This window comes from Phoenix dactylifera, chromosome 18, assembly GCF_009389715.1.
Source record: "Phoenix dactylifera cultivar Barhee BC4 chromosome 18, palm_55x_up_171113_PBpolish2nd_filt_p, whole genome shotgun sequence".
Lineage (NCBI taxonomy): Eukaryota > Viridiplantae > Streptophyta > Magnoliopsida > Arecales > Arecaceae > Phoenix > Phoenix dactylifera.
Genome location: NC_052409.1, coordinates 8597982 through 8669505, shown reverse-complemented (window position 1 = coordinate 8669505; position 71524 = coordinate 8597982). Strand labels below are relative to the sequence as shown.

General features: G+C 38.0%; 4 protein-coding genes across 9 annotated transcripts; 2 read left to right on the top strand and 2 right to left on the bottom strand.

The window, feature by feature from the left end:
- Positions 1 to 22960: 22960 nt before the first annotated feature.
- LOC103721746 (LRR receptor-like serine/threonine-protein kinase SIK1) lies at positions 22961 to 30642 on the top strand. 2 transcript variants are annotated; one of them, XM_039115600.1, is made up of 27 exons: positions 22961 to 23280; positions 23362 to 23524; positions 23646 to 23717; positions 23856 to 23927; positions 24007 to 24078; positions 24174 to 24245; positions 24437 to 24508; positions 24597 to 24668; positions 24774 to 24845; positions 24925 to 24993; positions 25797 to 25868; positions 26549 to 26620; positions 26709 to 26780; positions 26857 to 26928; positions 27034 to 27105; positions 27222 to 27293; positions 27699 to 27770; positions 27907 to 27978; positions 28116 to 28187; positions 28306 to 28377; positions 28477 to 28548; positions 28633 to 28704; positions 28802 to 28899; positions 28978 to 29109; positions 29200 to 29538; positions 29617 to 29987; positions 30102 to 30642. In XM_039115600.1, exons 1-27 carry the CDS (start codon positions 23181 to 23183, stop codon positions 30447 to 30449), a joined length of 2988 nt encoding a protein of 995 aa, XP_038971528.1. In that variant the 5' UTR covers positions 22961 to 23180; the 3' UTR covers positions 30450 to 30642. The 2 variants fall into 2 exon arrangements, with proteins under 2 accessions (XP_038971528.1, XP_008810291.2); XM_008812069.4 differs by having other exon boundaries at positions 22962 to 23280; positions 28826 to 28899.
- Positions 30643 to 37084: 6442 nt separating this feature from the next.
- On the bottom strand, positions 37085 to 41526 carry LOC103721748 (pentatricopeptide repeat-containing protein At4g01990, mitochondrial-like). 2 transcript variants are annotated; one of them, XR_606349.4, is made up of 3 exons: positions 41046 to 41526; positions 37468 to 38546; positions 37085 to 37318 (listed from the first exon to the last, which is right to left on the bottom strand). XR_606349.4 is itself a non-coding variant. In XM_008812071.3 (2 exons), exons 1-2 carry the CDS (start codon positions 41322 to 41324, stop codon positions 37536 to 37538), a joined length of 1290 nt encoding a protein of 429 aa, XP_008810293.1. In that variant the 5' UTR covers positions 41325 to 41526; the 3' UTR covers positions 37346 to 37535. The 2 variants fall into 2 exon arrangements, 1 of the variants encoding a protein (XP_008810293.1); XM_008812071.3 differs by lacking the exon at positions 37085 to 37318 and having other exon boundaries at positions 37346 to 38546.
- Positions 41527 to 45341: 3815 nt separating this feature from the next.
- Positions 45342 to 55943, bottom strand: LOC103721749 (aldehyde dehydrogenase 22A1-like). Its single transcript, XM_008812074.4, has 14 exons — positions 55752 to 55943; positions 55598 to 55641; positions 54680 to 54781; positions 53108 to 53235; positions 52541 to 52663; positions 50628 to 50781; positions 49467 to 49570; positions 49302 to 49380; positions 48533 to 48628; positions 48231 to 48368; positions 47278 to 47493; positions 47004 to 47195; positions 45718 to 45861; positions 45342 to 45642 (listed from the first exon to the last, which is right to left on the bottom strand). The coding sequence occupies exons 1-14, from the start codon at positions 55861 to 55863 to the stop codon at positions 45487 to 45489; spliced, it is 1788 nt and encodes a 595-aa protein (XP_008810296.1). The 5' UTR covers positions 55864 to 55943; the 3' UTR covers positions 45342 to 45486.
- Positions 55944 to 58837: 2894 nt separating this feature from the next.
- On the top strand, positions 58838 to 69748 carry LOC103721750 (peptidyl-prolyl cis-trans isomerase CYP18-1). 4 transcript variants are annotated; one of them, XR_003388460.2, is made up of 7 exons: positions 58838 to 59265; positions 59397 to 59471; positions 65718 to 65879; positions 66300 to 66458; positions 68893 to 68986; positions 69107 to 69168; positions 69238 to 69748. XR_003388460.2 is itself a non-coding variant. In XM_008812077.4 (7 exons), the coding sequence occupies exons 1-5, from the start codon at positions 59263 to 59265 to the stop codon at positions 68974 to 68976; spliced, it is 483 nt and encodes a 160-aa protein (XP_008810299.1). In that variant the 5' UTR covers positions 58839 to 59262; the 3' UTR covers positions 68977 to 68986; positions 69130 to 69168; positions 69238 to 69748. The 4 variants fall into 4 exon arrangements, 3 of the variants coding, with proteins under 3 accessions (XP_026666081.1, XP_008810299.1, XP_008810298.1); XM_008812077.4 differs by having other exon boundaries at positions 58839 to 59265; positions 69130 to 69168; XM_026810280.2 differs by having other exon boundaries at positions 69107 to 69740.
- The last annotated feature ends 1776 nt before the right edge of the window (positions 69749 to 71524 follow it).

Below are 71524 nucleotides of genomic sequence, written 5' to 3'. Positions count from 1 at the left end.
AATTTTTTATTTTTAGGAAAGTATATATATGCAAAAAAACCTTTTTGATATCTTTTCTTATTTCCTATATATATCAGCTGATATCTTGAAATATCTGGGCCATTTTAATTTTTCCCTAATGTCCCACCTTGGTTACATTAAACAATGATCCCAATTTATCTTAGTTTTGTCCACCCATTGGGGTTGACAAGAGTTTCAATTTTAAAAACCTTGCAGAAGTGGTGAATAACCTTCACAAAATAGTGGATTAGTTTTTCATAATACCTTGACTTACACCACTAAGCTTTTTTCCAATTATTAGAGATCAGCCTCATAGATCCTTGTTGGCTAAATACTTCTATTAAGAACCATATCTAATACTAATCAAAGCTCCTAATAGAAGATGTTTATATTTTTTGGACTGGTTATTTGTCCAACTTTAACTCTCCATCTTTCTTTTCAGGACTTGAAATCGGGCATGGTGTTATAATAGAATCTTAGGTTTAGAATCGTAATCTTATCAGCATATATTCATGGATATAAAGAATTCCTTACTTTAGTTGGCCAACTCTTATGCAAACCATTAAATTTGAGCAATTTATGATCCGACCCATCAATCCAATCCACAAAAGATCCATTTTAAGCAGATTTAGCTTTAAGTTAAATGAGTTTGGGTCATAAATAAATCAAACTATCTAAACTTATTTATTAAATGGGCTGGGTTCACATTTAGACCTTTAACCTGTTTAACCCACTTTAACCTATTTAATTATTAGGACGGGTCATGACCTAATCTATTTAGCCCATTTAAGATCTGTTTAACCTATTTAAAATCTGCTTAACCCATTTCTGTCATGTTTAACCAAACCACTTAACCTGTTTAAATCCATTTCATATGTTAAAAATCTACTTAACTTATTCTAACCCATTTAAGTTGACTTGACCTCACAATGCCTCATGGATTTGGAAAGCAAAAAAATTACCAATGGAAATATAAGACCAATGGCTGGCTGCGACCACTAGTTTCTATGCCTACTATTGAGTTGTGGGAGGTAGGAGAAGGATTGAAGTACATAGAACAAAGGAGGAAAAGGATTAATATGTAGGTGATGGAAGGTAACTGGGCAACGGCTATTTCATAACTCAATCTAAGGCCATTTATATATGGATGGAACATTAGTCGGCAATGGTTGCTATTTCATGGCTTAATAAGAGACCACATCATACCATTCCATGTATCTCAGCTATAGCTGCTGGCAGAAAGGAATTTATATAAATTGTTTTAGTCAATATTTTGGCTAAACTCATTGCAGATTCAGAGCATATACAAGTTTACATCAATGAATATTTGCCTGGTATCTGGATACATACCATGACTAAAGGCTACAACATTGATTATATTTAAATAAAATGACTATTCTTAAGAAAAGCAATACTGATCCAAAGCGACATGGCGAGACCAAGGTTAGCAGTGTCAGCTTTCAACCAACGGTTCAACCATCTTTATCCTAAGCCGCAAACAGATCACGTTGGGCCGGGGCCTGCTTAACCCTGACTTGGCTTCATAGTCAGGTCGATTTTGGACCCGGACCAACCTATTTATTGATTGGGTTGGGTTTGATCACGACCCAGTAGGTCATTTGGGTTGGGTTGATGCCACCTAGCGTCTCTCTATCCCTTTATGTATCTTTTTGGAGTTCCTTAGTGCACTAATGGTCTAGTTCTGCTATAATGTCTCAGAGTTGTATGGTGTCTTCTTTTATTTTTATTAGTATCTAGCCAATTGAATTTTTTACTACCTCCATCATGAAAATTATCACCGGGAATATTGGAAGATTGGGATCTCCGGCAGGAAAAAGAGCTCTTAGAGAAAGTATTGCTGAATCCAATTATGACATTTCTTGCCTTTAGGAAACTGAAACTTCCAAACCTAGCCCAAGATTGCTCAAAGCTGTTGGTGGAAAAAAAATTGATTTCTGGATCATATTGATGCCATCGACAGGCCACGTTTAGTTAGTTTGGCTTTATCCAAAAAAACTAGTCATAAGATGTTATTTAGGTTCCTTAGCCCCATATAAGTACGTAAGAAAGAGCTAGTGTATAGCTGATGTGGAACTAAACAAACGCCTACATGGATCCTCATAAGTATCATAAATCCAATCACAAATTCTATCACAAACCTAGCCCAAGATATCTAAATGCCATCAGTGAAAGGAAGAATGATTCTTGGATCATCATTGATGTAGGATTGGTAGGCGTTATTTGGTTAGGTTGACTGCACCGAAAAATGCTAGCTATAACTAAGGCTGCAAAAGGGTCGGGTTGACCCATGACCCGACCCAACCCAACCCGTTCAGACCCTACCCGATCCGTTTTGGAGGACCTGTGAGGCCGGGTCGGATCTTAAAATTGGATCCGTTCTATTTTTCAGATTGAGTTTGGGTTTACTAAATCTCAACCCGACCCGAACGTGACCCGACTCGTTGTTTTTTAGGTTAAGTTTGGATTGTTTATCCAATAAACTGATCCGACCCGACCCGAACCTGGATTATCCATTTTGGACCCGCAGGCCCATAGGCCGCAGAGGATTATCCAATTGCTCAATCACTTCGTGGCTCCAACTTCGTGAAGACTGAGAATCTAAGGCCCAATCACTCTTTACTCTTCAATGTTCATTGCTCAAGCTTTCAAGCTTAGGCAGTTCTTCATGAGGACTGAGGCACTGCTTGGTGAGGAAGGTCAAGTACATGATCCAGATGTGGGGCATCTCATGCATGGTGATAAGGGCGCGCTCGAAGGTGTTGTTGAGGGACTCGTAGGCTGGGTTGGAGATGGGGAGGGAGCGGACAAGGTCGAGGCGCTTGCGGAGCTTGTAGGACCTCGGGAGGGCCTTGAGGGGCACACTCATAGATCACCGACTGTTTCTTGAAGTGGGCATCGGCGCGGGCCACCAGGTAGCGCCACCACAGCTTCAGGCTGAAGGGGTTGTAGAGGATCTCCTCCTCGTAGACGAGGTCGTCCTCGCTTGGGTAGAGGTCTGGCGAGATCCCCTCCTCCAACGCCGACATCATCACTACCGTCGCAATCGTTGAGATAACCAAGGGGATGGATGGCGGGGATGGGACAAAGAGAAAGAAGAAAATAGATTAGGGGTAAGACAGAGAAAGACAGACGGATCACCATGTCGAAAAACCGCCGGCGATGAATGGGATCGGAAAGAGATGGACACGAATGGGTTGAGAGGAGGCTGGCGGCAAAGGGATGAGTGATGGACTGGCAGGAGGAGATATAATAGGATGAGTGATGGACTGCATTAAGTGTTCTTTAAAGCACTAACATATTGTGAAATGACCACTTGGACTTTCACACCTCTTCAGCAATTAACATGCGATAATATAAGGCGGGATCTATCTCGGACCTGGACCGAACCGTCTGAATGATAGGTTGGTCAAAAATTGTAGTTATGGATCCCACCCGATCCGATCTTTTATTGGGTTGGATTTGGGTTCCAAAGTTAAGATCCAAACAAAAAATCGAATTGGATTGGGATCACTCAAGATCCGACCTGACCCATTTGCACCCTTAGCTATAACATTTTAATTGGGTTCTTTGGCTCTGTATAGATACCCAAGATCTAACAAGTGTATAGTAGACATAAAACTAAATACATGCTCACACAGGCCCTCAAATACTCTCTTTATTTAATTCATAGTGTTCTCATTGAGCTAAGGGTCTAAATTCATTCAAATCCAATCACAAGTATAACAAATCCTATCAAAAACACTACGATTAGCTCGTGGTCAATGCAAATGAACATATGCTGCAATGTCCTCTAATCCACATGGGACATGGGTTGGGTTTGCTTTGATATTATTTATGACAACCTAAGACATTACCAAAATAGCAAATAAGATACTATTTAGATTTTTTGGCCCATATAAGTACTCAAGATCTATCCAATGCTTAGCTCACGTAAAACTAAACACATGCCTCGTAGATCCTTATATTTTTTTTTGGAAGGAAAATTATTTTAAGAGCAGTCTTTTTAAGCACGTTATAGACTATAATTTTTCTTTTTTCCCCTTCCTTTATAAATTTGGCAGCTAATCCCTCCTTTTAACACCCCACCTCCGTAAAAGAAAAAGGAGCATGGGATATACTTCATATCGTATTGAAGTTGGCTCTTGATCAGTCCGTATGGAAGGAGACAACAATCTGGAATGACACGGAATTTTGCATAGGAGCCAAAAAATTGACCCAACCATAGGAAAATAGTAGTCTGGATTGTAGAAGTTGATCAACATTTTAGGTCAGGTTTCATATGTTCAGGTCAAGACTGATATTCTGATGAAAATTGTCATAATAATTTACATGCATACACATGTATATGCGCAGCTGCATGCATGCACATATATGTACGTGTATATATATATACATATAATATCATAAATGAGAGAAATTTCATATATGTCAATCTATTCATGTATATATTCAAATTCTGGGCAATGATTGTCTCTTATGACCAATAAATCTGAACTAATTATAAGAAAGATTTTGTGTAATTAACATGATTGCATCTTTATTAGGTGTAAACAGACTCGAAGCATAGCCGAAAAAAGAAAAGCACTCATGATAGCATTGCTTAGCAAAACTTCTGAGTTAAAGTTTCTGAGATTCAAGTGCCAAACTCTATTTCAAAGAACAAAGCACAATGTAATGATCATAGCAACACTGGTTTATTCTTTCATTAATAAATCTATCCAGAATGATAAGCCCCATTGCATATGGCAAAGCACACAGTTAAACAAATTATGAGGAGAAGTATGCGGCCAAAGGACGAGCAATGGCATGAGCAAGGATGGACAAGCAGGAGAAAGCAATGTTCTCGTTAGCTCGTTCGCAGCTCGGCGGTGCCGAAAAGGCAGGGTAGAGCACAGCTTCGGCACCATGGTATAGTTCTTTGATGCCATAGAATTAGCTGCCCATCTCAGAGAAGGGATCAAGTCCGAGTAGAGCTGGTGGCAAGCCTCCAAAGCTTTGTCAGCTTGTGGACTGGAAACATTCTTTAAGAGCTCCTCAAGTTTAGTCTTAATGGCTGTGGCATTGGTGATGCTTAGGTTGACAGCGATGACTCCTAGCCCTTGGACAGATGACAAATCTACAACCTCATAAGGATAAATTAAAAATGCAAAGCATCACCAATCCATTTACCGCTGCCTATGTGGATTCAAGGAATGGCTGAAGAATCAGCTAGATCTCACTTAAAAACACCTCCCACATGTATGGCATCAATCCCCAATTGCCCCATTAGACATGATGATTCAAGCTGTGAATGGAATAGTGATCAGTAGTAGCATCATACAGAATGATTCAAAATTGAGCTTGCAAATGTAGTGGAATTGAATTTTGAATGCAAATCCTTTATCATCCAAGGTTGCAGGAAATTCTTACAGTCAAAGGTTTATGGTAGGTTTCTATTCTACCATGCAACTTGGGGCCCCAATCCAGTGCATTTGAATGATTGGTCTAATGTGGTTTAAAGTGGAAAGGAAATCTCAATTAAATTTTCTTTAGAGATATTATAACATTTAGGTATCCAAATGGTAGGAATGAGAGGATGCGTTGTTTAAATTTTGGTTTGGCTAGAGAAGGGCCTCTACAACCAGCCTAACCCAAGTTGATGCACTATATTTCTCAACCCAAATTAGCTCTCCTCAAGGGTTTTCAAACTCCAATCGCAATGTACAATGGAAACTAAAATAAGTCGAGAAACAAGAAATAAGTTCATGTTGGTTGATATCTAAGGTCGAACAATTTTGAAGTGGCCACGTATATGTTGGCCAATATATAGATGGTCTACATATTGATGTCAACCTGTGTAGCAAGAACAAAATTGACTATTGTTTCATATATTGATCTTTGTGTAAACTGATCAATGTTTCATTTACTTCTCTTTAGAGAGAAGTTTCAGTTGGGAAGATATCACACGGTTAGGAGTGCAAATGGGTCGGATCGGATCATGAGTGACCCCGACCCAATCCAGTTCCTTATTCGTGTCCTAATTTTGGACCCAGACCCAATCCAATAGAAGATCGGGTTGGATCGGGTCCACCACTATAATTTTTGACCCAATGGGTCATTCAGGTCGAGTCCATATATAATTCGGACCTATCCCAAAAAATTCGGATCCGGATCGGATCTGGTGTGGTTTGGGTCGGGTCCGGTTTGGGGTCAACTCATCCTTGGCTTTTGAACTTGTTTGCACCCCAGAAGCCCGCGGGCCCAAATAATTTTACAGATCTGGGTCGGGTCGGATTAGGTCAGGTTGAATTCAGTAAAGACCCAACCCAAAAAATGGAACAGGTCCAATTTTAAGACCTGACCCAGCCTCACGGGTCCTCCAAAATGGGTCGGATCGGGTCTAAGCAGGTCGGATTGGGTCTAAGCAGGTCAACCCAACCCATTTGGGCCCTTACATACAATATCCAAGGTATATTTTTGGTTAGATTATCTCAACGCCCAGTCAGGTACATTATAGAATGGGATTAGCGCTTGGAGAATGATAGTAATTAAACTGCTCCCTAGATTGCTCAGAAGAAAGCAAATTCTATGTGTATCTCAAATTTACCATTTGTCTAACCCTGCCCCCTGATCAATTTATGTAACACATATCATGGAAGTACGAGATCCATGAGTAATTTATAAATCTAGGGAACTATTGAAGCACTTGTGAACAGTTTAACAACCATGGAAAATATCAATGCTCAAGAAACCAACTGCTGCATGAAATTTACATGAAAAATTGAGGAACTATTATTATAGGAATAATCAGGCTTTTGTGCCATAAAAATCATAATTCCTAGTAGAAATTACATCCCAGTACAAGACATTTAGTTATTGAACTGTTCCCTCTTGTATCAGTTGTGGTTAACAAATTTCAATACTATATACATGTCAACACATGTACCAGGCTTTCCATACTTATCCCCTTTTTTTTGTTTCTTTTTTGTTTTTTGTTTGTTCATATTGTGCTTTCTCTCACTCAAAAAAAAGAATTAAGTTTTCATATATATATATATATATATATATATATATATATATATATATATATATATATATATATATATATATATATATATATATATATATATATATATATATAATTTAAAAAAAACTTAATACAATCATAAAATTCAATAATTGCATAAATTGTATGAGATTTTAATGCTTGCATTAAATCCACAATTGCCTACTTGCGTTATGATATTTTATGGTTGTACTTAAATAACTGTACCATGTCTAGTAATAAATATTGAGATATGTTTTAGTAGCATAAGAATCAAAGGTGCTAATACAACAAACTTTTATTATCATACAGTTTTTTTTTCTTTTTTTTATTTTTATTTTTTACTACGACGGATAATTCATACAATACGTGCACAAATACATTCAATAAAATTAAAAAACAAAATATCATGATGTGGATATAGTTTTTTTTGTGGGTGTGTGTGACGGTAAGAATCCTATTAGGCCTTATGCAAGAAACTCCAATGTGCATCGGCACCAAGAATTTGAGCTAGCTGGATAATAAAAGGCTTCACTCTTGGTGATCTGTTGGTGAAGAGACGTGGCCAAATTTTCAAGGTAATCTATTGTTTGATTACCTTCACAAAACACGAGTGCAAGAGATATAATAAAATGGAAAGAGACTTTAATACCTAAGCACCTTTTGTATTTATCATGATCAATAATTTTACTACCAAATATTTAAAACTATATATGGAACATCATAACCTACACAATTGGAGAAATTGATTATGTAAGAATTGGTACAAGGATTTTAATGGTCATGCAAAGTCTAAACTTGCTTGTGAAAGGTCTATCTATACATATTGCAAGTTTTTTTAATTTGTGCAATAGTATTTTGTACTATTATTCCCTTATACTACACATAACTGATATTATATATTTAATGCATTTTCTTGTTTTTATGAGAATTATATTTACTAGTACATTAATATTATATTATAGTATGAGGGCCCTTAGCTAATAAATGAGTGACTTATGTATGCTCAATAATTTTTAAAATCATATATTTAAGAATATCAACAAGGCATTTATTGCTTATAAAATAATTTTTATGTTTAAAAAAGTAAATTTTTATGCAATATACAATGATATATATGTTTGTAATCGGGGTGTTTCTTGGTTGTACATGATCAGCTGGAGAACTCTCAATGATTAAACAAAGATTTTTGATGTGTACCAAAAAACAAAGATTTTTGATGAGGTATATCTTATAATATCAAGAAACATTTTTCACTTCTCATCATATCATAATTTTGTAAAAAAATTAATATGTGCATGAATAACCATGTTAAATTAGGATTTTCAAGGTGTAATATTTGCATTATTCCTTAGTTCAATTAGAATGATTAATGATAGAAGGTCAAAGGTTTGTGCACTTACAAGGAAGAGATGAGTAGATACTTCTTCATTCAAAGTAGACAAAAAAGATCTCGATTTTTTAGCTTACCATCTTAAATCTCCACCTTGAGTTCTTCTCTAGCACTTCTTTTCAAAAAACTTGAGTTGAAGAAATTTATATGGAGGGGGGACTGGAGGATGGCCAAAAGTTTGAACATGGAGTTGACAAATCTAGGAGGGTATGATATTTTAATTTGATAGAATATCTAATTTAGGCCGGAAGTGAATAGGATAAAAAATAAGAAAAGGAAGTCCAATGAGAGAGAGTTTGCAACCAGCTATGCTGATCAGAAATCATGTAACTTGTGAGTCATATTACTATCCTATCATGATAACACCCTTTAATCTTATTTTTCCTTTTATTAGCATAGATAAGGGAGCCCTTCATTGATTAAATTGTTGAGGTGATGCAATTTTATGAACTAAACTAGAGACGACATAGAGATTGTGGCCAAGAGATACTCAGTTAAATTGTTCTGGTTGGTTGGAGTAGCTTGTTTATTTGAAAAGATGCCCATACTCTAAGGGTGGTGGCTAATGTGAGATAGCTGATTGCGAATGGACAGAATGTGGAAGTGATGAGGGATACTTGATTGTCGGATTTTTCTTTACGATAGTGACCAACTATGGTACACATGGAGACTGTGGCTAGCATGCGGGTCTGTGAGCTGATTTTGCCTAGGAAGAGATGGTGGAATTCTGCTTTGATTGTCCACCTTCTTAGAGATCAGTTGGCTAAGAGGGTACTATCTCTTGCGATTCCTAAGTATGAAGCTCCCGATATGTGGGTTTAGAGGTCTACATGCAACCCGAGGACGAGGGCCAAGACCTTTATGATCTTTGTAGAAGAAAGCCAGTCCAGAGGGAAATTGTGCTTGGATTTGGAGGCTTAGTGTTCACTCGAGAGTTGCCCTCTTTATCTAGAAGATGGCATAGGATCGCCTACCAATTAGGAGTATTCTGATTAGATAAGGGGTAAACTTCTCACCAGCTTATCCCTATAGTAAGGTATAGGAGTCAGTTGCTCATGTACTATTCCAGTGCATGAGAGCGGTGCAAGTATGGAGGCTTGCATTTTCTCCATTAGAGATGCTTCAGATAGAGACTCCAGTTGAGACCTTCCTTGCATACCTGAAAGGTGACATCAATAGATCATCCTTTAGACTTCTCTATTAGGGCTACATATGTTGCTTATCATATATGACTAGTAGCTAGAAATGCCCGATTTTTTGAGGATAACAGTTAGCCGCTGAGATTTATACTGGAGGAGGCTTTGGTCCAAGCCATGGAGGTTATGTCCCCATGTTCAGTTGGAGAGCTTGTGATACCTTGGAACATTTGGAACTCTTCTTCAACTCTAGCAGCAACCCAGATAGTTTTCATTGCTTAGGAGCTTAGGCAAGTGTCAATTATGTGTGCCTAGTCCTGGGGGGTTGATCTTATATGGATTGAGGACGGCTCCTTTATGATGATTAAGTGGATACGAAGATAGGCTAGCGCAGTAGTTGTTCACCCCCTTCTGTAAGATATTTGGACGTTGGTGAGAGAGGACACTACATCCTATGCTAGGCACGTCTACCGGCAGGCAAATAGGGTAACCTCCCTTATGGCAGAGTATTCTGGTGAAATCTTGTGGACCAAGTTAGCGACAACTCCAACGGCCCTTCATGACATTTTATTTTCTAATTTTGATGGATGTATTCTACTAGGTTAATATAAGCCATCTGTCATAGGAAAAAAAAACCAAAAACTAGAGTCTAGTCCTTTAGCAAACTTGAAAGGAACCCAGCCCACACTTTTATATGATCTATACGGTAATATAGAATGGAGTTACCATGGCTATATAACTTAAAGTTTGGATATCTCTTAGTAGCAAATCATTAACATCCCATAACACTTCACCCACTATTATTACTTTATATATTATATAATTTAATATACAATTGTAGATGTCCACAAGAATGTGGTGAACATTGGTGAGGATCATCAACATTTATTCCATTACAAGCACAGTTGAAGATAATAATAGAGAAAAGAGAAGGATTCTATAAGAGGTCAATATAATGATATAAACGCAACGATATCTCTAGCCAAGCCATAACATGGTTCCTAAACATAAGTTCTAATAAGCAATAGCTAATAAGTATCGACACGAGAACTAGTGGTCAAACTCAATCCTTTAAGGTATGTTTGAATGGTCGTGAAGGAATATTCCTTAGAAATCGGGCCTGTTGTTCCACCATCCAGTAGTAAGCCAACCTAAGTCCTAGCCTATGGGCTTATTGGTCTATAGTGGACTCCTGGAAGTCTATTTCCTTCCCATATTATACGGGCTGGGGGATATTAGGTTGATATGGGCCAGCCCAAATAGTCTGCCCAATCCACGATGAGCAAGAAATCTTGCCCAATTTTACTGGACTATCGAAACATGTATGTAACTTTTCTTTAAAAAAAAAGAAGTAAAGAATTAGATTCCATCAAGTTCCTATTATTCCTCTTCTTCATGATTCTTCCCCCAATTTTTAGAAACAGACTCCTCTAATAGCGAAAGCCGGCTCCAATTGCCATCAGTCATGGGACTTCCATTAGTGTGATCAAGGCTTCGACCTCCATTATTTTTTAATCACAATGGCGAATAAAAGCCAGACCAATGGATCTGTGACAAACGAGTATTACAACAATTCTTTTCTTTATTCAATTAATAATTTAAAATATTAGAAATAAGGGAGCTTATCTTATCCAGATTGAATGGAACCTAATATGCTCTACAACATGGTGAGGATCATTGGCAATGACTCGATCATGATCATGGTCTAATTAAGGTAATGATAAAGGCAAGAGGAGAATATTTCAAAGAATTAATACCATGTTACACAAGAAACCCTGCATTCTTGATCACCTCTCACACCTAGGTCCAAAGATGAGAGGGGAAGAGATACATATATGTCTATATCTCCCGTCACTCTTCATAAAAAGATTTTTATATAAGGGCCCTCTTAGAATCCTGTCATAATAAGGAAGGAATTCTTATTATGATGTCCTTACAGGTCTAGGAGTGAATAAATTACGGACATGCATGGTCAACTGGTCATGTCATGGATGCAACGCAAAAGTTGGATGCTTATCCATCACTTTTTTTTCTATTTTTTTATTTTTTTGTGTGTTCCCTTTCTGTCTCTTTGAAAAAGAATTCAACATACAACTTGGAGCGGGCTTTAATTAGAACTAGGTATTGCAGTGCTTCATGGAAAATAAAGTTAAAAAAAATGCTATTCTATTCTAATGGCTTGGCAGTGGCAGCCATAATGTTTAGTTTCCAGATAGTGCCCCCACTACCGGAGACTCATTTGGTTTAAGAAGAGAAAAAAAATATATAATTAGCAAAAAATAAAAAAATATCTCAAATTTAATACAAGTTTTTAAATAAAAAAGATGAGAAAGCAGCTTGTTTCTCGTACACATAAAAAAAAAAACTTTTCTCTATATTAACAATTAAAATATTTTTAAGCTTTTAGATAAAATCAAATATAAATTTTTATTGGGAATGCGCCTTTTTTCATAATTAATCAAATACAAATATTTACTATTTTTTAATAATTAAACACTACCGAAATGGTATTACAGTTGGAACGAGGCTAAGATTCCACCAGAGTGGCCCAGATTCGAAATGCGCGGACGTCGATTAAATGCGGGGACCAGATGCCTCCCGCCTAATTTGTCCGGTGGAGGCGCCATCTGGTTTGCCGGTACGTAGGTGATTGCAGCCCGTATTAGACATTCTCCGGCAGAAAGGAGGCCTTGCTACGCGGGTGAGATCCTCCTCACCCACCCACCCCCCCTCTTTCCTTCTTTATAGCCAAAAAAAAGAAATGGTGGAGTTGCCATCTGGTCTGCCGATATTTAGATGATGCTAGTATGACATACTTACATGTGGAAGGGCCACCACGTTGGTGAGGCTCCCCGCGGATAAAAATGGTATGAGTAAAACTTGTCTGTCCGTATCGAACATTTTTTAGCTACGCGGATGAGGTCTTCTTCGCCCTCCTCTTTTTTTCTTCGTAGCAGCAAAAAAAAATAAAAAAATTAAAAAATAAATTTTTAGATAAAAATATTTTAATAAAAAAATTGCCCTGCCAATCAAAGGAGAACAGTAGAGGCTCCGGACGCGCACCAAAGCAGCAGCCGACTAAAAGGTTTTGCTTTTGGGGGTACGCTGCCTCCCAGATAAACGTTATCATCTGCGTGCGGACAGCACGGCAGCAACTCACCCGCTTCATTTCTTTCAAGTCATCAAATTGCTTGCTTTACCCCGGCACCCGGCACATGTAGTAATAATATTATAATGGACCCACCTCGGAACAGGATCTTGGAGCCCGACACCCCGCGTATCATGCAATGTCTTCATTTCTAGAGGCAAGTGAAACCCATCACGGATTCTATGATGTGTTCAATCAATCCATCTTCATGGCTGGCATTTAAAGCTGGTAGCCCGCACTCAGGCACCCATAATTCCCATAGCATCCGGTTCATATTTTTTATAACTCCATTGATTGAGTCTGAGCTCTATAGTATAATTTTAAATGACATATAACAGCCTATCTACTTATAATATTTTTTTTATTAATAAAATTTTATATTAATATATATTATTTTTTTAATATAGTACTATTAGAATGAATTTAGAGATCATGTGATTACTTATATCAAAGGCAATACAAAAGTGTGTGAAGTATAAAAACGAGTCAAACTGGATTGGCTCATACCAGTAATAACTCTACCAAATAGCTTCAGGTACACCTATCACAATTTTTACTGCCTAATAACTAATTTGGTTCCGAGGTGAAGACTAACAAGTTACACCAAAAGATGCAGTCAATATAGCTAAAACCACACCTATAACCCAAGTTAATTCGCGGGGTTTTTTCATAAATAGTACCTATGACTCCTACTTTTACAACTTTGCATATGGGCTTTATATTTTCTGCGGCGTCAACCATAAGTTTGATTATATCGCATTCAATTCGAGTTGGGTGATGAACAGTTTTATAAACAATAGCATGAATTCTCGTTTTTTTACCATCGATGATACGAAAGTTTACTAACTTCTTCATCAATTGTTTAATAATTTTTATATTAATATAATTTTATATCGGTTTGTATTATTTTTATATAGAATTTATATATAATTTTGGAGATATATCATAAAATTTAAAAAATATATTATTTTTTTTAATATTTTAATATTCCGGGTGCAACGCAACAATGGTTGGTAAAAAGTTATAGACGTCAATGGAGCGGACTAGTTGAAAAAGGTGGAGTGGGCTTATCAAGACACCAATAAAGGCGGCAGCACTTTCTCAGTGTGTGGGAAGGAGCATCATGGTGGGAGCAGACTCCTTTGGGGAACGGTCCGTAGGATGTTTCCCAAAAGGTGGATCAACGGAGAGTCCGCTTGTCTTCCCTTTATTCACCGGGCACGTTGGTGAGCCGGTAGCTTGTCAATCTTTGGAGGCTATTTGGGCGCCGAGGAAGGCTAGGGGTCACGCGCCTTGTCGGACTGGAGTTTATCTGATCCTGTCTCTTCTTACACCTGCAATCAGCCTTATCTGAGCGCGCTTCGGCTGTTTGAACCACGGGTGCTAATAGCACGGTTGGGATAGGACTAAAATTTCATCGAAATAGCCCAAGTTTGAAACACACGAACCTTGATTAAATATAGAGACCGAATGTCTTCCGCTTAGTTTATCCGGTGGAGTCACCATCTGATCTGCCAGTACTTAGATGGTACTGATGTGGCGTACTCATATGTGGAAAAGGCTGCCACGTTGATGGAGTTCCTCCACGGATAGAAAAAGTATGAGTAAAACTTATCTATCCGTATCGAACATTCTCCAACGGAAAGGAGACCCAATGGAGGTTGCTACGCAGGTGAGATCCTCCTCACCCCCCTCTTTTCTTTTGTATAGCCAAAAAAAAAACCACGGGTGCTGAGCTAGGTTTTTGTTTAAGATAAAAGGATGATTCAAAGTACATAACGGTTGTAATGAAATTACAGTATTTCTCATTAATGATTTTTTTTAATGAGTATATTTTTGTCTTAAATTTATAAGCTTTTTTTTTTTTTGGGGAGCGAAGCAAATAAAGCCCCGCCCCTCAACTATTTTGTTTGGGTTGCATGAATAGTTAACAGTCTCATAGGTCAGACTAACCTGATTATTGTAAAACATTTTATTCGAATCTAAATTAGCTTACTCTATTATATTTTCTTGTAATTCTAAAAGAAGAGAATAATCGAATGCTCTAAAATTCGAGTATATTGAGAAATAGGGTTTGAGAGAAAATCTTATACTCTTGATCTCTTAGTTTTCGTAATTAAACTTTTACATCGTTTTTACTTATGGATGTAAGTCAATAGTTCGATTGTCATAAATATTATATATATATATATATTTTATTATTTTTTTTCTTTTTATTTTATCATTCTCTCTATTAACTGGAATGGTTTGAATTTTTTTCTTTTCTTTCTTCTTGTTCTTTTTGGGAGAAGGAGAGGCTATTCCCCAACCTCTGCCACTCAATCCCACGTAGACCAGGGCCCAAACCTCGACTAGGCCGCTATTTGTGAAAGCAGGATTTAGTATACTTGGAGGTCGAAGCAAGGGCCATAGTCTTTTGAGATCAAATCTCTCCCTTGTCTAAAATGGCAAGGGGCTATACTATCCGAACTAAGGTTGGGTATTGATTGCAACAAATCTGATTAGTAATTATTTTTAGTTGTGTTCTTCTTTCCAACAACAGTTAATTAGTACTAAGAAAAATGCTAGAGGCCACATATTTCAATCATCGCTCAGATCACTGGTCATATGTTGAAGAAAATGATTGGCCACCACCAACCATCCATGTAATGCACCGATCATTGATTGCTACATAAGACCGGTAGATCTGGAAATGGGCTCGATGCAGACCAGTACAGATTCGGAACTTGAATCAAGCTAAGACTGATTAGGTCGGGTTTGGGCCTAAATCCTTTGAAATAATGTATTAATTTTTGGATGGATTATTAATCTTAATATGTTTGTGTTATTACAAATATAGTTAATCTAGGATCTAATAGAAATGCAGGAAATAATTTTCGAATTCATCTGATGTTACCTTGTCATAACTTGGGTCTTCAACAGATAGACTCTTATTTTTGACTCAACTTTTATGTCCAACTCACACTTCCAATCATATCTTGCCAGATCAATGCATTAAAAGAAAAATATCCAATACATCCACTAAAACAACCTGGAGCAGTTGCATTCCCTTCCCCTTTCAAAGGTGCTCCATGGCCTGTACAAAAAAAAAATTCTGCCTATTGTTATGAACTAAAGCTTGTCGCGTGAAGGTTATTTGTGAGGATTGTCCATTGTTATGTCATTGTTCAGATTTTTTATTTGAAGGAAGACGATTTGACGGACAAAAAAGATTAAGTAATGGCCTCCCTCCATGCTCTTCCATGGTATCCTACTGTCGCCAAGAAAGGAACGCCAGTCGAAGCCCCTACCATGATGCCAATACGTGAGAATAAAGCGGAGGGAGGCCTTGTTGCTCCGCCGTGCATTATTAAACATTGTTCCCTGGTGGTTAGGGTTTTAAGAGTGCATCATCGCGCTCTGAGTCGCGAGTGCTTTGAGAATTATGTTGTATCTGGGTCATATCGTCGAACGAGTGTTGGTTGCGACTCATAGGTGACCGAAAGTTGAAGACAACAAAGGAGGCTCCCAGCGGCAAGGATCGGATGAACCGGGGACAAGATGAAAAGAGTCAGACTTGGTCCGGCGTGGTTCAAGGGCCTCTCAAGTAACTTGCTTGGATGAGTCACCGGATCACCGATGAGAAACTCGAGACGCTTCAAAGGAGTTTCACTAGAGTGCTAGAACTGCCAGAGGATCGTGTCTAAGTCTCGAGAGAAGCCTAGGAGTCGACGACGATCATCGTGCGAAGCTTGGGGCGGAGGATTCTGGTGGAATGGCTGACTCAGGATCTCAAGACCACAGGAAAGCTAGACTACGACGTCGTGATATTTCCATTGGTGGAGGAGCACCACGTCTTCCGCTTCCGGCAAGAAAACGATCGGAATGCTACCCTTGCCGACAACCCGTGGCTAGTAGCCAGGCAGCTGCTAGCCATGAAACCTTGGGTTTTAGACTTTATTCTGGAAAGAGACAAGATTAAATGACCTTGGTCTAGGTCCGATTGCCATGCCTGGCCATAGAATACTAGGAGAAGATCTCGATTTTGAAGATCACGGCTAAAGCCGGCTGGTCGGTAGTGCTTCACAACTTCACTAAGCACCTTTGAAAATTGTGTTATGCCCGTGTGAAGGTGGAGATCAACATCCTTGACCCACTCATCCCTCGGATCTGGATTCGGAGAGCCGATGATGGAGGGGGAAGACTAAGGGCGAGCTAGGGTTTCACCGATGCCCATGGTGGTGAAAATGGAATTAGAGGATGCGATGTCGACGGAAGAGGAAGGATTGGAGCCAGTGGGGAAGTCGGTGTTTGGACCTTGGCTTGCAACGACCAAGATCTGGCAACCAAGACCGTTGAGAAGTAGGAGGCGCTGAGGAAGATGACCGAGTCAGCCCTGGAGTCCAACTCGAGCTCCAATTCATCCCAATTAGGGTCGAGTTCGCTAAGGAATCGGTCGAGGTTGCCTAGCTCGTCAACGAATTTGGACGGCTAGCAGAAGCCATTTAAGGTCGCTAAAGCGGAGAAGGGTTACCGCGTTCTGGACTCGGCTTAGGTTGCGGAAGGAGCGAGTCAACCCAGGTTTGAATCGGAAAGTGGAGTCGACTCAATCGCTGAAGCGGGCTGACCCCAAATGATGGTCACTATAGACCGGGCCAATGGGCCTGGGCCGTGGATGTGGAAATGTAGGAGGCCGCATCGGGAGCGGGCCACCTCAAGCGAGCTAGAAGGCCACTAGTAGATCGGAGGCCTTCAGGCCTAGGAGAGACTGACCTGTCCCCGGCCCAGTGGGGGGCGAGCCCTAGGAAACTAGTGACCCCCCTTCCCTGAAGGAGGGGGTGGTTTCTTCTTGGAGCACCTCCATGCCTCGATGCCCTCTGCTCTTCCATTCGGTGAGGGGGCATCGGCCAATATGGAGGAAGCCATGGCGTCGGAGGGAAGCATGAAAGCTGGAGAAATGGGTGGTGGCTCAACTTTGCCCGGTCGTGCGCTTCAACGGCCAGAGGCTTGGAGGACGTCGACGAAGCCCAATTCGGCTGCAGACCTTGTTGACTCAAGGGGTTGGACCTCAAGGCAGCGACAACTAGCCATGGGAGGGTGGTGAGGAAACTCAAGCCAGGTTTGACAAAGGGGTTATGCAACTCGGCTGGTGAAGATGCTTATTGTGGGTTGGCCGAGCGTGGTAGAAGGGATGTTGTCGGCCAAGTGGGGACCAAAGAACAAGATTTATGTAAAGATCCAGTGGAGGACTCAATAGCCTGATATGAAGATATTGATTTAGAATTGTAGAGGGCAAGGGAAGCCTTCTTTCCCGGCCATCTTTAGAAGACTTGTGCACTTGAATAGGCCGAATGTGTGCATTCTTCTTAAAACAATTCTATCAGAATGGAGTCTTCAGTTGGCAAGGCGTCGTTTCCCTCCCTCTTAGGATTTTTTTGCTATTGAGTCTTCGGGTTTATCCAGGGGCATTGTAGTGGTGTGGAGGTTGGGCTTTGTCACCTTCAACATTTTTCATAAGTGTAACCAGCAAGCTATTATGGTAATTATTGAAGGTAATGGCAATCCTTGGTAGTTATCTGCTGTGCATGCCAGTACGGATTACAGGGTGTGTCGAGAGCTTTGGAGCGAGGTATCGTGCATGATCTAGTAGGAAATTCCTTTCTTAGTGGTCGGAGACTTTAATTGTATTGACAGGCTAACCAAGAAGCAAGGGGGAAAGTGCTCTTAGGCAAGACTGAGGTTATGGAGTTCTAGAGCTTCATTTCTACCAACGAACTTGTGGATTTAGGATTCACTGGGTCAAGGTTCACTTGGTATAACAACCGGCAGAGGTGAGCGAGAGTTTAGGAGAGGATCGATAAGGCCTTCACTATGGTGGGGTGGATCCAGCGCTTTCCGAACTTCCATGTTCAACACATGGCTCACATTGGATTGGACCATATCTCGATCCTCATCAGCATCGTCGCCGCCATCCCTCATCAAACCCCCTTTTGCTTCGAGAATGTTTGGTTGTCATACCCGCGCTCCTAGGATATTGTCAAGGAGGTCTGGAGTACAGCGGTCAGGGGAATGTGATATATCAAGCTACTCACAAGCTCAAGCTACTCAAAGGTGGACTAGAGAAGAGGTTGGGGACATCACTAGAAGGCTGGAGGAGACTAAAGGTTCCATTGCCTCATTCCAAGCTAAGGTGGAGAGGGATGGAGAACTTTTGCCTAGGGACTTGACCAAACTTTATGCACAACTGTCCATGTATTACTTGCTTTTGCACCAATAGGAGACCTTCTCACGGTAGAAGTTCTAGGTGTAGTAAATTTTGGAGGATGACCAGAATATCAAATTCTTCTATCAGTCGACTATTACTAGAAGATAGAGAAATAGGATCCAGAGCATTAGAGATAGTGGTGGCTAGTGAGTGAGGATGCAGGGAGCATTTGCCAAGAGTTGATGTATTTTTTCAGATTGAGATGGACATGCCAGCAGGAGAGTGATAATCCATCCTTTGGCCCCATGCCTAAGGGAAGAGTCTCGGAGTCGAGAATGATGATCTCATTAGGCCGATTACGATCAGAGATATTCATGAGGCCGTCTGGTCTACGGCTGAAGACAAAGCTTCTGGGCCAGTGGTTTTCCTCTTCAATTCTTCAGGAGATACTGGCCTATCGTCCAACATGAAGTGGTGGCTTTTATTCAGTAGTTCTTTTATACATCTGTAATGCCTCAAGAATGGAAGAGAACTTTTGTTACTTTGATTCCCAAGAGATTGGATGCTACTGAGTTGGGCCATTACAGGCCTATTAGTCTGTGCTCTACCTTATACAAGGTCATTGTAAGGGTATTGGTAGCCAGATTCAGAGAAATTCTTTCCAGACTTATTAGGTTAGAGTAGGAGGCCTTTGTGGGAGGCAGGAGCATATTTGATAATATTTTGATAATATGGGAGTTTATGCAAGACCTATAGAGAACACAGGGTCGACGGAGCCTAATGGGAGTCAAGCTAGATATGGAGTACGCCTATGACCGAATGACCTAGAGCTTTCTGTCCTCCTCCTTGGCGAGCTTTGGATTCCACGAGGTGTGAATCCAGTGGATTATGGGTTGCATTCAGGATCCGACCTTTGCCATTTTGGTGAATGACAAGCCTACAACGTTCTTCCACTCTACTATCAGCCTTCGGCAAGGTTTTTCTCTGTCCCCTTATCTTGTTATTATTTGTACTGACTTCCTCTTTGGAGCTCTCTAGGCTACCACGACGTCGCAGGATCTTGAGGCCTACAGGCCCACATCGCTCGCCGAGCTAATCTCTCATCTTCTCTTTATGGATGATTACTTGCTAACCAGATTCTCACATCACTCTACTGCTTTGCATCTGGTTAGTGGGTCAACCTATCCAAATTCGTTGTCCTCTTCAGTCCGAAGACCAAGCAGCAGCTCTGGATTGGCATCAGGGAGTTCTTGGGTATGGATAAGCAAGATGGCAGCTGGAAATACCTAGGTGTCCCCATTACTGGGAGGAGATTACAAGCGATAGAGTGCAGCGAGATCGAGCAGGGCATCGAGCAGAGGCTGGAGGGGTGGCAAGCGAGAGAGTTCTCCATGATGAGTAGAGTGACTCTAGTCGGATCGGTACTTAATTCAATCCGATCTATTTGATGACTCACACAACCATGCCTAGGTCTCTGCTTGTGAAGGTGGAGCATTTGTTCAGGAACTGTATTTCGGGTGAGCATGATGGCAAGAGAGGACTTTATCTTGTAGCTTAGGAGATAGTCTGTCAGCCCCATGACCGTAGGGTTGGGTATCTGCTCTTTGCTAACGAGGGAGGTTATGGCAGCCAGACATGTGGCTTGATTCTTGCTTGAGCCGAATAATTTATGGAGCTCCTTGATGAAGGCCAAGTATGGTGACCAAACTTCGACGACTGACTCTTAGGCTGATCACCGTAGCTCTTTCATTTGGCGAGAGATGTGCTCTCATGCCCCGGAGGTGTTGGCCCAAATTCAGTGGACAGTTGGGGATGGCCAGTCGATTGATGTGGTCAACGACTCTTGGGTATTGGATATTCCTATTCGATTATGACCCAGGATGGTTGATGTAGAGAGCTCTATCCTCAAAGTGTGTGACCTCAAAGTGTGATGATGTTCGAGTCCGACGTATGTTTGGGGACCAGTTAGCGAAGAGGATCCTAGCCATTCTCGTGCCTCGGAGAGGAGGACCTGATAGTAGGATCCGGAGTTTGACTTGCAGATCTAGGGTGAGCAAATGGGGTTCGTGTCTCCAGCCCACTTGTGATTGGTGCAGGGAGGAGGAGGAGACCATCGAGCACGTATTGTTCAGCTATCTAAGAGCGACCTAGGTGTGGCAGGTGGCAACTAGAGGTTCTCACAGACTTTAACCTTGGTGGTATCCTTTCTTGATTATCTAGAGGGATCCATCAGCAGATCGGTCACGATTTTTTGGGGGTGTTATTGCCGCCTATGCTACATATCACACATGGCTTGACAAAAATGCTAGAACCTTTAAGGGACAGAGGCAGAGCTTGAGGACCATGGCAGCTAGGGCGGTTATGTTGGCATAGGAGTTCATTCAGACACAGGCTATCAGAGGTTCTGGAACAGTTAGGGACATCAGGGCCCCCACTCAGCTCTTGGAGCTACTTGGACGATTCTCCGCTTTTGGGAGCCCTCATCCTCGAGCTTCCACATGGTGAACTTCGACGGAAGTATATATGAAGAGGAGGGTCGAGGAGATGCTAGTTTTGTGATCAGTGACACTGACTGTAGACTGATCGTAGCTGGGGTGAGCCGACTCTATGATAATTCTATTTTAGGAGCCAAGCTTAGAGCTGCTTGGAAAGAAAACGCCTATGTGTGGGTTAGGTTGGAGGCCGAGCACATCTATTTGGAAGGTGATTCAGCTACTGTGATCAAGTGGATTCAGAGCTGTGTAAGAGTAGGGGATGAGTACTCACTACTACAGGACATCAGAGACCTCCTAAGGGACTATGTGGCCTTCCAGGTTTTTTATGCTTATCGTGAGGCAAACAGTGCAGCTAATTGGGTTACCTCGTTCATTGCACAGCACTTCGACGGCTGGATTTGTGAGAGCTACGAGAGTGCTCCACCTTCTTTTCATTATCTTTTTTTTCTGACTTTCTTCGATGTATTCATGTTAGAAGGGTATGATATATCCGACTTACCAAAAAAAAACACCATTTATACTTACATCCAATAATATGAAAAACTAGACTTATCTTCTCTTGATTTATTTTTATCAAATATTTTGACTCATAATTTAACAAAATATTAATCAAATCATTAATTTTTAAAAAAATCCAAATGCAACATTAAAAAAAATCTTTTAAAATGACTAAAATAATTTTATTTAATATAACAGCCATCAAAGGACATCAAAAAAAAAAAAAAAAAGTATGTATCCTTTTTATTTAAAGGTACTTTTGATTTTTTAAATAAAATAAATAGATTCACTAATGCTTTTAATTTAGGCAAAGTAAGTGTGTAGGTTTTATAAATTACTGCATATAAGTATAATAACCATAAATTTGGTAGGATTTCATAATTTACTCTAAATAATAATAGCCAATCATAATCTAAAGCATCTCAGGAAAGCACGAATAATATTTTCAATCATACTAGTCGTTAGCATATTACGTGAGTCTACACCATACCGAGATGCTACCCTCCATAGTCTCCATGAGAGTCTCTCTCTCTCTCTCTCCGTGGTGCAGTCAGCAGCACCTTCATTCTTTCCATTGACCAATAGTACTTATTTTACCCGGGAGAGCAATTCCGCCAAGGAGACCAGTGTACATTTCGGTGGTTCACCCACAGTGGCACATCATTTACCTACTATGGATGTAATGCTCTTCCTCGCAGCAGTTTCAAATAAAAAGCCATTCCGGTTCAGTGCTTTGTTTGCGGACACTGTGCTTCCCAAGGCCGTCCTGCCTCCCGGTACTAATGGCTCCGAATCATGGTTCTTTGTCAAAGCAAAAAAAAAAAAATCATGGTTCTTTTCTACGATACTTAACGGAAATTACTAAACTTTTATTTTTACAAAGGATTTGTATCACTAAGAAAGTTCTCTGACGAGGTTACGAGCAACAAAAACAAAAGAAAAGTATAGATGCTAATACTAGTACTAGTATTAGCAGTAGTAGGTTGGTAGGGACTGCAAAAGATATAATGGAGGCTCTCTGCGGCCAGCCGTACCCTGGGCCTGGGTCTAGAGATAGAGAGAGCGGCTGTGGTGACCCCCCCACGCGAAATGAACAGTCACGTCGCTGTCGCCACCGCCATTTTGGTGCTTACGGCCTTCGCCTCCCTGCGCCTTTCCCGTTTCGGCAATTCCCCATCCCTCTTCCTTATCCCCCCGCTCTCCTCCTCGTTGAGTTGAGAATGTAGAACACTCCAATGCTACTTCTCTCTCTGTGATCTCTGGTGTTGTCTTGAGCTTGGAATGGCAATGGAAGAGAGGAGGAAGGAGATGCTACGTTTGTTGGTTTCAATGGCGTTTCTGTTGGCCTTCTTCCCGGCCGTTTCCTCGTTCTCAGATGAAGGTCTTCGTTAGTTCTCTCTTTCGCTTTTTTTTTTTTGTTGGAAAAAAAAATCTTAACGGCTAGTTTTGGTGGTGGCTTCAGGGAGGGCTTTGATGGCGCTGAAGGCGTCGTTCAGCAACGTGGTCAACGTGCTGCTGGACTGGAACCCCGTCGCAGCCGGCGGCGACGCCAACCGCAGCAGCGACGACCACTGCGCCTGGAGAGGCGTCGTCTGCGACAGCCTCACCTCCGCCGTCGTTTCCCTGTATCCCCCCCCGTCCTTCTCTTCCTCATATTCTTCGCGTTGCGTTAATTCCCTTCTATTGTCCTTTTTTATTAATACTTTTTTGTTGGGTGTGTGTGTGTGTGTGTGTTCTGGGGTGAAGGAACTTATCGAATCTAAACCTGGGAGGGGAGATCTCGCCCGCGGTCGGGGAGCTGAAGAGCTTGCAATCCATGTATGTCTTCTTTTATTCACTTTAAACCCCCTGCCTACTATTTTAATATTACCGGACCCCTTCGCTTCCCCACTTCTTGAACCGAGTTTCTTCATTAATATGTACCTAAATCTTACTTTATTTGTTGGTGGGGTGCAGAGATTTGAAGGGGAACAAGCTTACAGGTCAAATCCCGGACGAGATTGGGGATTGCGTGTCTCTAAAACACCTGTACTACTAGAAACTAGTCCTTTCATTTGGTGTTCTTAGCTTACCCATCGTTTGTAAATATTGTGTGGCAAATTTGTAGGGATTTATCTGGGAATGCACTCTATGGGGATATTCCCTTTTCGATATCCAAGCTGAAGCAGCTCGAGGAATTGTAAGCTGACCGCTGCGAATAATTTTATCTATATTTGCTGTTTTTTTTGAAGAAAATAAGAGTCCTTTGTTTAGCTAATGGATATTTCAATGCAGGAACCTGAAGAACAACCAGCTGACAGGCCCCATTCCTTCAACATTATCCCAAATTCCAAACCTCAAAACTCTGTGAGTATTTTTGTTTTGTTTTGTTTTGCTGTTTTTCTTTTGTTCTTTTGCTGCTCTTTAGACTGTCTTGGTGATTCCATTTTCTTCTCTTTTTTATTTTTTTGGGTGTATGGTTTATATCTTCTGTTTCTTTGACATAATCTTTAGACATTAAGTGAAGTTTTTGGACTTGGTGTTGCCAATCTGGACAGGGACTTAGCCCAGAACCAGCTTACTGGAGACATACCTCGGCTTATTTACTGGAATGAAGTGCTGCAGTACCTGTGAGCACTTAACAGTCCTTTGTAGCTAAACGGTTTTCATCAGAAACCATTTTCTGCTGCTAATTGAGATGCTGGTGTTTCTTTTCAGAGGCTTACGGGGTAATTCGCTCTCTGGAACTTTGTCGCCGGACATGTGCCAATTGACCGGCCTGTGGTATTTGTATGTGATTGCTGCCTTTGATGCATTTGTTCGTGTTGCTGATTTTGATTCCTCAATTTGTTGACCTTCTGGTCATATTGATTCATGTTTGTATCCTTAATGCAGTGATGTAAGGGGCAATAACCTCACAGGAACCATTCCAGATAGCATAGGCAACTGTACCAGTTTTGAGATCTTGTATGCTAATTCTGCTGTAAGTTTGCTTCTTCTTGTAGAAGAATGGAATTGGTTATTTAATCTTGTTCCTGAATAACAGGGATATATCATACAATCAAATCACGGGAGAGATTCCTTACAATATTGGTTTCCTGCAAGTAGCTACACTGTAAGTATATTCCTACCTTTTTGGATGTACTTTTATGAGTTGGATAAAAAAGAGAACTGGTTGTTCCTTGGTGGCATTTTCATTTTAAAGAATAAGCTTTAAATGCTCATTTAGTGCACTGGTTCTGTTCACGTGAAAGGTGTTATAGGATTAATATATGACTTCTTGCATAGAAATTCGTGTCAATAGCTGCTAAAGCTGTGGATGTTCACTTCTCCCATCTATTGAGTGCACAATTGTGTATAATAAATTGTGTTATTTATCTGCACCTCGTGCCTTTTCTTTGCACAATTTCTTAGATTGCAATGGATGGGAAAGTTTGCTGAAAACAGATCTCTGATTAATTTGTTCTCTTATCTGCAGTCACAAGTGCAGTTTTTGGGAGCAATTTGGCTGAAAACAAAGATCCAAAATTCTTAAATATCCTGAGAAGTCTGGATAGAAATTGGATATATAATACATTAATACTAGAAGTATTAACAGAACTAAAGAATGTCATACTGTTTAGGTATCTGTATTTTTATTCATCTGAAAACAAGGATGGAAGTGATATGGATGGTGAGCTGTAAACATAGTAAATACACCACGATCATTGGCAGCACAGAACACCATTGGCTTGCAATTTTTGAGTGATTCTTGAAATATTTGTGAATGAATAATTAATAAATAAAAATAAAAAAGTTGAAAAAATTTGAGAATTTTCAATGATTCAGAGTCTATCATTACTGTACTCATTTTTTCATGTATTGTGATAATTTTGGGACTAATCACTCGTCCATTCATTGTCTATATTCTGATTGTAGGTCCCTTCAAGGAAATAGACTCACAGGGAAGATTCCGGAGGTGATTGGCCTCATGCAAGCTCTTGCAGTATTGTAAGCAGACATTACTTTTTCTTTCCTAATTCATTTTCCATATTATATTTCTTTTGCTGCCTTAACGAGTCTTTTTGGACCATATTGCTTGGGACATTACTGACTAACATATCTCCAAATCCTCCTGCACATTGCCAAAATGTTAACAATGAATCACTATAACATTTTTCTTTCTAATTAACTGGAGCTTAAATTTAATGTACCCACAAAATTATATATAATGTAGGTATGACTTGGGCACTACTAACTATTGAATATTCATATAAACAGTAAGTTGGCATTCACACATGCGAGAAAGCCTAACCTGTAAGAAAAGAATCTCAACTAGTTGTCTGTTAAAGTGTATCAGCAGATACATGTTAGCTGGAAGCTGTTATATTTGTTGCTCTTGTAGAATAGAATCAGTTACATTCTAATCAATGAACAACAGTTTGGTTCTGCTTGGTATGTTACCAAGTGCTTGTCATGCTACAAGTTCCAGACTTGCTCTGTTCCCCTGTTCTTTACAAGATTTCAAGTACTTAATCTTTTTTGAACTTGCAAGTTATGAGCTATATTAAGGTCATTCATCATATTTAGCAACCTAATGGTTGCTGATATGCTTCATATGTAAAGTCAGTGTTGCAGATTGGTTTTTGAGTGTAGTCACCATGACATGTGCGATCTGCTTTTATTTTCAGGGATTTAAGTGAAAATGAACTGGTTGGAACCATTCCACCAATACTTGGCAATCTGTCCTACACGGGCAAGCTGTGAGTTTTGATCAGTTACTCTTGCTTTATGTATGCAAAGCTTACTGTGCTGTTTTATAAACTCCTTTTCATGACGTCTGTCTCCCAGGTACTTACATGGAAACAAGCTTACCGGACCAATCCCTCCTGAGTTGGGAAACATGACAAAACTTAGCTATCTGTGAGGGCCTTTTCCTGTGTTACAGTCAGTTCTTCATTAACTTTGTGTATACTTGCTAATCTTATCAATTGTACAGGCAACTAAATGACAACAAGCTAGTAGGTACTATTCCAGCTGAGCTTGGAAAACTTGAAGAGCTGTTTGAATTGTGAGAATTTGTGGCATTATAGCTCATTTAAAATCCTTGAAATGCTTTTGGAAACAATATCTGTACATGGTCAGGTATTTACCAATTTCAGTATCTCTGTAACAGGAATCTTGCCAATAACAACCTTGAGGGTCCAATTCCTCAGAATATCAGCTCCTGTACTGCGTTGAATAAATTGTGAGGTTTCTTTGTGGCATGAATTATTGTTTTTGTAATGTTGGAGTATTGGATATTTGTGGCTTGAATTATTTTTTTGGATATCTGTAATGCTGGATATTTGTGGTGTTTTTCAGTAATGTGCATGGTAATAGGTTGAATGGTTCGATCCCATTGCAGTTTCAGAAGTTAGAGAGCCTGACCTATTTGTAAGTTCCATCTATGAAACTTCCCCATTAAATAAAAATACTATTTACACTTAATCAGAATGAACACTAATAGAGATACTGTTTCTACAATAAGCTCAAACACAAGCATTTGGTATTAGCAAGGTCCACCGTCTCGGTATCGGACCCCGTATCAGTGCCACACTAGTACTGTGTCGATATGATATGGTACGAAATCTTTTCGGCGTACCAAGTGTCAGTACGTCTCCCATATCAAGTATGATACAGTATGGCCCATACCGTCTGGTTCGGATCGGTACGACCAATCATGGGTATTAGTATATTTGAGCTAATATCTTGAGCTGATTTGTGAGCCACTCTGTACAGCCCACCACCCCCTTTACGAAGCTTCAAATGCTTATGATCTTCATTCTGTCAAAATTGCAGGAACTTCTCATCAAACAACTTTAAGGGCAAAGTTCCCTGGGAATTAGGCCGAATTATCAATCTTGATACCCTGTAAGAGATTACTGCTTTTCTGATGTCTGAAGTGTTTGTTAAAATTAGCCATCTTAAGTGTGTTCTGTCACGCCCCGGGTCCATTATTCTCACATGTTCATCCCCCCCCCCCTCTTTCCTCATCTTCTTACTATAGGGATCTATCCAACAATCATTTTTCCGGTCCCATTCCTGATTCTATTGGTGATCTGGAGCACCTTCTTGAGCTGTAAGTCAGAGACTAGACTGTTTCTTTAAGTTGTAAGATGTTTTGTATGTGGTTTCAGATTTTAGCTTAATAGTGTTCTTGACAGAGTCCATGCTGCACTCAGTCTCATTCTTATTATTGCTACCTCAAAATTGCAGGAACCTAAGTAGAAATAATCTCGGTGGGCCCCTCCCAGCTGAATTTGGAAATCTGCGTAGTGTTCAAACCATGTAAGTATGAAGTCATGTCTTCGCACAGTTATTATTGATTATCTTCTAATCATGCTTTAACAGCAGTAGGTACGAAATGTTGTTTTTTAGTTGCTTAAATGAATTCAAACTTCTGTAGTGATATATCTTGCAACAAGCTGTCTGGTCCAATTCCTGAAGAACTGGGACAGTTGCAGAACATCGATACTTTGTAAGTCCAAATCCATTTTTGTCTTTTTTATTTTTGTATTCATGTGAAGAACTTGTTCTCCTCCAGTCAAATGTTTATACCCTGTCGAGTTGCCTTCAGGATTCTAAACAACAACGATCTATATGGAGAGATACCGGTTCAGTTGACCAATTGCTTCAGCCTATCTTCCTTGTAAGTTTATCATTCTTGTTCTCTTTGCTTCAAAGACTATGAAAAGTATTTACTTGCATGATTGGGCATTTGATCTGTATTCAGGAACCTTTCATTTAATAACTTCTCGGGAGATGTTCCTCTCTCCAAGAACTTTTCAAGGTTTCCTCGAGAAAGGTATCTAAATAATTTAGTGCTCTCTCTCTCTATAACAAAGAAAAAGAGAAAAAGAAAATCCGACTTCTTTCTTCTCATCACAGTTATGATTTTCCAGAATATTAATATTATCTGCCTTCAGTTTCCTAGGAAATCCAATGTTGTGCGGAAACTGGTTGGGATCCTCTTGTGGACAAGATCTTCATGGATCCAAAGGTATTCTCGACTCCAAACTATGATTATCATCTTTTGCATCATCTCCCATTGATTATTTAACTCGATGGTTTTCTGCAGTCACCATTTCTCGAGCTGCTGTTGTCTGCATTACGCTAGGCTGTGTTACACTGCTATCAATGATGTTAGTGGCAATATACAAGTCTAGTCAACCAAAGCAGTTCATTAAAGGATCAAACCGAACTGTGCAAGGCATGTATCTTCCATCTCTCTTTAGTTTGTCAGCATACACTGTTATCCTTTGTGCAATGTTCGTAATTTACCATAGCATTCTCTGTTCAGGTGCTCCAAAACTTGTAGTTCTCAGAATGGACATGGCAATTCATACATATGAAGATATCATGAGGATCACAGAAAACTTGAGTGAGAAATATATTATTGGCTATGGTGCTTCAAGCACGGTCTATAAATGTGTACTCAAGAATTCTAAGCCTATTGCTATTAAGCGGCTTTACAGTCAGTATCCTCATAATCTTCGTGAATTTGAGACTGAACTGGAAACCATTGGAAGCATCAGACATAGAAATCTCGTCAGCTTACATGGCTACTCACTTTCCCCACATGGAAACCTTCTGTTCTATGATTACATGGAAAATGGCTCACTATGGGATCTTCTCCATGGTTTGGACATCTAGTTTCCTTATTATTCTCATCTGCTTTCATGATTTATACATCATTAATTACTTCTATTTATTTCAGGCCCATCAAAAAAAGTGAAGCTTGACTGGGACACGCGCCTTAAAATAGCAGTCGGTGCTGCCCAGGGCCTAACCTATCTTCACCATGATTGTAACCCCAGAATCATTCATCGGGATGTGAAGTCCTCCAACATCCTTCTTGATGAGAACTTTGAGGCACATCTCTCAGATTTTGGCATAGCCAAATGCATCCCATCTGCCAAAACTCATGCATCAACATATGTGCTGGGCACAATTGGCTACATTGATCCGGAGTATGCTCGCACCTCCAGGCTGAATGAGAAATCTGATGTTTATAGCTTTGGCATTGTTCTTTTGGAGCTACTCACAGGGAAGAAGGCTGTCGACAATGATTCTAACTTGCACCAACTGGTCAGTTATCCAGATTTGCACCTTCTGAACTATCTATCTTCATGTTGTTTTAATTCGATAACGGTGCCATCGTTCTAATTAGCTACTCGTTTATTTGCTGTTCTTAACATTCAGATACTCTCAAAGGCAGATGACAACACGGTAATGGAGGCGGTGGACTCGGAAGTGTCGGTCACCTGCATGGATATGAGGCTTGTCAGAAAGGCATTCCAGCTCGCATTGCTGTGCACAAAGAGGCATCCATCCGATAGGCCTACCATGCATGAGGTCGCTCGAGTGCTGGTTTCTTTGCTGCCTGCACCGAGCCTGAAGCCCGGCCTGGTGCCACCAAAGGCAGTGGACTACAAACACTATCTGGCTGCTGGTCCAGATGTAAAGATTAAAGGGAGCCACGGCGACAGCTCATCAGATGGGCAGTGGTTTGTGAGATTTGGCGAAGTCATTTCAATGAATACTCTGTGACAGTGGATGAAAGTTTTTGTCCTGCTGAAAGTAAAAAAAGATGGTCTCAGTGTATTTTTGATGTTTTGATGGTAACTGTGGGAACACACATACATCCTTCATGAGGATGGGGGTTTTGAACTTTAAGCTTGTTAAGATCTCAGATGGATAGCCTTGGAAACTTAAAGCACTTATTTGGCATCTGTTTGTGTTATGTTAGGTGTACACTGTTTGAATGCGCATGTACAATCTCGTGAATCCCTTCAATACCCCATGAATCCCCCATTTAAAGCAGTTGAGCAGTGAAGACTCTCCCCATGCCTCCAGTGAAATGGCTTCCTGTGGGTCCACTTGGCTCTGCAGGGTGGTCCTGAGGCCAACATTTATGCGAGTGTTGTGGAATGGATGGGATGGGGATGGCAAATTGCTTGGATAAATGGAGAACTGCTATATGTGAAGTTGGGTACAGTGCAGAAGACAAGGAAGAGTTGGAGTAGCAGCTGGAGTTAATGTGGTGGTTCTTAGCAGGATCTAGTGTTAATCGGAGACTGAGTTACGAATTCACCATATTTGCTTTTGTATAAAATAAACACGTCGAAACTCTTCTGCAGACTGCAACTGGATTATGCAGTGAGTTTGAAGTCAAAGGAGACCCTTGCTTAAATATCAATGAGCATTTCTCTGCGATTGGCTATATAATAATTGCCAACAAGAAGCCTCTCATCGCTCAAGCTAAGCTCTATGCCAATGAAGACAAACTACTAGTTTTCAGGATACTTCTAGTGCAATTTTACTGGAGTCTACATATTTAGCATTGATTGAATGCAGTCTGGTTGTCATACAAGGTAATACAAATAACTTCGAACACAACATATATTTGCATCAATATTCACACCATGTTACCACATATTTCTTAAGTGAGTGCTGCCTCCTCAACCTCTTCAGCTAGGGGTTGTCATTATGCATTCATTGACTCCATGACTTTGGTTTTTTCACCCACTTCTGACCTTTGTCAAGGAGCATACTGTAGACAATGTAGCAATGCAAAATAATCTCCCTACTTGGTTGCATCTAGCCTCTTGACTATCACCTAATCTTATGCGATCTAACCTAAACCTTGCTACACAATCTTACTCAATCATGCCTGATCATATCTGATCTGCCTTGATCCTACCTAATCCAACCATTGCTAATCCTACTCAATCCAACCAAAGCCTAGATACCCTATCCTACCCAATATTACCTGATCATACCTGATTCAATTTGATCTTACCTGATCCTATTCCTATCTTCCAGACCCTAGCCTAATCCAAGTCCAAATAGCCTAACCCCAAGGCCAAATACAATACATGTCGTGCGGACACGAGCACTGGACCGCCTGTTACGTGGAGCCATGGTCATCACAGGAAGATAGTCCAGCCAATTTCGTTGTGGCTGAATTAATTTTATGTTATTTTATTTTATTTATTTTATGTTGACCGGGCTTGTTTGTATATTGTCATTTTATGGTCTTTTTGGATTGTTTTCTTTGTAGGGGTCTTTTTATTATTTCTTGATCCTATATATATGGGTTCATGCACTTGTCTAGGGTTAACGAATGATTGAATGAAATTAGCCTCTTTTTCTCTGAAACTCTGGTGCGAAGCTATGGCCAGAGCCAGGTGAGAAGCCTAGTTCTTCTTCCTTCGCTTCTCTTCTCTTCTTCTTCCTTTTTCCTTCACCCCCTGCAGTTGTCCCGCATCAACATGAACATAAAAGACCTAAAAACCTACATTTGCATCTAAATTGGATTCAACATAATATAGCCTTAGGCTAAAACTAATTTTCATAGCTACACCAAAATCACCCTTGATATCCTCACCCCCCTTTTTACCATAGGTGCACAACATAAAGATATTCCAGCACATGGGGTATTCATCTTGCCATAACCACCCTTTTAGCCTTCATCAACACCTCTCTTAGGATCACTTGTCTTTAAATGTGTCAAGTGACACCCTAGTTCCCTCCACCCCATTTTTTGTCACATTATTCGATGACTAACTTGATCCCTCACTGTCTTTCTATAAGCCACATGTCCAATGAAGGAACACTCCCCTGTACAACTATTCTTGCACTAGATCCCAACTTCAAATAAGGCTAATGGAGATATCTTCTCTGTTACAAACCCTTCCTTCCTATATACCAAATCCATGGCATGCATTAATTTGATGTTTATGTCTTTGTTTTACCCTCACACCTTTCCTGAATAACCAATTTAACCTTTAAGGCTCTCCTTAGATCTAGTCTAAATCATATTTATGCCACTTCATCCTCATCCACTAGATCTCTTTTTTCTCCTCATAAAATCCTATTTCTCCATGCCTCCTCCATGTTATGACTCCAAGAGGAAGGAATTAACCTAACCCCTTCTTACATTTAACACTCCTTTTCATCCTTCAACTCAACTCTTTATCCTTTGGATCCCTTCGTCCCAACCATCCAAAGAAACATAATCTAGGAAATATATCCTCTTTAAATCCTAGCCTACACTTTCTCAATCCCCTTTTATCCTGTTAGTTGATGAAAACCCCGCACCTCATACGGATCTTAACTACTAGATTTAAATAGCTTTAATCTGAGATTTTAAACCAAGATCTTCTTATCATAGCCTTTGAACTGTTGGCAGTAGAGCTTTTAAAAGTAAAATTGTTGGAAGTAGAGCTTTCTAAAGTAGAGTTTTTATAAAAAGTTGTTTGCTATTTGGTAACTATATATATTTCTAAAGTGCTGTGACACTTTAACAGTATTTGGTAAACAAATTGAGAAAGTACTTCTGTATAACAAAATTACCATAAAAGACATTGTATTGTATTATATAACAGAGCATAAAAAAAATATAACATATATTAATACATAAATATATGATATACTATAATATTACTGTAATGTAATATAATATTATTATAATATAGTAATATAATATTATATACTATAGCATAATAATTTAATATAATACTAAATTATTTAGCATAACATATCAATGTATTATGATATAACATAATATAATATTATATTTATTGTATAATACAATAATAAAGGTATAAAATATTATAATTATTAGCGTACATTAATTTTTCATAATATAACATAATATTAAATTATTTAACATAACATATTAATGTATTATGATATAATGTAATATAATATTATATTTATAGTATAATACAATAACAGAAAACAAGAATACCTTTTCTTGCACGGAAGGGAGTCTGATCCACGGCTAGGATTCTTTATTAGGGCTCCACAGAATTTTTAGGTTTATAAAGGGACAAAGTATGTAATTATTATATTTTATTATGGGTATTTTGGTCAAAAAAATAGCTTCCGACAAAGTTCAAAACAGGTTTTTCGGAAAGTTCCAAAATGGAGCTTCTTCCAAAAAGCTATTTTTAGCTTTTTGGAAAAGCTAAAATAGCTTTCCAAAATTTTTACCAAATACTCTTTTTCATCTAAAAGTACTTTTGGAGGGTCAGAATGAAAAATCCCACATCAACTATACTCGTTTCAGAGCTTGGGCATATCAGGCAGGTGTCTCCAAATTCTGTAAATACGTTTTGGGTGGAAAACAAAATCGGGAAGGAGTCTGAGCGGCACGTGTGCGGGCCCCGGAACCAAATAATATTTGGCAGGGGAGCCTCGTGTTCTCCTATCATGTGCCTCCCACGTGGGCACTGGGTGTCTCACGTGCCCTGCGCAAGCAGAGGCGTGACATTTGGTATCAGAGCTGAGGACGGTTCTAGTCCGAGGATGGGTGAATGAAAGATCCCACATCGACTAGACTCATTTAAAAGCCTAGGCATATGAGGCGGGTGTCTCCAAATCCTATAGATACGTTTTGGGTGGAAAACAAAATTGGAAAGGGGTCTGAGCGGTACGTGTGCGCACGTGCGGGCCCTGGAACCGGACAATATCTGATAGGGGAGTCCCGTGTTCCCCCTCATGTGGCCCCTATATGGGCACTGGGTGCCTCACGTGCCCGGTACAGACAAGGGCGTGACACAAAAAGTGTTTTTTAGCTCTCCAAAAGCTCTTCCAAATAGGGCATAAACCATACAAATAAGAATATGAGCAAGTTATTACTCCACTTAAATATAAAAACAATAGTTCCTTTAAGAATAACAATAGATTCACAAGGCCATTATAAGCCATTTTCAGTAAGAGAGAAAGAGAGACAGTTAAGATTACGGAGAAGAAAGGAGATCGTAGGTGGAGGCCACGGGTTGAAGGCACCGTGGAGATCTCGACGGAGAAAGGGGCTCCTCGCAGCAGCAGCGCGGGAGAATAGCGGGAGAGATGACGGCTAGGGAAGGGGGCTAGGGTTTTCAACCACGGTCCAAAATAACGGCCGTTGCAACGATATTTTCTAACCGCTTTTTTCTTTTCTTTTTTCAATATTTGGATTGTTGACTCAATAAAATATACTTTCCCACTACGAATTTTATGGCAAGTATAAATAATAATATTTTATTTGGTCAATAGTGAAAAATACTTTATGTTATTAATAATGATTTAGGTAAATGATGATATTATTATTATTATTATTATTATTATTATTATTATTATTATTATTATTATTATTTTGATACTGCCATTATTTTTAGTATAATAGTAATAGCAATAAGCTTTTTAAATAATTATTATTTTAAATTGAAAAAAATTCAATCTTTATATCTTTAAAAGAATAATGGTGTTATTGAAAATCTCTGTTTTGATTCAAGAGTTGATCCTCTTTGGTTTTGTGAGTAATTCAGTATGATCTAGGTATGGCTTTGCTTGGTCTGATCAGTTTGCTCCGCTTGTTCTCCTGAGTTCATGAGTTCATGTTAAATATTTAATCTGTTCAACAAAAAATAGAGATTCTAGCAGGAACATAAGAGCTATTTAGGAAAAAAGGAGAGACTACTCGTGTTAATATCTATATCAATCAATAGAAGAGATGCATAAGCTTAAATCCTTATTTTCTAAACTTGACTGATTTCTTTCTTAATTTTTTAGTTTTAGCTCTTATTATTTCCTAGATTCTTTCATTGTAGAAGCCAGGATATCTTCCCAAGCCTTATGTTGTTTGAAATTTACCAACATTTCTTTCTTGCATCCTTGGACTAACTAAATATATCTTTAACACAATAGAAAAATCCCTATGGACATTTAATAACCACTAGATCATTAGACTAAATTCGGTAAGACAACATGGCTCCATTTAGCATTACTTTGAGCAGGTCAAAAAGCATTTCTTGGAGGGACACAAGCTTTTTTGGGTGATTGAGATGTTTGATAAAAATTTAGAAATAATTTTCTACTACCTCCAAAAATTGGAAAAATCTCCTAGAGAAAAGCTCAAATTTGGAACTTTTAAGACAAAACCTTTACTTGAGATACTGGATTTTGAGTCCTCGCAATTGAAGTTTTCTTTAAAATTAATTTAAAATACTTTTTATTACTATAATCGATTAAGTTGATATCTTTCTATTGCTATAATTATATAATTAAGGATCTTGAATTTCAACTTTAGGATGATGGTGAGGAGTTACTCTCTGCTCATCGTTCTATGATTGATGAAGCACAGAAGAAAAGAGTGCGGAACAAAGTCAAACATTGAATAACCTTGTGATCGTATTAGGACTATTCTTGTGTATCAATAATTTATTTATTTAAGGTATTATGCTGATAACATAGATATTGAGAAATGTTAGTAAATATTTATGTTGCTATTATGATTGTAAATCTATAAACAATTTTATCGTCATTTTGTATTTGGATGAGCAAAATGAAATATTTTTGTTGCTATTAGATTCAAGAACTACTCAATTTGCTATCGTAATATTCCAGGTAACTTGATAATTGTCCAAAAAATAATCATGTTATTTATTATATTATTTAGATTAAAATATAGAACTAATTTATATATTAGTAATGCTTTACAATAACAATTTTTGATAGTATAATAATAATAATAACAACATAATATGGTAGTAAAATATAATTATATTATACTATATTTCAGTAAAATTATATTATTATATCTCAATAATATGTTATAATAATATTATTATAACATAATAATATTATAAAACTGTTATTATACTTTATAATAATTATGAAAAATTATTAATTATTATGTTATGTAGACTAAAATAAAACAATAAATAATTTATAAATTAAGAATATTTTATAATAACAATGTTTGATATTAAAGGTAATTAAATAATTAAAAGCACTATGTGATATTTTTTTATTATTTTTTGATACTAAAAAGATTATTTTTAGTTAGATTACCAAACATATGTTAAGTTCCATATCATCTCAAAAATACAGTAACCAAACAACAAAAAGAAAATTATAAAAAATCAACTAGCAAAAGCTCTACTATCCAAAGTTGTGCCAACAAAAACTATACTACCTCCAACATTACCAAACAAGGCCTGTATTGGATATCAATAATAGGCCAAGCTCCAATTGTAACCTGTCATGCTCATTATGAGTTGGGGGTCACTTGATAAGCAACCAAACATTCTAGATTCAAGCCTTGTAAGCTACATCCCCAAGTATTGGGATATAGGTATCTTCCTCTCTCTTGGGCAAAAGAAAGAAAAAAAAAGAAGTCATGATTATAGATATAGTGTAGACATGCTAGAATTCATGGAATTGCTCCAGGACTGGATTAGGTCATACATTAAGCCAGAACTTCAAGCCATCAAAAGAGTTAAGATCAGGCTGGCATTAGCTGCTTTTGCTAGCCGGTTCACAACCCTTACAAACAGCAGATCAATGATACATTATAAGCTAGAGCGCCAACCAGATCCCACGCGCCAAACATCAAATGGCCCCATCACATAGATCAAACTCACCAACTGCTAAAAGAAACCAACTTATGTTACTGTGATGAAACTAATGCCAGAATGCAGAGTAAATTTTTTTTTTTGGGCATTAGATGCTTTAAATATTCCAAAAAGAACTCAATAATACAGATCCTTTTTATTTGAATTAGGATTGGAATCACCTTGAATATTGTGGATGCCTCATATTAAAAAAAAGAAAACATTTCTGAGCCACATGCTTTCCTACAATTCAGGAAACATCATCTGTTTCCACAGTTTTCAACCACCCTTTCTTCACAATAGAATTTGCAAGCTTTGAACATTTCCGAGCCAACTCTAGTTCACGACTCTTCAAATAATGATCTATAAACAGCACAAAAGTGTGCACATCAGACCATTCACCCTTCTGGTCAGCCTTTTCCTGGAGCAGTTTGGCTTCATCCACCATACCCTTTCTTAAGTATGCTTCTATGACTGTGTTCACCAGCCTTATATCATAGTTCACACAGCCAGATTCCCACTCCTCAAAGCATCGCTTCAGTCCATCCATATCATCTAGTTTTCTAAGAGCCTGAAGCATGATGAGATAGTTCGTGTTAGTAGGCCTTGGAACCCTAGCTTTAAACGAATTCCAGACCCTGCTGACCTCTGATAGATTACCAGCGGCAGCATATGAGCTTATAAGCAAACGGAATGGTGACAACTCGTGGCTGCCCAAGACTAATTCAGCCTTCTTGAGGGCAGTCTCAGCTTTCTCAAAAAGGCCAACTGAATTATAGAGTGAAGCCAGATGACAATATGTAAGACAATCTGAGGCACCTCGACTTTCCTCCATTTCCTGTGTAACTCTCTCAACAGAGACCATGTCACTCACTGAGGCATAGCTTTTCATTATGATCCTATATGTGCAACTATCTGGCAGGACATTACTCGCCTTCATTTCTTGGAATAAGATTGGGACCATTTCCAGCTGGCCTAACTTCATATAAAGACTCATTAGGTTGTTATAGATGAGAACATTAGAAGCAAACTTCAGTTCCTTCATTTTCTCCAAGAGGGCAACGGCCCTGTCCGTCATTTTTCCTGAACAGTAACAGTTGAAAAGAGCTCCATAGGTTCGCTGGTTCTTGGCAGGTTCTGGGAGATTTGAAAAATACTCCTCTGCAGATCTTACTCCCTTGACTTTTGATATAAGATCTAAGCGTACTGCATGGTAGCCATTTGGCATTTCCATACTTCTCTTTTCCATCCAATGCATCATCTATCAAGAAGTCAGTCAGAAATAAAAATGTGACCTTAAGAATCATGAAAAATTAAAATAAAAGATGAAAAACTAAAGAAAAAAGGATGGATAGCAATGACAAATCGATACAGGATAGCAATGACAAATCGGAACTAGTTAGCAATGACAAATCGGTACTAGTTTCAATGATAAATATATAGATATATAGATATATAGATATAAGAAATATACTATTTTCAAACAATTTAATATACATGTAGTAGTGGTGGTTCAAAAATTGTTTTGACATTAGAAAAAGGAGCACCTATAAATAAATACGACAACAACATTCTTAAAAAAACAGATAATCAATGATAAAAGAATACTTCCTTGTCAACTTCCCTGAAATCCAAGATTCCTAAAATGGAACAGCAACAGAAGTTGCATAGAACGGGAATCTGTTGATCTTCCCATAAATTTCTTTTTTTTTGTAATATTTGTTTCTAGAAGAAATTATACAAAGCTTGCCCTGCCCAATATGGATTGCATTGCACTCAAAAGATCCTAAAACAATATGGTGATCTTGCATGTCCCAAATATGTGATTTGGCAACTGCAAGTTGTCTATAATTACATTCATATTTCCTTTCACAGCCTAACAAACAAATAGGCAACAAGAAAAGGTTAGATGACAGGCATATGTTAAAAATGTCTCAAAACATAAAAATCACATAAAGATGGGACAACACATAGAACGATAAAAGGCATGTCTCAAGAAACACATATAATGTACTGTCCCAAATGGATTTTACTAATTAAGTGAACAAATCAAGTGAAGAGTAAACTAAGGCAAATTTAAATTCATTCAAAGCGCAGACACCTAAAGCCAACAGGAGTTGGAACAAAGATACATGCAATGGAATGTGAAGTAACATCTAAATTAATTGGAAAATATGTTGTGAGGGGAAAAAAATATATGATGTGCTTAGAAAGCCAACGGATTAAAAATGAAATGCCCTAAGATACTTGGTCCTGGAAGCTAGAGGCCTAAGAGGCAGTCAACAAAATGAAGGCTGAATACAAGAAATTGAAAATCTATAAAAGAGTAAGAAGTAAAAGATTTTCAAAGAGTGAACGAATATAAAGGATGAAGAATGTGGTGTTTGGTGCAGATGATAATACATATGCGAGCCAACAGACATAGCAATGGGGAAAATAAATCACATCAATGCCATGCATGAGGAATGCTTTTTTTGAGAATAATAATAAAACCATGGACAGATGGAGCATATGATAAGGCTCATGCAATGGGGCTAGAAAGGAGGCATACAAAAGGGATGACGGAGGTAGAGACCGTATAAGAGGTTTATTAACCATACAATCACATAGAAGAGTCCTAGCAAGAAAGGAATGCGGCTGCGGAACCAGATGGTATACAAATTGAAGTATGAGGGCTGGTGGAGTCAACCAGGTTGGCTTTACTGATGCTTTTAGAGAGAGAACGAGAGAGAGGTAAAAGTTTGTCTGGAGAATCAGAAAAATCAGAAATGTACCAACTAATAGAACAGAGATATATGAAACATCCATACTTGTAATTATCAGCTGCTGTATAGAGCTACATGAGGGTATCAATCATAGTCTAATTTATTTATTTGTTTACTACTTCACACTATCTACAAAAGGGTAGATTAGTAAAGAGAACATTTTTTGTTTCCATGGCAACTAATGCTTAGCAAGGAAAATATCTTGAGCTTCAACTTCTTGTATATCTGTTCTTCAGATATAAGTAGTTTAGCTTTTGCTTTACTCCCAGAAGTATAGAGTGCTAAGTGAATCATGTTTTACTCTCAGGGAGAGAAGCCACGGTTACCACTTCATATATGATAGCAAAAGTAGCATCCATGAAGCAATCAGGGAATTTTATTCAATACAAAATGACATCTAAAGGGACATGGTTATATTACCATCCTTCTAGTAATTATTAAGTATGTAATCATAATTACAAGTAACAAAATAAACTATTTTACAATTGTTTTAATTTGATAAGCAAGCTAACTTTGACTCACTTCATCCACATTTAAGCAGTAACTTCTTAAACATACAATCCACTTATAAACTACCCACAAATACAGGTTACAAACTCTAAATATGGGATCATCACACTGAAAACTAAATAAGCATGATACAAAAGCACAAACACTTGACTCGGTTCATTATATTGAAGTGATAATGGCCACAGAAATATATGATCTCAGACCTCAAAAAGAACCTTCTTTTAGCCGCCCCAATTCTGAGAGTTATCGAAACAAACTCCAACCAAATGAAAGATAGCTAGAAATTAAAATACTGATGTAGATCATATCGCACTTGTAATCTAACCAAAAATTATCAATACAATTTCGAGCATGCAACACCTATCAAGGTTAAGTTCAAGAATACAAGACGATCTGAGACCAAAAAAGAAGCTTTTTAATCGGATTAAACGATGAAATAATATGGCTGGGAGATGGGGAAGGAGAGAGAGAAGATTTGGCCTCACCTCGAGGGCGTGCTCGTGGCGGCGGTACTTGCGGAGTTCGCGGATGTGCTTCATAAGCTGGAGTGCCGTCATCCTCCACCCTTCCATCTCCCACTGATCCAGCGTCGCCGTCACTCTCCCCTCTGGGGCGCCGCCTAGTGCCGACAGCCGGCGGTACAGCGGCTTCCATTCCGCCTCCTCCCTAGCCGCCTGCGCCTTCATCTCCGACGCCGATGCGGTGGTGAGTCTTCTGAGCACCGCCGGCCACCATGGCGGCGCACGGATCGGGTTCTTCGCCATGGTCCTTGGAGCGAGGTAGGGTTTCTGGGTCGGTCCGGGAGGAGGACGAGGTCGAGAAACCGTACCTCTGGGTCGTTTCGGGAAGGTTGGAAAGGGGGGAGAGAGAGAGGAGCAGGATTTTATTGGAGAGCACTCGCCGGCGTTTGGATTGGCGCTTCGCCGCCCGACTACGGCGAGGATGATAGAAGGGGACCGAGCGGGATTGCTCCAAGATAAATGGACCGGTGGTATCGTGTCAGCCGGAGCTGTCGGACCGGGCCGAGGGTGGGTCGGATCACAGCTTGATCTTATCGTGCGTTGGTTCGGGTCGAGCCAGTTTAGACCAGAGACGTTACCAGATGATCTACCACACTAATGCTTTGCCTTTTTTTTTTAAAAAAAAAAAAATCAGATTTATTATACCAATCTATTATACATACATCCACAAAAATTAAAAAATAAAATATTCAAAAAATTAGAGAAAATATCTATCATAGTATTCCATGATGTAGCCCCATGAGATTGGTCATATATGATATCACCTAATCTGCAACACTATTAACTTCATTATAAACATATGTCACCTTGTCAAATATAGATTTGCTTTCGTTCTCCAACAATTCTGTATTAAGGAATGAGAAATGAGATCTATCATGGTGCTTTGCCTTTTCGGATCACCGTCCAAGCCTTTTTTGCTGCAAAGAAAACCAAAGGCAGCTTCTCCTTCTTCTATAGCTTGAAAAGGTTAACCAGATTTGATTCAAACTAGTAAAATGCCCATGCCATGCACATGGACAAACTATCTAAATTATGCTTACTTAGCAAATGCCACATGCAATGCACATGAAAACCCTTTTTCTATAATGATTATAATAAAATTTATATGTTCAAAATTGGTACACAACAATTCTTGATGCTCATCTTATTATGATACAATGTGAAGAATGATTTTGCAAAACACAAAATATTACTTACCAAGGGATCCTTAATATGGGGTATACTAAACAAATCACATCGCTTAAAATTGCTAATCATGAGTTGGTAATATGCAGTGTTTACTTGTGTGGTAAGATACTAAAGAGGTCCCAAAATCATAAAATTGAAGATTTCTATCCTGAGAAAAAAAAATTAAATTCATTTTTTCCTCTCTTTGATACTTTCAGATTTTGCATTTTGAACTTTCAATTGTTAATAGTCAAAGACTTGCTCAAAAATCTCAGATTTTAAAATATAATTTTTTTTAACTTCATGAAGAAAATGAAATAATAACTTTTAAATCTGAAAATCTCCAAATGCAACCTTGGCATTTTCCAGAAGAAAAAGAATTTAACCGTTTGCAACCTTGGCATTTTCCAGAAGAAAAGAATTTAACCGTTTTCTTCTCAAAACAGGCTGCAAAAAGCTGTTTGCCGATACAGGGGATGCTTTTCTTGCAAAAAGCAAAACAGACATGCTAGGGATATTTGTAAAGTTATTGCATTACTAAATGGTGGCTTTTTCAATAGAAAGTTATTTCTTCTGCCAGTGATGTTAGCCTTTTTTTGAATTCTTCTTTCTGAATATAAGGCTGAAAATGGGTAGAATACAGATATATCAATATTCATATCAATATATCAATATTTATATCAATATATCCATATTCATATCAATATAAATGCATATATGAATATTAAACAGATACCCAAATTATTATCCATGTTTGTTCTAAAAGGATAGCGATGCAAATCAGATGTTAAACATATTCATATGGATGCAAGTTGAATATAAATTGATCCATATTTTCTCTATCCAAATGCAAATATAAATTCGTTATTGTTCAAATATAAAATGAACTTTAAGCATAATTAATATAAAAGATGTAAACAGAATCTACCATCGAGATCATATGTGATGCACAACAAACAAGTAACAACCTAAAGTGTAGTTATTAAACTTGCACGGAAATCGATTTGGCCAAGGATCTCGATCATTAATTTGGCATAAATTTTGTATTTAAAATATATTAAAACTATAAATTATTTAAACAAAATATACTATAGAAGTATTAAAAATTTATACATATGATACCACTACTACTCTTTAACTACAACAAAAATAAAAAATCTTGAATTATCTATGTTTTAAAAAACATGTAAGGAAAATATTATACGCAAATATAAGAATATATTGATATTTTTATATATTTTAAACAAAAAGGTTTCAATTCCTCTACATGTGGTATATAAATGGTTTTTAGGTGTTTTTTACTGGATATCTAGATATGGATCTGGAAAAATTTAAAATCTAGCCCTGTATCCAGCAAAATTTTTAAGCATGTAACCAACAAAATTTTTAAGCATGTAATTGGATCAGATACCTAGTACAATTGATAGATAGCTAATTATTAAGATTGTGTAATTATAATTACAATACTATAGATATAGCTAGTATTACTCTTTGTGTACAATTCTTATTTATGCGAGCTGCTTGGGTATAATTCTTATTCATATGAGCTAATTAATTCAATAAGAGTATAAGATTTTGATCAAATTAGGGAGGATAGTTTAGACATTTCCACAAGTACGATCAAAATCAGAACTTGTTTTTTTAAGTACTAAAGATTTAAATCCTAATTATAGTGAATCTCTCTAGAAAAATGGGACACTTGACAATGAATCTCTCTAAGAAAAAATGGACACTTATCAAATGCCTGCTCATAGTTTCTCATGCCATCTAGTACTAACTCAATAATCAACCATCTTACATTAATATATATAGCACATAGTTGCGAGAGCCTCGTATACTAGGATATATATATATATATATATATATATATATATATATATATATATATATGCGCTATTTTTGTATTTCAAATCTTTGACGCTCAGTATCACAATGAAGCAATTGCACCAAGGCCCGCCCTCTATGAGTCATCTAACATGTATCACACTAATTTTTAGGTTAGACCAATAATCATGCAACATATAGAATATCTTGTATGTGCAAAGTAGGCGTCCCCTAGCATTTATCCAGGTACTGAAGCTCTTCGTCGTACTGAGTACCTTCATCCAACTTGCATGCGATGACATGAGGAACAAATTGCGCACAGGGGAATGGGGATGCTTCAATGTAATCTTTTGCACAACAAGGTAATTTGGCATGCTCCAAATCCAAGCATCTAAATTTTTAACTCCATAAGTCATGGACAGGACTGCAATTTAGCGTCAACTTAGTGCAGTTCGGATGTTATTAGCACTGTACACAACAGCTTACGTAAGATTCAATGAAGTACAAAGCCAAAGATCTTTGAAATTTTAATTATTTTTAGTTAATCTTATTTGAACATTACTCTCCCATAACATCTGTAAAATGCTGTCACCCTGTCATAACAAGGTATGACTGCTTATCACAGCAATAACTTTAAAGAACACTACACAACATTTTTTTCATCTAAGCATTATTATCTAGAAATTGTAATAAAAAAATAGAGGTGGTGGAAAAACTTGAAATATTGCAAACGTCAGATAGTTATTGTTCCATCACTATTAAGTGCCACTCTGACAGTGATTGCTAAGATATATTTTATGCAACATTCCAAACGCTTGGAGTATAATAGACCAAAACCTACCATTATATCCAATGTGCACAAAGAATTGGATGATTTCAGTGATCCCATTTTTCTACAGATGACATGCTGTGCGACTAAACAATAGCACAGAACGATGCGAATCGACCAATGCGTCTGTCAACTGATTGGTCACAGATGAGTCGGATTTTCCTCTTCACCCAAACCAAATGACCAAATTATCCAACTTCTGAGAATGATGTTCCCCTTAACCAGAGATGCAAGCAAGTGCAGCTTGATCTTACAAAATAACAAATAATCTAATAAGGTTAAGGTTTCAACCGTCTGGAAGAATGGTATCCAAAATTAGCCATCCCTTTCCCATTCAGCTCAAGATGATGAACCTATATGAGATCTTGGTGTTAGTTAGAAACGTGACAGGTTCTGGTACTCGATCAGAAAGCAATGCAACATATTGGTGCAAGTCAAGGTGAAAGTCAACAACATCTACCTCAAAACAGGCCAAAAAAGATGTTCAAAGCTCAGCAGAGGCAGTGCATTTAAAGATTAAAAGATCTTTTAAAAACAAATCCATAAAATAAGTAGAAGCAAATCATACAAATTTCATTGATCTTCTCACTGCTCTTTCTTCAGAGTCTTAGAAGTATAGTTCTGCACTGAAAGGATCTTCAACACATTGACCAATGCCCGCAGCCTGTCCCATATATTCAAGTCATAAAGAGCTTCAACAAGTGATTCCTGAAACTCGAAGCTGTTCTCCGCAACAGGGTACTGTCAAACAAGTTAGAAGTGCATTAGTAAAATGCACACCATGCCTAGTTTGCGGCAAGTTTTCTAATTGCATACCTGGATGGGCTTTGGGATCTTTGTTTTAATGTATGGCCACCATCTATCCTCAACTACTGACTTGACAAGACAGCAAGCTCGCAAACCTTCCACACCTGCAAATCTTCCAAATCCACTGTGCTTTACACCACCGAAGGGCAGAGACTGCATTGAAGAGGGGGAAAAAAAGTAATCAGCCAGTGGTGTTGACTGCTAGATCGTATGAGGGTAATGGAGGGAAATTAAACTCGATTTTACAGCCATGTAAGATCATTAACTGGCCTAGACCTATGGGTAAAGGACAATATCTCACTTCCACACAAACTATGGACCAAACACTCATTCAGGGGAAACCAAATATGATACTCTTAACACTGTTACTAAGGCCAAATCATTTTGCTGATTCATCAACCACTTGCCACTGACATATTTATAGGGGAAATTTTAGTATGCAATGTATCTATAGAGCTTTCATGGAAACCCATATAAAGAGACTCATGGTTAAATCGGATGTCCTACAAATGCATTTTCTGAGGCCAACAGCGCACATCTACATGAACAACCCAGGATTGCCACAGCCATAGGCCACCAACCTACTGATTATGCATGAACAGTTCATGCAACTTGATAAAATATATACAATGTAGACAGCAGAAATAATATAATACTTATTTGCTCCAGGTTGGTTCAAAAAATCTGATGGAAGTTGAAATTCCCTGTATCCAAGCAATGGCATATACAGAATAACAAACATTAAACCAAACATGATCAATACTACTACCTTCTGATAACACAAGATATTTAAAGTAAGAGCGGAAAAACAACATTTATAATGGGTTCTTACCTTGCAAAATTACTGATTCTTAAAAGAAATATTTGAATTGAGCAATATTCTGCAGAATAATATAAGCTAAACTACAATACCATGTACATAACATTAATTTGTTCTGTTTTGCACAATTTTTTAACTTTTTGATAAACCACAACTTATATTACTAAAAATTTAATAGCAGAAAGACAAGGACAGCCACATTAAATGGAGCAAAAGCATGCAAAGAAGCTCATTCCACAAAAAAATAAAAAAAGAAAAAGCAACACATCAGAGGTGATACTTAATAGAAATAATTGGTGAATAAGAGGACCGCATTGCTGACCCCAGACAGTGATGACAAGCCTTAATTTATTAGAAGAAAATTTTACCATGCTTACTTATAGGTGAATATAGCTGTGAATGGATCACTAGATTTCAGGTTTGAATCTAGCTCAGGAAACAAGAGCAAACATAACAGACTGCATCTTTCAATTACCTGACACATATATGTTGATGCAAAATCATTGATTGCTGCAACTCCACAATGCAGCTGGGAAGCTATTTCAATGGCACGTTTCTGGTTGCCAGAAAACACAGCACAACCAAGTCCATATTTCGAGTCGTTTGCAAGTCTAATAGCCTCTTCATCAGAACTGAATTTCATAACTGGGATGATTGGTCCAAAAGCCTACAGATCAATCAAATATGATTATACAAAGAACATCACATGGAAAAAGTAATTTTTAAAAGCTTGAAAATTTTCCAGCTACCTCCTCTTGCATCAATTGCATGGAGTGATCAACATTCACCAGAACAGTTGGAGGAAAGAACTGATAAACTGCATCTTCTCCCAAATTGCCAAATCTTCCCCTACCGACAATTTCAGCTCCTTTCTCCAGCGCATCATTCACGAGATTTTGAAGTTTTTCAGCATGTTCTTGCATACATATTGCACCCATATCATATTTGCCAGCTAGTGGTGGACCCTACACACACAAGATGGTCATTTAAAAATGAGATTCAATTTTATTTTAGATTCAGCATTTCATTTGACAAACAAGCACAGCTTAATTCAACCAGCCACAGATATAACACGGTCTAGAAATGTGTAGAGACACAGAAGACATTACACGGAAAAGCATTGGCTCATTTAAGTATTTATCCCAGGAACCTTATGTGCTTATCGTAAATGAAGGCAGGTAAATCCAACAAATCCCATTTTGAAGCCACAAAAAAATGGTTACAATCTTGTTGTCACATGAATATGACATAAAGTTACTTGGTGACAATTTATGCATTTGCAACTCATTATCTACCAGTATGAAGATCTGCAAAAAGAGGAAAATAAAAGAACATAAAGCTAATTCAAATTGAAATTCACTGAAATCAATTAAAATCAGTCAAGTAGCTGGAAACAAGCTTTCAATCCCCTCATATCATTAACTTCTTCAACAACCACTCCACAACCAAACCAATGTACAATATTTTTGTGGTAAAGTACTGTTGTATGAAGGTGGGTGTTATTAGAACGCATGAACAAGCACATAGACTGCCTAACAGTCATCTGTCTCAAGAATATTGTGAATAAATATATTGATGTCTTCAATTATTGACTTACATTTCATATTAGTATAAGTGCTTTGACTTGCAGTACTACAGGACATATTTAGAACTTATGATGTAGTACATTTTAACATCAGCTAAGCTAAATGGATCTACTTACAACAGAAATCGATTTTACAAGTTTGACTATTTGAGCAACAAAAGTAGAATAGATGTCTGTGTGGACATAGAATCTTTCAGCACCAGCACAGTTCTGTCCACTGGATTGAAGAGCACCTCTAATTGCAACTTGCACCACCTGCAAATGGAGAAAAAATATTCAAGCAACAGATCAGTGGCACTCGTCAAAGGATGCTTCACATAACAAAATGTAATACAGTTTTTATTTTAAAAGAGAAGAAATCCAATAGAATACACCCGATATAAAACAGTACAATTAATACAAGAAAGAAACATCAATACATGAGGCACATCTACATCCTCGCACACAATGAATGCATCTTTTCCTCCAAGCTCCAAGGTAACAGGTATCAAGGTCTCTGCAGCCTTTTGCATGATCTGTAATATATGAAAAAACAAATATGAAAATCCAGCAAATAAAGACATAATAGGAAAAGTACAGTAAACAAATCGACAGTACATAATCATGACCACTCATGCTGTTCCACAGCCCTTAACCTATTGAGCCCAAACCACTATATATAGGTTACATAATGAGATTTACACCTTTTTTAAAAAAAAAAAAAAATCCTACATTTTTTGTTGTTAAAATATCTTATAACCCTTCTACAAGGGATCCTTAAACAAGAGATACTACCAAAACAAGGTTTTGTACCCTTGAAATTCTTCTCCTCTTTTATCCAGCCCAGAACTGGATAAGTTCGCTGGTTCTGAAACTAAGGGGAAAAGAAAGGGAATCAAATACTTGTAAAGATGTAGTCTGATACCCTCAACTTAAAACTCCACTGTTTGTCAATTAGCATAACTTGTAAATGTTTGGCTACAGAAAATAGAACTCTGAAGTCAGTTATTATTGAGAACTGCAACAGAATGTGAGAATGGCATTTCCTTATTATCAGAAAATACTGATCACAACTGAACATATAAAAACTGTGGGCGCCCCAAAATAAACTTTAAGGAAGCTTTGGCTAACTCAATAACTCAGAAAACATCAGATAATTTAAAAACATTAACAACCAGGCAACTAGCTAGGATATCATGTAGGCAATACCATCTTGCCCACTCCAGGTGACCCAACAAAAATGATCTTGTCAACTGAAGATACAAGAGCCTGTCCTGTTTCTGCAAATCTGCCAAGGAAAAACTAAATTATCAAAAACAATTTCCTAAAAAATCGATTGCAGCACAAACATGAATTCTGAAAGTCCATGTATACCCTGTTAATATGTGAACCAAATTATCTGGTGCTCCTACAGCAGCAAGAGCTGCTTGGATAATTCGAAAATAAAAGCATCCAGACCAACTTGCATGCTCTGAAACCTATTAAAAGAATGCCATTCAGTCAGATAAGAGGTCATGAACAAAAATTACTAAGGAATGATACTTAGGGGTGATAGAACTCCAACTAGGTATATCATTATATTTCTGCAACAGAGACCATCAATGATGGTGGTATTAGCGTTCCAGATTCGAATGCCTACTTTTTGGGATATGCATCAAACAAATGAAATTTATGATAAACATATTTTAGATCTCCGCTTCAATATGGTCATTGAAATAGAGACAATAAAACTAACAATGAATATGCCATCTGCATTTAAATTTCTGCATGAGCAGGGACTGGACTTGATTTGGAACATTCGCAATTCTGAAATATGCTATCAGGTTTCTGACTCAAAGATAAAACAGCAGTAACAAACCTAGGCATGCAGAAACTGAAATTAAACACAAATTTGTCTATATCCAATACAAAGATCAACCAGAGCACTGAAGGTAGGGTCTTTTTCCTAACTCAAGGTCATCAAAGGAAGAAGCATGTTGCAAAAGCCTGGCCGAACTAATCTTTTAATCTGAGAAAAAAGCCCCAAGCCAAGCCAATTTTCTCTGCTTTGTGTATATTATTAGCTGTCCAAGGTGCAGCATGATGACACCTACTCTCAATTATCTCAGATGCTCCAGCACTGTATTTAAATATGGTATATTTCCCATTAAAAAAATGGTACTGTACAATGTACACCTTTGGTGCTTGCTTCTTAAATTTAGAATTCATAGATAGGTTATTTTTAACACATATTCCTGTGACATGGTCCAGGATTTCAGATAAACTGGTTTCTGAACTTCCATATGCCACATGCTCCTTCAAGAACAAATCAATCAGAGATCTTGCATAGCACATTTCATTTCATGAGTCCAGCAGCAGAATAATAGTTAAAAACAGATAAAGTAGGCTAATTTCCCAAGGTAAAGCATGCTTCCAGCATAAGTGCAAAATGAGAAACAAAAGATAATACCTAGAAATTTCCTTTATTATGCAGAAGTTCCATGAGTAACTAACTTAAATCAGGGGGAAAACCAAATCCTAATTGAAGTAAGATACCTTTATAACTGCAGCATTTCCTGAAAAGACTGCAGCTAGCATTGGGTTGAAAACATTGTGGAAGGGATAATTCCAGGAAACAATTGCCCCGATCACTCCTAGAGGGTAAAATTCCACCTTTGCTCTCTTGTGTAACATCGATCTTCCAGAAGATCTGCACGGCACAGAAGTTTGAAATAAAACTTAAAAATTTCCTAAATTCAAATACATTTACTTATTCTGCTAATTCAAGAACCCATTTTGCTTCTTAGAATGGAGAAAACAACTATCGTTATCTTGGCATCTAGAATCTTATCTTCATGATGCCACCCTCGATGAACTGTTGTGACACTCCATACAAGCAACAAAGAAAAGGTGGATATGCATGTGCATGTGCAGATGTGGATACAAAACATAAGCAAATGTACTTTTTCCTTTCTTTCATTTGCCTGTGTATATTCGCCCATGTCATTGCACAGATCTAGCATTTCCCAAGAAGCCAAGCAGAAACTAGGCGAAAATAGAAGCACAAACTCAAAGATGACGAATTACACGTATATTTTTAGCACATTATGCAATGTATAATCTTTCCTGTAGGTGGTACTGCAAGAAAATGCACACTTACTTTGAGTACAGGGGTTGAAGATTAACATCCAAAATCAAAGCTGCGAAATTATTTTCTTATTCAGACATTAACTGCCATCAGGAGTAGTACATGGCTGTAACACTAAAAGTTTAGAAAAGGGCTTTGCTACTTGTATTGGAGATGGCATCTATATTATATAAATCTAGTATCAGCCCCAATATGTATCAGCAACAGATGCAGTCCTAGTGGTGGATAGGAAGAACCACTGTTAGCACTAGTGTATCTATATCAAATATATCGTAGAAATCCACAATAGTTAGCTGGACATGCCATTATCACACATACTGCCATCTTTTTTCTTTTCATTTTCCCAGAAAACATATATATGGTAGTAAAGAATGTGCAATCTCTACTCCACCTGAAGGTTTACACAATTGTAAAGAAATGCACTAGTGCCATGTTAATTTTTGAGGCAACACAAATATTTCTCCATTTGAATGAAACTTCAAGGAAAAGTGAGTGTTTATCTGGTATATGTCTATGTCTGTACATGCATAGATTTAGTTAATGTAAGCACTAAACTTAGGTTTCCTTCTAGTGCAACAATAGCTTGTTATATGTAGGGACAAGGCTAGGTCACCCCATCAATTCTTGAATACCTAAATCCTTCCTTTCCTTTTTTATTCGACCTTTGTCTTTTACCAGCAAAGTCATCTCATCTACTGTGAAGCATGGTGGACTGTTTGGGGAGAGAGAAACAGCAGAATCTTAGAGATGTAGAAAATAAGGGAAGCCATCTTAGAAGATTCAAGCAGAATCGTGGTTTTATAGTCTTCTCATCAGGAGATTGGGCATTTCTCAAGTAAGTTCACAACAGATAGATAAGTATGCTTTCAGTCCCCTCCATTCAATCTTGTTAAAAGATCAATCTGCAGTCCATTCTTTAGTATTCTCTGAGCAAATCTTCATGATGCCAAACAGAAAGATTATACGGATTAGGCCGTATTCATTTGGTTTTTATTCTCCAAGAATTTTAAAGTGTTGTGTTGGCTTTAGCCTATAGCCACTTTGAAAAATTACTCAACATGGTGACATATGGATCATAATTTAATTTCAAGCCAGTAATTTTGTGGAAAAGAAGAAAAAGCGCAACTATGAAGTCACAAGACAGGTTTTTAGAACTTAAAGAATAAAGAGAAATTACTTAATGCAAAATTGAATTTGATGATGTTAATTGTCACATGAACTGATGCAGATAATGCATCAAGTTAGTAAGGATTGAAGCAGATAACTACCAACAAAAATTCTAAATAAGCACTTTGAATTGTAACCATATTTTACACTGAACCTGTATTCAGGCTTTAGCCACTTCTCGCCCTCTGCTAAAAGCCAAGTAATCTTCTCACATGTTGTCATAATCTCTCCCAATGAAGCATCAACCATTGTTTTTCCTGTATCCCGAGAAGATATCCTATATAACATAAAGAATCAGATTTCTGCATCTTTGATATAAGATTCCTTGGCATGGGCATAAAACACACACGAGAGAGAGAGAGAGAGAGAGAGAGAGAGAGAAATAAAGGTTTAATGTATTAATTTGCAAGCTAAAGATGGCATTCATAATCCAGATTGAATATCCAAGAAGGCTATGGTATTGAGAAGAGAACAGTTGGCATAGAGATCCAATAGAATTGTTGGAGCGCATGCAGAAAAAAAGGAAAAATCTTCCTGCAGTCTCAATTATTTTGGAAACAATCAAGTGTTGAAATCCTTGAAAACATCTATACTTCTCTTTAAAGAAGACTACTGCTACCTTAAGGCTGGATATACCATCTGTCACAGCCCATGCATTTGATCTACACATTCAAAATCAAACCACAACAAAAAGAGTTCTGCAGGTAGCTATAGTCCTTACTCGCATATAAGCTCCTGGTGCTCAATGATGTATTTCAGAAGGATTCGCAGAAACTGACGTCTTTGCTTGAAGCTACTCTTTGCCCATATCTTTTGTGCTGCTCTAGCTTGTGCCACATGCTCCTTAACCTAATCAAACAGATTTCAACCACACTTGGCACTTTTGAACAATAAAAGTTGAGCAAAATATTCAAGAATCAAGGAAAAGGGTGACTGCAAATCCAAAAGAAATAATATTTTAAGGAAACAGCAAGAGAACTGGGTACGATATTCAGTAGATACATAGCAGATATTAGCTACGTATATTTCAATGACTATTCCAGTTGCAATCATTAGGCTCATCCATTTTCACATCAGAATAACGCACTACATATTGGATGATTGATCGCATATCCATGATATATATGTTATTGGTATCATCATATCAGGCCAATGGACATTTCCTTAACACCTTCAATGAAAAACATATAGTTGTTCAAAACATAAGATTTACTAAAAGAAGCATCCCAAAAAATTGTCAGCAAAAGAAAGTGCTAATACTGAAAGTTTGAGCTAATGTGGCTGGAGAAATAGAGTGATAACCATCACAATGCAACTCCAGTTTGGTGGGTTGTACCTATGCCGAAGATAGTACTGCTTGAATAATGGTTAGCTCTTAACCAATTTACTAATGTGTCTACACTATATACAACCTTGATTATCGTCAATCCAAAATGCTTTCTCTGATGGAGAATAAACAGAAATGATAAGCCTCTAATCCCATCTTATATGATGGGCATATTAAAGTAAAAGGTCTCAATAACATAGCTGCAGAACTGCAAAAGAATTCCAGTAATCATTAGTTCCCTTATTCGATATAACCCCCACCCAGGGAAACATGTTCCAAGTCATCCTTATGTAATTAGATGACCTTAACAAGGTCAAATTCTAATAGACATAAAAAATCTTCTCATCCTATGTATCCTGCTGCAACACTAATATAATTTCTCTTCCCCCTTTATCAGTTACAGTACCATGGCAATCAAACATTTGATAAGAATAGTTACACAAAATCTGTGCCATAGTGTGCTTTTTGATTCATGAAAAACCATGAAATTGATAAACGACAATCTGATTTGCCACCTAAAAGAGAATATAAAAATAGCGAAAACCCAATACACGACCCAAGATAGTGGAATGCTTATAGGTGAAGAAGGTAACAGTGCATTTTATTCTCAATTGAGAATTTTTACAAGATAAAACAGAACACAATTCCAAATGAGAAATGAAGAAAAAAAAAGAATTGGTTTTGGAAAAAAAGGTTGGGTTCAATCCAAGCAACATACAGGCAACTTTTCCCTTCCATGGATTAATTATGTCCTACAGTGGATTGAAATGAAGAAATCAAATCTATCTATGAGCTTAAATGAGGATTAATTCCATGATATAGTTGATTTTCTTGTGATGGAGATTTTGCAAAGTCTTTCTGATTCTCTTTCCAAATGTCCATTCAAATTACAAGTATGGCGTAGAAAGTAAAGCTCATTAAATCAAGTTATGAATATCAATTAATGAAAAAATCACCATCACGAACCTCATCAAGTGTCAGTGCCGGAAAATACCCCAGGTACTTCATTGTTGCCGGCTCATAGCATTGAACCTTGTCAGTCTGTGCCATTTTCCCCTTCCGTGGTATCTACAACAAATCAAATAAAAAATATAAAAAAAAAATTGACACTCAGTTAACCCACCGACAGGCAGGGAGAATAATGAAACAAGAAGAAAGAGAAAACAACAAGAGCACACAATATTTATGTGGTTCAATCTATTGACCTATGTCCACAAGCAGAGACGATACAAAAATTTCACTATAGATAACTAAAGATTACAAAGTACAAGATTTCCTCACAAATTCTAGCCCCCAATACACCTGATTTCTAGAACACTCAATTGCTCTCTTCTTTTAGGGTTACAAAATAGATATATAATATGTGGAGTCGAATGGGTGTCCTGCAATAATCAAGTTAGTCCGGCCTGCAGAGCCATAATCAACACGATGCATCACCACTTTCCAAATAGAGAACACAACAATACAACCAAGGAACATTAGGAGACCAAACACATGAAATTTACAAGAAACAATAGATTCACATACTTAGAAACTGTTAAATTCCAGTAATATCAAAGCGATCAAAATCCTAAACATGCAAAGGGAATCAACCCCAGTCAACAACAATCTTATACTCCCGATCATAATTTTCTGGCAAAGAACCAGCTAATAGCCACATTGTCACCTTTTCTAGTTTAATCTCGTTTCCTCCTTCGGTGAGAGCCCAAATCAGTTCAGATCCTCATCTATTTACAATCCGATGTTTCCATTTTTAGTCAAAGAGCACAGAAACTTCGAAACTACAAGAATGCTATAAGAACAGCCAAATCAACCAAACAGAGATGCGATCAAAGCAAGAAACCCTGGAAACAAAACAATCAAGCAGCACCAGGGGCTACTCACATAAATGTAGCTGTTATCCTTGGTCTGGCTCCTATCTTCCAACACTGCCACGAATTCGAGCTCGTTAACCCTCAAAAATTCCCCAAAAAGGACCAAGAAATCAACAAAAAGACACAAAAAGAGCAGAGCAGCGACAAGATCAGTTTCGGAGTACCATCGGAGGCGTCGACTTCGATGGAGGGGACGCTGGGGGGGATGAGCATGAGCAAGAACCTGCAGACTGCGAAGACAAACCCGAGGACGAGTAATGGCCACCAGAACCCCATCGCCGGAGCTCGGAGGAGAGCAGCGGAGCTCGGGAATCTGGATAGAAGTTTTTTTTATAAAAAAAGGCTTGGCTTTGAGGGGTTGCCGGGAAATCGAGGAAAGAATATTAAAAAGAGGAGCATTGGAAAAGCGATCCACGCGTCGTTGTCCTCGTTTGTTCTTGTCTTATTCTAGTCTCCTGCTTCGAAGGCTACTCGAATAGATTTTATTAAAAAGATTGAAGACACCCGACAGTCCAATAGGTGGGGGCATCTAGAAGATTTCCATCTTAACACATTAGCAACCCGTTAAATCCACGTTACCAATTTTCTTTTTTTTAATTTTTTGAAAAAAAAACATTCTGTTATTTTAGCTATGATCCTATTTTTTATTTCTTTTTAGAAAGAAAATTATTTTATTATTTTTTTCTATTTTATCGTCAATGCCCAGTTATTATGAGTGGCAATTCGATTGGGGCAGGTCAGATACGAATAGGGTTGGATGTAGATCAAAACAAAAATTCGTAAACTCGAACTCGACTTATTTTTTAAACAGGTCCAAATTTTAGATCTAAATTTATCTTGTTTATTAAACAAATAATCCGACATAACCTACATAACTCATTTATTAAACAGGTCAAGTATAGTTAAATAGGTTAAATAGATTTTTAATGGATTAAATAGTTTTAAATAGGTTAAATAGGTTAAGTGAATCAGGTTAAATATGTTAGAAATAGATTAAGCAGGTTTCAAACAGGTTAAATATATTTTAAGCAGGTTAAATGAATCGAGTTATAACTAGACTCAATTATTAAATAGGTCAAAATAGATTAAATAGATCAAAGGTCTAAACCTAAACCAAACTTGTTTAATAAAGAGGTTTAAATGTATTGACCGTTTATGACCAAACCTGTTTATGCCAAATCCAATCCTACTTAAAGCAAATCGTTCACGTGTTGGATTGAAGGGTCTGGTTATAAATTGCCACCCTTACATGCTGTGCTCCCAAAGGTATAAATAATGGGTGGCAGTAGTGGTAGTGCTAGAGAGGGAGGCAAGGAAGAAGAAAAGATGGTAGTACTAGAGAGGGAGGATAGGAGAAAGTGGAAGTGGCCGAGGAGGACACAGGTGTGGAGGACCCACTTGTGCATTAAGAGGCTGAGGACTGAGAGGTCTTTGAAACACGAGTCCATTGTATCGAATCCCGCTCTTCTATTGAATCTTGGTTAGGGCATGAAAGAGGAGGGTGAGCTTGGTGATGGCAGGTTGGGGCGACATCTCCTCCTCTCCAGCAAACAGATCTAATAGCAAATCTTGGTGAGGGCTTCCTCCTCGCCCGCCTCCTCCTCCGTCACCTCTACTCCCTCCTGCCCTCTCTCTCGAGCACCCTCGTCTCTTCCTCCTCCTCACTTGCCTCCTCCTTGCCCTTTCTCTTCGACACCACTATCGTTGTCACGGCCCACTGCCTACACCTTGGGAGATATGCTCCTCCTTGCATGGCCCTCCTCTTTCTCCTCCTGCTTGTGCGGCCCTCAACCAAGATTGTGGGGGAGCATGGGCATTTGAAAAAAGGCCCTAAAATTTGAGATAATTACTGGACCTGCCATCTAGTTCAATAGGAAAACAACCCTGACATTTGATATATTTACCATACCAACCATGTGTATAATCAGCTAGAACCAGCTACTAGTGGACAAATCCAAGTCGTTCATATTGAATTGGATGGCCAAAGATAGGGCATCGATAAAAGAACTAAAATGCCTTTTAGAGTACCATAGAAAAACCCTAATTTTAGACAACTTGAGAAAGGACTAAGAAAGAACTAGAAGCAGTGGCATAAATGGTAAATTGGAAAAGAATATGGGCAATTTCAATTACCTACTAAGGTTTTTGTTTTTTTCCTATTTATTCCAGTAGCGGAGGACTATAAGCAAGAGAAATCCAGAGAAAGGAGGGAATCATATTTACTTCTCTTTTCTTTACTTTTTTTTTTTGGGTAGAAACAGGCAAATAAGTAGACCATATTTTTTGTTGAATTACTGAAGTACCCTTCGGGCTTGCGGTTTTGTTAGTACAAGACTTGCTAGTTAGAGTGCAGGAATAGACTTGCTCAACGGGTGGGCTGGGTCGGGTTCAGGCTGAGCTCGGCCCAATGTACCACATCATTCGGGCAGCCTCGGGCTTGACCCGGCCTTTAGGCCTATTCCCAGTCCTGAGCCCATTAATTATCAGGCTTCGGGTTTCCGAACTGGACAGTCGGGCCCTGGTTTTTCTGGATCATTGGCTTGGCCTCAACCAGCAAGGGGGAGTCGATGGAAAAGGAGACGCGGATGATGCGGTCGGCCTTGCCGTCGGTGGCGGTGGCGGTGGCGGTGGCGAGCAAGAACTAGGGGAGGAGGGCATTAGCGTGGAGAGGCGGGGGAACATTGCGTGGGGAGTGGCGGCGAAAGCCCAGGCTTGAGCCATGGGGTGTTTTTTTTTGGGTAATTGCCTGGGGGGAGGGCTTGGAGGGGATGGCGTTGGGATCGAATGGGAGGTGGTCAGCGAGGGATTGGGACTCGAGGTTGGAGGAGGAGGATGAGGGGTTCGGCGGGGGATTGAGATAAGAGGGGTCGAAGGGGAGGAGGGGCGGGGGGGGGGGGGGGCGTGATGGGACTCGGGGGAGGAGGAGGAAGAGGAGAGGGAGGTGGGTGGAGGAGGGGAGGAAGAGGGGAGGGGGTCGGGATTGTCGTCGGCATCAAAGCTCTCGAAGTCGATGTTAGTATGGGTTGAGTGGTGCGGGAGCTCGTGGGAGGGAGAGGATGGAGAGAGGGGCGAGGAGAGAATGGAATAATTTTATACATATATCATATATATATATATATATATATATAATATAAAATTGCTGCGCTGATGAGAATCTGAGCCTGGTTCATTTAATAGATGGGCTCAAATTTCAAGCCCGATCTAGCTCTCTACGTTTAAAAACTAGGTTCAGGCTCGCCTAAAACGGTTTGGGCTCGAGCAGACCATCCGGTATTTGAGCGAAAGACAGCCTGATGCAAGAGCACGCGAAACAAGATCCCAACCGCACGGCTCTCCCGGTTTGCCGGTCGGTTCACCAGGCATGAGAATCAACCGGTCTGGGCCGGATGCCGGCAGGACCGCATCTGAATGCAAATCCCAAATCCGATCCAAGAAAGAAAAAGCCAGGCTCTCGGAGCTTTCAGGCCCCGATGATTGAACAGTTCCACAGGCCTCCAGAAGCATCCACCGCTCGACGGCAGCGGAGGCGGCGGCGGCTGGCTCGCGCTCCTTTTAGAACTCTATTCCAGTTTCTCACTTCTTGCTTTGGTTTCCTTCCCAAATCCTAAAGTTCTAAAACCCCTCTCTCTTTCTGCTAAACAAGCACTCTTTTCCATCCGAGAAGAAGAAAAAACGATGGTAGATAACTCGCTCTCGCCCTTCCAACTCTTTGCAGCTAAAATCTTTTACTTTTTGTTTCCATTTCGAACGTCGTCATTATCGAAAACCCTAAGTCTTTCTAATCCGTTTTCTTGCGCGCATATGTGCAGTCAGTCACTCTGCACACGAATCTGGGCGACATCAAGTGCGAGATCGCTTGCGACGAGGCCCCCAAAACAGCTGAGGTTCGCTTATTTCTTTTTGCTCATATCTAACCGTTCTTTTTCTATAATTTTTATAATAAGGTAAAATTTCTCGTCAAATTTCGAATGTGGTGATCGGCAAGCGGAAGTATAGCGAAAGAGGGGTTGATACATCCTTAGGGCACTGTGGTTGTTATAATAGGTGGTTTTTTCGGATGATAACAACGACATCCACAACCTCCTTCATCTTAGAATCACAAACTTTGCAACTAACTATGAATCATTAAAATGTCTCTTTCTTTGTCCTCAAAGGTATCGAGGAAGTATTGTGAGTGTATCCAGGGGATTATCCGAAACTTTTTCTTGTTTATACTTAAAAAACACACATATTCTAGAAGTATATAACATGTATCGATATGCAATACATATTAGATGCAAATATAGGACGCATTTTGAAGTGTCTTTGCTTCCTAGTCTTTGATTGCCCATCTCGTTGGGGCACTGAGTTATTTCATTTGGTGTGCTCTTGCCTTTTATCTCGAAAAAACTCAATGTTCTTGGGTTGAGCCGCAAGAAGTCTCAAATCATGATGTATGATTGATGTTCTTAAGCTGTATTTTATATTTATAAGTGGTTAATCTAGGTCCAGTGTTCATCTTTTACTGTTTACTAGGGGATTTCAACTAGCAGAGGTTGCAGGTGGGAGGTGTGGCCGTGTGGATATGGTTGCAACTGGGGAAAAGGTGGGGATAGGGTCAGTTTCTCAAAGGTGGAGGGGGGGCGGGGTTGGTTGCAGGAGTGAGGAAATATATATATAGAGAGAGTACTTTGTCAAAGTGGGAAGGATGGATGAGTTATGATATGGAGTCATTGTTGAGGTGAGGATTAGATGGAGAGAGCTATAGAAGCGAGGTTTCAACATCAATGTTAGTGCTGACTACTAGTTTGGGTACTAGAATTCTCTTCGAGCTAAGGGCCATGCAGCGCCGGGGGGGGGGGGGGGGGGGGGGGGGGGTAATGGGGATGGGAAGTAAAGATATGGAAGAGATGTTTACCAATTCTTCTCTCTAGGTCTAAACTAAGGAGTTCTTGGAGGGTTTTGGAGTCTTTTTTAGGATTTAGGGTTTTTATTTTTTTTTAATATTTATGCCAACTTATTAAGATGCATGCACTTGGTAAATTTGCAACTTACTCAGAGGGATAGATTTAAAACATTTGCAACCTCTTGGTTGATAGGAAATTTAAAACAGAAAATTTAGCATGAGTCTTCGAGTTTTTTATGGAAAATAGTGAAGATTTTAGACATGCCCCAGATCTTTCATGCAAACTAGGCATTTAAGCAGCATGCAATTGGGGAGAGAGAGTTTGTGATAATATGGGGAACCATTGGTTAGTTCTTCAATATAGGAAAGCTTTATTTCTAGGATGAAAACCAATTAGTTTGACTATAATGGGAACCATTGGTAACTTTCATTCATCTTGCAATGTTTGTCACTTCTTTGTCTTCTATATTTTCAATTTAATTACCTTTCTTTTAGCTTGCACTAGCATTAGGCATGCGCAATGCACATGAGAGACAATCCCTTGGGCTGGGGAGTGGGTGGAGAGAGAGATGTTGGTCTGGACTTAGTGCATCTGAGAGAGTCCATTCATTATTTTATTTATGATTAAATTTCTGAAGGACATCCAATGAGTGTTTAGTATAGATCAGTTTTATGAGATCCTTGTTGCTGGTACAACTCCCACAACTCTACTTTGGACCAATTAAGAAATCATTATGTTGCACAAACAACTAACCTTATCCCATTATTTGTGGTTGTTGTTGAGTATCCCACTTGTCATTGTTTCTACTAAAAATCAACTCTTTTAAAATGACATCTGGACCACTTAAGCATTTGGTTATCTTTTATTTTCCATGTGCCATCAAGCAAACTTGGTCTTTTTTTTATTAATACCTTGATTATTATCAAAATCTTCCAAATTCCTTCGAGAAGTCAAATCTTTCCCTTTCCATCTATTTAACTTATTTCTGAGCATTATTAATATCAAAATGTTCAACCAAATGGTAATGGAACTTTTAGAATTGCTAATAGGAAACATCTCTTTAGCAAGATAAATTGATCCAACAATGTGACTGTGATAAAATTGAGTTTGATAGGACTAACACTTATTAATTGATTTGTGGCTTTCACTTTTAAGGGATGTTGTGATACTATTGGCATATCTCATATCTTGCTTGTTTTTTTTAACCATGGACCATCTTTACTTTTGTTCTTCCAAAAGCTATCACTTCCTTGACACATCTCTCATGAAAGTCGGCATGGGTACCCAAAGCACTTCCGATTCTCAAACGGAGCTTGTAGTTATCTAAAAGTTCATTTAACCTTCTCAGAAAGGTCTATTGGTTTTAGGGATTTTGTGGGCCTTTGGCACATATAAAGCCCAATTATAAGCATCAATTATAATTGTGAAATTTAATTTAGCATGAATGCTATCTTACTATTGATGATTACTTTTTTTTCCCTCCCCAATTCGTGTATATTTGCTGCACTGATTGAAGATGTCAGAATAATGTCAAGATATAGCTTTCTCAATTTGTTTTGTCTTTTATGTTATGTATTATTGCTATATTTTGTTGTGAGGGTAATCCTTGGCATAACGGTAAGTTTGCTTCATTAAGACATGGGTATTTTGGTTTTGAATCATGGAAATAAACTCTCCCCATGTGGAATAAGATTGCATACATTTGACCCTCCCCCGATGTTAGAGTGGCGGGGGCCTAGTGCACTCAACCACCTTTTTTATGTTGAATTTTGTTGTGGCTAGTATGACCATTCCCTAACATGAAAAGATGCATCACCCTGGATTCATCTCAGGGCACACTTGGGTTTGGATCCATCCAAGAATTGAATGGTCTGGTTTGGATTTAAAATAGGAGCTAATTAGTATTAGTTCCAGTTCTTAGAAACCTAATTGGATCATGTAGGGTATGGGATAAAGAGGTTGGGATAACCCAGACCTAGACCATCCCGACCATTTATATACATATATACTTACAACTGCATATAAAGTTAATTTATTGTAATATATTAATAATATATTATACATGGTTAATTTTCATAGATTCTTCACTCATGATTTTCGCTAACTATTGCTTTTTTTTGAATAAAGTATTGGTTTATCGTGGCTGTGATTTGTAACATGTTATATTTATGATTATAGATATTTTGGGTTTTATTACTGTAAGATGCCTTTGAATGTATCATATATTGTTTTTTTGTGAATATCTTCTATTATAGATTTATTTTCTTGAATAAGATCAATAGTTTATTTGCTAATCCTTTGTTTAACTTTTTGGTAATCCGAGACCCGATTTGCACCAACCCAATGTTGATTGGGTTGGGTTGGGTTGATTCTAACATTGATTAGTTCAGTTCCAATTCTAAAAATTGGAATCGATTGAAATTGGGACGAATCTAAATTAGCCTCTGACCCCAACCCAACCCAACCCAATTGGTGCTAGATTCCATACTTGGTCTATTCCAAATTAGGCTGGTCAGATTCCAGGTCTTGGGACAGCAAAGGGACTCCGGGACGTATGAATTAGGGTGTCTTGTTTCGTTGGTACCGGCTGAGACTGGCCAAGTTGGTGAGTAGGTTAGCTGGTACCAAGACAGAGCAAGGACTCGATAAAAAATAGTGCTTGATGCTTTATATGTTGTTTGTACATTCGAAGGAGAGGAAAAGTGAGAAGAGAGAAAGGAGAGGAAGAAGGGGAAAGAAGAGCTTAGGTTTTCAAATAATTGGTGCTGATGCTAGTTTTGGTGGCATTAACACAATCACATGCTTAAAACTTTACCATAATATAACAAACTCTAAAAACCTTCTAAACATTTACGAAAACAATGAATAACAAAGAAAAAAGAAAAATATGCATCCTAGTGATCCATCAAGATGCGGAACTATCCCAGGTGTCGAGATGGCATTGTTTTGACCTGGCCTTGGGCCATAGTGGAACCTGATTGGAAACCTTGTATCAACCTATGAGAGATTCCTGGAGGATATACATCGGTCATATAGGGTCTTCTCAATTTTATCTAGTTATTATATCTTCTAATCAAGAAATATCATATGCTGAGGTTAAAGCATCAACAATGAACTCCCAGAAATGAACTGTACAGTTTGAATTCTTAAATTAAGTGCATTTTGTTGATAACAAAAGAAAACTTGAAAGCATAAGAAAAATTAAAATCTGGAAACTACAAATTAACATTGTAGTTGCACTATCAAGGAGATCAAATTTTGCTAAAAGTTTCTTGAATGTGGAGGTCATATGCATATTGATCGGCTAAGGGAAAGGTGATATTGATGCAGGCTAGCTTGATACATCTTGATATATTGCATTGAATATGGTTTGAGGTTTTTACAGTTTAGTTTATTTTGCATTTTACAAGTATCCAGAGCAAGTTTGGTGCAGCCAAGTTCTCTTTGCATTAACTTGTTGAAATATTAGAGGGACATGCTCATAAAGGTGAGTATTGAGTAGGTTTCGATGATTTAGTTTATCTTGCATTTTACAAGTCTCCAAAACAAGTTTGGAGCAGCCAAGTTTTCTTTGTATTAATTGTTGGCAGATTAAAGGGACACAACCTGGGAAAGTAAGTGGCCACTTTACAGAAATCTTAGTGTAAAGGATTTCTTTAAAAGGTTAAACAAGTCTATATAGCAGCTGGTCTTTTGTGGTAAGATACTTCCAGCACTTGGGAGTCCAGCAGGGCCATGTAAGACTAGTTTAGTTAAAAAAGGTTGTTTCTCTTATATTATTTTGTATTCTGATTGTTTTCAAAAAGATTTGGAAGTCTAGGATTTCTCTATGACATCGGAAATTATTGTTTCAAGTGTAGTTTTAAAAATTTAGGATTGGAGCCATGAACTATAAATAGTAGTTTATTTGCAATAAAGGACTTATTTTTGAGGGATTTTCTAGAAGAGATAAAATGGTGAGAAACAGTATTTTCAAGTTTCAACTTGGTAAGAGCAGTTGTAGTTTCAGATTTGCAGCAAATTCAGACCATCAATTGACATGAGAGGATGACATATACTGCCTATACTCTGTAGGCACAGTATTGGATGTAGTTCTTGTAGCAAGGGCATGAAGCTTCACCTCAATGTCAAATTGCTTAGATAAGGTAGTGTCAAATTGAGGAATAGGGTCTGTGAATTCAGCAACTTCTTGTGCAAAGGATTAACCTTTTGGGCTGGCAACCCGGCCCACATCTCATGTTTGAAAGAATGTATAAGAAGAAGAGCAAGCTCAAGGAAGGTGATGATATAAAACTTAATCCTATGGGCAAGTCATAGCCACCTTAAAATGGATGAGAGGAAGCAAATTCAAGCTTTAAACAATGTGGACCTGATGAATCGTATTTCGGTTGGTTGAAATGGAAATTAGACCAGTGGCTTTGTTGTCAAAGGGGGGCTATGACAATATTTAATGGCGATTGCAGTTGATGATGGTTATTGAGTTTTGGCTCTTCTACGGTGTTGGTTGAAGGACAAGGATAAAATGCAAACGTTAAACATTCTGTTTGGGCACTGGTCCGCATATGTACAATGGACTATTTGTTGTTATTTGTCCTATGGTAGTAAACATTCTCCATTTGGATATATATATATATATATATATATATATATATATATATATATATATATATATATATATATATATATATATATATATATATATATATATATATATATATATATATATATATATATATATTGGCAATAATATGCAGAGGACCTTAACAAACTAACTTGACAAATGTTGCTATATTTATAGTAACTCATTGGCAATATGTGTCGAAATCACTACCTAAGATTTGGCATGAATGTGAACCTATATTCTGGCTACTCTTTGAAGTAGTACTCACTTGGACAGTCCATGTTGGTTGGCATGATATTAAAATTTTACTGTTGTACTTGTATACTTAAGCTATGATACCAAATTTCATGTTGTTCTGACTTAGGCTGTGTATGATCAGTTAGAAAATACAGGCATGTCTTATCACTAGTTCAGCCACTTCATTCCTGCTGAGCCATGGAAAAAAATATTTTTATAAACATCAGAAGTACTGGTAGAGTTTGTAATCAATTTTGCTTGCCTTGTGATTCTATTTTCTTTCTTTATCGACATAAAAATCACCAAATACAGGAATATAGCTTGTGCATATTGTATTGCTGAACTACATGCTTGCTGGAACTTAATTGGGCTCAATTTTGATGCAGAACTTTTTGGCGCTTTGTGCTAGTGGCTATTATGATGGAACTGTGTTTCATCGAAATATTAAGGGTTTCATGATCCAAGGTGGAGATCCTACGGGCACCGGCAAGGGAGGGACCAGCATATGGGGGAAGAAATTCAACGATGAAATCCGGGAGTCACTTAAGGTATCATATGCCAATATCCTTAAACCTCTTGTGTTGGTGTGGGAGTTCTAGGTTGATACAGTAGCCAGCACTTAATTTCTTCATTAGTGACAGAGGATTGTTAAGCCAGATCATTAGTGACAGAGGATTGTGAAGCCAGAATACATTAACCAACAGAAGTGACTTTTCACCATATGCTGTATTTTTCTCTTTTCTATCCTACATTTTTTTTTTCTCTTGTTGATTGTAATTGTCATGGAGGTTTGCTTGACAAAGATGATGTTGACCAACTTTTACGACGCCTAGCCATTTTCCTTAAGTGTACTTGCCACCTACTAAATGAGTTACTTTTGATACTGCCATAGTTTTTATTATCAAACTGTGTTGTAAATTATCATTTTTCCTATAGGAATACTGATACAGTATCTCGTTGTTTTCTAGCACAGTGCAAGGGGAATACTTTCAATGGCAAATAGTGGACCCAACACAAATGGAAGCCAATTCTTTATCACTTATGCGAAGCAACCACATCTAAATGGACTCTACACAGTTTTTGGACGAGTAATCCATGGGTTTGAAGTTCTAGACCTTATGGAAAAGGTAGGTGTATTTTGGTGCCCAAATGTGTTTAACTTTTAGCACAAGCCGCAAGATTACTGTAATTGTGCTTTTGGGATACACTTGCATTGTGTATCTATTTCTATATTATATAAAGATCAAGAAATTTTGAGATCTTATAATTTTTCCAATTGTTTCTGTTTGTCACTTTCTCGCCCAGAGTAGCTTTGACCTTTTATTTTTGTTGCAATTATAGGTTCTTTTTGGCACATTTTCTTTATCCATTTTCATCTAATGTCTTTCTCCCTAACTTCTCTTCCCCTTTGAGCGCATAATTATCTCTCTCTCTCTCTCTCATGTAGCATCCAATACCATCGCACCCCCTATCTTTCTAGGGGCAGAAGCTGCAGAACCAAGAGAAGCCATGTCCCCCCAAAGATTCTATCATATCATATATGAATACGATACCATAATGGATGATGAGTCATGGCCCTTTCCCATGTCTTTTTCATGGCCCTGGTTATGTTGGTGCTGGTTTGGGAATCCCTTGCTCTCGCTCCTATAATACAGCTGCAGATTAGCATAGATCCACTATATTAAATTCAGCAAATAGACTTTCAGACCAGCTGTTGGGGAAAATGTCCTATCATATTATCATTCTCTATCAAGGCATGATTCCAGCAGTTCCCGTTAATCTTAAGTCCCACTCCCAATTCCATCCAAGGAAGCACAATTACCCCCCAACCCACACCCCAACCAAATCATTATAAGCCTCTTTAGATCTCTGCTGCCTCCTGAACCATGGAGGTACACTTCTCTCTTTTGCTTTAAGCCTTTCATCAGATTTCATTGTTTTTGAGTTGTGTATGAACTTTTAGCTATATTTAGCTTTTACCATAAGATTTTATTTCCACCAGTTAGCTTGCAATGGCATAATGTCTAAGAGACTGCTTTTGAATGCCACTATTCCAGTACATGCTCTTTTACACCAGTATTTGTCGGGGGTTGCCAATTACATGCTGCCAAATTGGCATGTAAAGGCACATGCATGCATGGGCAAAGGTTTTCCTTTTTCTAATTTAAAAGTTCAGTTATATTTGTACTTTAATAAAATTTCTGTAAATTGATGCTTTTATAAATGTATTTCTGCTAATTACTAAGGCCCAGTTTGGGGGAGCTTTTGGAGGGCCAGAAAGCACTTTCTGGCCCTCCAAAAGTACTTTTAGATGAAAAACTGTGTTTGGTAAATTTTTAAAAAAGCTGTTTCAGCTTTTGCGGGAAGCTGAAAACAGCTTTTGAGAGGAAGCTCCAACTTGGAGCTTTTGGAAGGAAGCTGTTTCAGCTTTTTCGGAAAGCTGTATTTTTGACAAAAATGCCCATATTAAAATATAATAATTACATAGTTTGTTCCTTTATAAACCTAAAAATCTGCTGGAGCCAAGAACCCTAGCCGTCAGACTCCCTTCCGTAAGAAAAGGTATTTTTCTTTTCATTTTTTGTATGCATCTCTTGAACCACATTTAGAAAAAGTATTTGTTGTGATTTTGACATGCGTTTCACTTTTGTTTGTGCTGGATGGAAAGGTACTGCTCATTTATACTAATAATTATAATATTTTATACCTTTATTATTGTATTATACTATAAATATTATATTATATTACATTACATTATAATACATTAATATGTTATTTTAAATAATTTAATATTATGTTATATTATGAGAAATTAATTTATACTAATAATTATAATATTTTATACTTTTATTATTGTATTATACTATAAATATAATATATATTACATTATATCATAATACATTAATATGTTATGTTAAATAATTTAATATTATGTTATATTACCAAATATTAATTTACTCTAATAATTATATTACTATTATGCTATATTAACATAATATTATTTTATATTACAATAATATTATACTATATCGTATATTTATGTATTAATTTATATTATGTTTTATTATGTTCTGTTGTATAATACTATGCAATGTTCTTTATGGTAATTTTGTCATACAAAAGTACTTTCTCAGTTTGTTTTCCAAACACAAAACAAAGTACCACAGCACTTTACGAATGTAGTTACCAAACAGCAAACAGCTTTTTATAACAGCTCTACTTCCGACAGCTCTACTTCCAACAGCTCTACTGCCAACAGCTCTCCCAAACAGAGCTTAAGTAAATTTTCTTCTCCTATATAATAGAATTCAATACATCTCAAACAATAAGATATGAAATACTTTCCATTTTATTTTTATTGGAGGATTTTATATATATATATAATTTGACATGGGCAAACAGAGACATATCTTATTGTTGAATTATAAGAATATCGATAGTTATGTTTATGTTTTATTTGTTATTATTACTATTTTTTTCAAATGATCGTTAAACATATGTTTGTTTGCTATTCCCTAATTAGAAACATGACTAACTACTTGAGCTTGTTGGCTTGCCCAGGCACAGACAGGACCTGGGGATAGACCACTAGCTGAGATCAGGCTTAATCGTGTGACCATCCATGCAAATCCTCTTGCTGGATAAACTTTCCTGGGTAAGAAGTCACCTCCTTTAGCTCTTGAAGACCCAAATGCGACTGATTGAAAATGTGGTCTAATAGAATTGATCTTGTTGATTACAATCTAATAATCTGATCTCATCTTTTTGTTTGTAGTGATTATATTTTACTGCTTGCAGATAATATCTGGAGATACATCTAGCAGCAGATGTTTATTGGTGGGCCACTCAACCTTTGCAGGTTCCTCATGCTTTACGGTAGTGTTAATGGTGTTTCACTTTTTACAGGATTTGTGAACTTTAGAAAGTAAAAAGCATAACAATCTGTTGTGAAGATGATATACACATCCGTCTCGGAAAATGTTTACTAGCTGAACTATTAACATGTCTTGCTACATCGGCATACTTGATGCAAGTGCCTAATCTGCTACAAAACCTGGGTTTTTGGGTACAGAGACTGTTATGGTTTCATCTTGTCAGCCAAGCCACTGTGTGGTGTTTTCTTTCTGCCTTTGTATTTTCTATAAAATCATTTAGGGCATTCTTATGTTGTAAAATGTGATCTGGATAATTTTCCCCCACAGAATGAAGCCTGAAGAGAGTTTTTATAATGTTTGGTTCAAGGTTTGTCCTCTTGTTGATTTATGTAGAGTTGCAGGAAAGTAACCCCCTCAACAGCATAGGATTTGTCCTCTTGTCTTCCAATCTGTGTTGTCCGCGCTAAAGAGTATTTTGTGTTCATTCCCCTGTAATCTGTGAGTGAATCCTCAATTATCCATTTATAATCATTTGTTATCTACAGCCTAAGCACTATGTAAAGGTAATTGATACATTTAGGTTAGCACTAATCAGCACTTAGCACTCTGACTAATTGATTCAGTTTCATGCTTTGCGCACATACACATGTATGTATTTTGTGCGAGATAGATTAGGTTGTTACGTATAGTCTCTCTTTTATCCTTTTTTCAGTGGCTTGTTGGCATTTTTGGTCTAATATGCATGGTCATATGAGAACATTGTGTTGTCTGGAGATACTGGTGGTTCTTCAAGCTGCACATATTCTTTAACTGCTTTGAATAGAAAATAATTATGTGGGAGGTATGCTCTTTTTTGTGTTTTTTAGCTTAGGTTATCACCATTAATAGTTTCTTTACATGTAAAAGTTTGTAGGTTCTCAAATATTTTTTAGTTTTCAGCAACAGAGAAATGGCTCGATTAAAGAACCTACCAATAATTACAGAGCCTAACTGGACAAGCTGAGATCGGCCAAAATGGTTTGACTGAGGTGGGGAATAGGACATCAACTAATCGTGGTTTTGCCTGAAACATGGGTTTAACTTGCTATACTTGAAGTAAACTCACCTAATTCATTGCATGTGTACATAGCTAACGTCACCCTAATTTAGCATTTGTATATGAAAGTGTATGTTAGGAAATGTTTTTATACGACAGAGGGAGAAGATGGAAATGAGTGTTTTCTCCTTTTGTTTTCCAAAGGCACCAATTTCTCAGTATAATCATGTTTGATTTTTTTTTCTTTCATTCAATTATTTTTGGAGGTTTAAGCTTCAGATTTTTTAGATGCTTGATTGCTTAACGAGTAACAAGAAAAGAGAGAGAATTTTAGTTAGTTACTTTTTTTGCAAGGTGTCCAATTACTCGGCCTTAACCATTCAGAGTACCTTATCATGGTTTTCTGTCCAATTAAGTACTTTCTGATTATGAATTCCACTTTAGAAATGGCCAAGGTCTTGCATTGCAAATGTGTTACAAGTTGTTTTTAATTTTCCCAGTGGGGGAGGGGATTTGGAGGGCCTAATTTCCAGCTTTTATGCCTTATACTTCCCCATCCAGGGGAGGTTGAATCTAATTAAAATTGAACCCCCGGTTCCTTGCTCAAGGGGTGAGGGATGATATCATTTGGGCAAGCGCTCGGTGGTCGGTTTGGTTGTTCAACTTGAGGTAAGCATTTAGCATACTATGCTGTTGAGTATTCTTAAAGCATACTTGGATTATAGGATGAGATAACACAGCTAAAGTTTGTGCCTACAAGGTTGGGTGTTGTGTTTGTGTTTCAACCAACTACTTGAGCGTGCCGGTGCAAGATGATGGAGATCAAATTGTGAGCACAGGGGAAGGAAAAAGTCAACCTTGGAATGCTTCGCATGGCCAGTGTCATGCCTCAAATTTATCACTTGGGTTGGTTATGTGATTTGGCTGCACATTGTCTAAAGCAGAGCTTTGGAGAATATGCTGTGGCTGCATATTTTTTAAGGCAGAGCTTCGGAAAATATGCAGGGTCTAAAAGTTCATCATAACTTTAGCATAATTTCAAAATAATCATCTTAATTCATAACAAAATATTCTATACTAATAAATAACAAAATTTGTACAATTTATAGAATGCAACCATCCAACTGGTATAAGTTATGTTGTATTAATTTATCTTTTCACCTATGGTTTCAATCATAGCTAATCACTAAGCATCCTGCAACTTTGGAAAGTGAAGGAGTGGTGTAACTTCATAGCCAGAGAGAATCTCCGTATATTAACACTAGTATTATAATATAACATT

What these genes read in the sequence shown, in the direction of transcription:
- LOC103721749 (XM_008812074.4), bottom strand. Translation starts at nt 55,863, where the DNA reads ATGGGGTTCTGGTGGCCATTACTCGTCCTCGGGTTTGTCTTCGCAGTC. An exon ending in CACCAGGAGCTTATATGCGA is followed by an intron (nt 52,664 to 53,107) that starts GTAAGGACTATA and finishes TATGTTATATAG; the next exon opens with GATATCTTCTCGGGATACAG. An exon ending in AGATCCCAAAGCCCATCCAG is followed by an intron (nt 45,643 to 45,717) that starts GTATGCAATTAG and finishes CTTGTTTGACAG; the next exon opens with TACCCTGTTGCGGAGAACAG.
- LOC103721746 (XM_039115600.1), top strand. Translation starts at nt 23,181, where the DNA reads ATGGCAATGGAAGAGAGGAGGAAGGAGATGCTACGTTTGTTGGTTTCA. An exon ending in CTGAAGAGCTTGCAATCCAT is followed by an intron (nt 23,718 to 23,855) that starts GTATGTCTTCTT and finishes GGTGGGGTGCAG; the next exon opens with AGATTTGAAGGGGAACAAGC. An exon ending in ATTATCAATCTTGATACCCT is followed by an intron (nt 27,771 to 27,906) that starts GTAAGAGATTAC and finishes TTCTTACTATAG; the next exon opens with GGATCTATCCAACAATCATT.
- LOC103721748 (XM_008812071.3), bottom strand. Translation starts at nt 41,324, where the DNA reads ATGGCGAAGAACCCGATCCGTGCGCCGCCATGGTGGCCGGCGGTGCTC. An exon ending in GCCACGAGCACGCCCTCGAG is followed by an intron (nt 38,547 to 41,045) that starts GTGAGGCCAAAT and finishes ACTTCTTGATAG; the next exon opens with ATGATGCATTGGATGGAAAA.
- LOC103721750 (XM_008812077.4), top strand. An exon ending in AAATCCGGGAGTCACTTAAG is followed by an intron (nt 65,880 to 66,299) that starts GTATCATATGCC and finishes GTTGTTTTCTAG; the next exon opens with CACAGTGCAAGGGGAATACT. An exon ending in TTCTAGACCTTATGGAAAAG is followed by an intron (nt 66,459 to 68,892) that starts GTAGGTGTATTT and finishes TGGCTTGCCCAG; the next exon opens with GCACAGACAGGACCTGGGGA.